The sequence below is a fragment of the Eurosta solidaginis genome, chromosome 3 (genome assembly GCF_040869045.1).
Source record: "Eurosta solidaginis isolate ZX-2024a chromosome 3, ASM4086904v1, whole genome shotgun sequence".
NCBI classification, from domain to species: domain Eukaryota; kingdom Metazoa; phylum Arthropoda; class Insecta; order Diptera; family Tephritidae; genus Eurosta; species Eurosta solidaginis.
In genome coordinates this window covers 156342207-156414295 of record NC_090321.1, presented here as the reverse complement: position 1 = coordinate 156414295, position 72089 = coordinate 156342207, and the positions used below count along the sequence as shown (strand labels likewise).

At 39.7% G+C, this 72089-nt stretch overlaps 1 protein-coding gene, 1 long non-coding RNA gene and 1 pseudogene across 2 annotated transcripts; 2 read left to right on the top strand and 1 right to left on the bottom strand.

Moving 5' to 3' along the window:
* Positions 1–41566: 41566 nt before the first annotated feature.
* Positions 41567–43580, top strand: LOC137246034 (mediator of RNA polymerase II transcription subunit 14-like; annotated as a pseudogene).
* An 8975-nt stretch (positions 43581–52555) lies between these two features.
* LOC137246706 (uncharacterized) lies at positions 52556–53571 on the top strand. Its single transcript, XM_067777717.1, has 2 exons — positions 52556–52758; positions 52820–53571. The coding sequence occupies exons 1-2, from the start codon at positions 52627–52629 to the stop codon at positions 53507–53509; spliced, it is 822 nt and encodes a 273-aa protein (XP_067633818.1). The 5' UTR covers positions 52556–52626; the 3' UTR covers positions 53510–53571.
* On the bottom strand, positions 53529–55082 carry LOC137246707 (uncharacterized). Its single transcript, XR_010951656.1, has 4 exons — positions 54800–55082; positions 54300–54733; positions 54100–54244; positions 53529–54049 (listed from the first exon to the last, which is right to left on the bottom strand). It is a non-coding gene; the product is annotated as an uncharacterized lncRNA (long non-coding RNA).
* Between the last annotated feature and the right edge of the window lie 17007 nt (positions 55083–72089).

Sequence of the window (72089 nt, the reverse complement as noted above, 5' to 3'; positions counted from 1 at the left end):
CCTTTTCAGGAATTTCTCCATACCAAGCCTTTTTATATGTCGATGATCTTATAGTCATTGGATGTAGCGAAGCTCACCATCTTAAAAATTTAGAACAAGTCTTTCAAACATGCAAATTTTAATTTGCGTCTAAATCCCGAAAAATGCAACTTCATGCGTTCAGAAGTAACGTTCCTAGGACACAAATGCTCATCAAAAGGTCTACTTCCCGACGATTCTAAAATAATGGCAATAAAGAAATATCCGAAACCTTGTGATAAAGATGCAGTAAGACAATTCGTGGCATTCGCCAATTACTATCCAAGGTTTATACCAAATTTTGCTTCAATAGCAGCACCTTTAAACAGACTTAGCAGGAAAAGAGTAGAATTTAAATGGGATGAGTCATATGATATAGCATTTGAAAAACTTCGAAAATCTTTAGTTTCTCCTCAAATTCTCCAATACCTAGACTTCAAAAAAGAATTTATAATTACAGTCGACGCTTCAAAAATTGGTTGTGGTGCCATTTTAAGTCAAAATAAAGATGGCATTGACTTACCAATTTGTTTCGCGTCCAAATCATTTAATAATTCAGAACAAAAGAAATCAATAATTGAATTAGAACTTTTAGCGATATTTTTGCAATCAAACAATTCAGACCATACGTTTATGGCACACACTTTACCGTCAAGTCTGATCATCGTCCATTAATTTACTTGTTTATTATGAAATACCCCTCTCCAAAACTTTCACGTATTAGACTTGAACTAGCAGAATACAACTTCACTATTGAATATAAATTAAAAAAATAAATGTAAGGCGTGATAACCTCCGAAGAGATCTAAGGCCGAGCTTCTCTTCCAATTTGCGTCATGCTCCTCTTGATTTTTCCTACAAATTGACCGGACGGGACCTACATGTTTTATGCCGACTCCGAACGGAATCTGCGAGACAGATGAGTTTTCACTGAGAGCTTTTCATGGCAGAAATACACCCGGAGCGCTTTCCAAACACTGCCGAGGGGCGACCCCGCTTAGAAAAATTTTCTTCTAATTAAAAAACCTTATTTCTAAAATTTTGATGTTGCTTTGCCCGGCGTGCGAACGCAGGGCATACGGTGTGGTAGGCGGAGCACGCTACCATCACACCACGGTGGCCGATTGAATATATAAAAGGTAAAACGAACGTAGACGCAGATGCACTCTCTCGCATCACAATAGAAGAAATTAAAAATTCAGGCAAATCAATTTTAGCGGTACAGACTAGATCACAGGCTAAACAAGAACAACTAACGCAACAACAATAGGCAAAGAATAAAAAGTAAAGGAAAACATAAAATTACAAGTTTATGGCAATTTTTCAAACAAATTTTCAAAGAAAATACCCAGAATAAAACCCAAAATAAATTACGATAAAAGTGGAAAAATTACGAATTTTGAGATAAATGCGCATTTAAAACACAAAAAAATTGATTTAATTAAGGTTGCGCGTGCTAACAAAATAATACATTTAGATGAATTACTTTTGAAGCTCCAAAAAGAAGCCGGCGAGCGCAATATTAATATAATTGAATTGCAAAAATATGATAATCTTTTTAAATATTTTTCGATATCAGATCTGAAAACCACTGGGAATAAAATTTTAAAACATTTAGAAATCATCCTAACCGAACTTCCGAGCAGCAAAGCTGTAGTGTAAACAGCCAACAATTTAAGGCCAAATATTTAAATCAGCTACCCTGTAACAAAAATAGTCTAAATGTTCATCAACACATAAAAAAGCATTTTCAATTCTTGCTGACATATCCATTCTCACGATTTAATACAGGTGTGTGTACAACACACAACCAAGCAAATTTGCGAACGTTGCATTTCCCACAGAAGTCACAACTCAACACAGCTGTGTAGGTATATATTTTGTATCAAGTTATATGTAGGTATGTAAGTATGTATGCTTAAATGTAAATATGTATGTAAGAATAAGTTAGAATAATTTTGTATAAATAAGCTGACAACATTTGAATAAAAGAGCAATTAAGCATTGAGCTTTGATCACTCACAACGCAGTCTATTTTGTTTCAAACCTTTTACATGGCGACCCTGCCTATTATTCTTCTGGCTGATTTTTCAGCCTAATTTCATAGCTCGCAAGGACTTTACTGGCTAATAACAGCCTAAGCTTTATAAAAGGAACAAAGAGTGAAGCTATAAAACGAGTTTTTTACTCTAAATTTTATCCTGGAAGAAGAAAAGCAAAAAGGAGCTGATCAAACGAAATCTACTGAAAGCTAATTTGAATAAATTTGGAGCACTCAAAAATGACGCCGTTTAGCAATTTTTATGATAATTTACGGGCTTTATAATAGAAATGATGCAAGAGCAATGGATATGACCAGTAAAAATGTTGATATTACCTTGGAAGGAACAAAAGAACCACATTCGGAATAAACAACAAGACTGGCAGCATAATAAGTATAAATATAATAAATATAATTACCTTAATTTTGAAATAGTTTAAACCTTTTTTTTTTTGCTAGATTTTGAGATATGTTTCAAGAAGGGGACATACAAAGTCAAAGCCAATTTGATCAAATTTTTGAAAGATTAGTTAAAGTAAATCTGAAGTTCCAAGAAGGTGAAAACAAAACACCTGAAATACCCAAGCAAGGCCCTAAGCTAATAACAATCGAGGAATATATACAGAGAAATAATATTCAAAAAATTGAGGAACCTAAAGTTCCAAAACCGATAAAATTGAAAAGAAAAAGAGGAGGAAAGCAATTTGCCATTCGAAAAACAATAGCCAAGATTTTTGAAAAAATTTATTTAAGCACAAATCAGGCAGAAAAAATTTAACTAAAACAAGAAATCAAGGAATTAAGGAAGAATAATTATCAAAATAAAAACCAAACCCAGCAATGTAAACATTAGGGTGTTGAAAAAAAAAATAAAAATAAAATACAATTTTGTAAAACTATTGATTTTAAAATTATGGAAAGATCAAGAAAAATTAAAAGTTATGTAAAAGGCCCACTTGAGGACCTTAAAAATTAAATTAAAATAGTAGATGAGGAAAAACTCTAGTATGGTTGAAAAAATGGTGGAAAGTTATTGATATGCCTGGGGAACCAACAATATGGAATGTAAGAAACCCACCAGCAACAACACCGGAAGAATTATATTGGTACGAAGTCAAATTTATGGGAAGAACAGATTAATATATCGAAAAAAATAAAAAAGAAAAATGTTGTTAATAAAAGAAAAAAAAAATTTTTTTTGTCTTCATATTTTTTTACGATGGAAAATAGAAAAACCAACGGAAAACGTTGTAAACTCAGTCCAAGTAGTAGATCATACTGAGGCACTAGATACTATCAAAATCATGCTTCTAATAATCTTAATCCATCAACAATATGCTTCATTTGTTTCAAACTTTAAAAATTTATATGACCTAATCCGCGATTACAAGTTATTGCATTAGTTTCAAAACTTCTGCACATTAACGACGAACCAGATGTAAATTTGTATACACCATCTTTTGCTTTGCAATTAGCGTATGGAATTCCTTTATTATCGTATACAGTGCACCCACGCTTATCAAATAAAACTTTGTTACCTGCTTCATTTTGTGAACTGATAGTAAGTTGGCTGACAAGTCTGGTATATGCAAAACATTATTTACGTCAATTTCTTTTGTATTTATTGTAAGTGTTGTCTACCCAGCACATTTTACACCCCTTTTTGCGTCATTTGCCGCGACGATGTCTTTAATCGACGACGGTTTAACTTCACTCAAAAGATTTGCATTGGGGTCATGTGACTTGATGCCCCACTGTCAACGAACCATTCATGACTTGAATCTGTGGCTGTTCGGCAAGAGGAGGCTCTTTTTACTGAAAACGTAGATTTTTCCCTTGTCTTTGCAGTGCAATCACTCGCCTTGTGATTTTTACCACCGCACGAATGACATTTTATACCGCGATTTACATTCTTCTTGAGATGTTTTATTTTACTTTTTGATAAAAAGCCACTATCTGTCAGCGGCGAAGGCTTTACTTCTAAATCAAATAATTTCGTTTTAACTTCTTCGGATGACGGATACGATTGTCTTCCTTCGAAACCCATTAATAGTTGCACGAACTGCTCTGGCAAGCCCAGACAGTAAATTCCAGCCAACCAGCGATCGTCAACTTCCCATCCTGCGCTATTTAATTTGTGGTAAACAGAAGTAATGGATTCTATGTACGATTCCATAGATTGAGAGTTTTCGAATTTGATCGAAACAACTGTGTATCTTCATATAATTTTTTAAGTTTCTCCCATATCTCTAGTGCAGTTTTACATGATCTAATATGCACATATATAGATTTCTCCACAGACAGCACTAGTGTAGCTTTTGCCTCCCGAAGTTTAGAGACAGTTTTTTCAATAGCAACCGAGGTTTCAGTGCTTATGGTAATGCAATTGCTGAGCCCCTTTGACTCCAATAAGTTTTCCATTGCAAATGACCAATCGTGGTAATTTCGCCGCCAGACAACTTTTCAAATACAAATTCCCTATGTAGTTTCGCTATCGTGTTTTACCAAGGTTTTTTTCTTCTTGCAACAAATGCCGTACACAATAATTTATGCTTTTACCTTTAAATATAGCAACTAACGCTTTCAAATGAATTCCGATTCAATATCTCGATGATGCTTAATACAAAATTAATGCAAATAAAAGGGCACATAACCTGTTGGGAGATATTGAATAAAACACGTGTGTATTCTTCGGCGATTTGTTGTATTAAGGGAAGAGTAAAAAATTTATTTCAATGACATTACAAGATAGAGATGAGCATGTGACAGTGTTGTGCAAACCCATCTCTAGCAGATATAGACGAGTGACAGTGTTCCGTAAACTAAACTAACTTCAACATTATTTAAGCTGAAAAAATTTAAATATCCAGTTTTTATAGACGCACAGGAATTTTGTAGTGGTGTGTTCATCGCAAAGTGTATTGTCGACACTAACAATCCGATAATAAAAGTTTTAAACGTCACCGATGATACAAAATACATTAGAAATTGTAACATAGTTACGGATGAAGTCACCAACTATAAAGTTTATAAAATCAACGATATTTCAAAAGAAAGAAAAAGGTCAGAGGAATTAAAGTCGATTTTAGAAAAACAAATGCCAAATTATGCCAAACCAAAACTTCTCGATTTATGTCTAAAATATGATGACGTGTTTGCACTAAAGACTGATCGTATGACCCTTAACAACTTTTACGAACAGAAACTACGGTTGACAGATAAAAATCCTGTTTGCATAAAAAATTGCCGCTTACCATATTGCCAGACAGAGGAAATTAATACACAAGTTGATAATTTATTACAAAATGATCTTATAGAATTCCAACTATAATAGCCCGTTGAAACTTGTGCCAAAGAAAAACCCAAATGGACAGAAATCCTACCACATGTGTGTCGACTTTAGAGCCGTAAACAAAAAATTTATAGCAGACAAATTCCCACTTGCACGGATAGACGATATTTTGGATAATCTAGGCAGAGCCAAATATTTTTCTACATTGGATTTGTATTCAGGTTTTCATCAAATTCCGTTAAATAAAGATTCTAGAGACATCACCTCATTCAGCACTGATCGTGGTGCTTTTCGATGGAAAGTTTTACCATTCGGTTCAAACGTAGCTCCGAATTCATTCTCAAGAATGATGTCAATTGCCTTTTCAGGAATTTCTCCATACCAAGCCTTTTTATATGTCGATGATCTTATAGTCATTGGATGTAGCGAAGCTCACCATCTTAAAAATTTAGAACAAGTCTTTCAAACATGCAAATTTTAATTTGCGTCTAAATCCCGAAAAATGCAACTTCATGCGTTCAGAAGTAACGTTCCTAGGACACAAATGCTCATCAAAAGGTCTACTTCCCGACGATTCTAAAATAATGGCAATAAAGAAATATCCGAAACCTTGTGATAAAGATGCAGTAAGACGATTCGTGGCATTCGCCAATTACTATCCAAGGTTTATACCAAATTTTGCTTCAATAGCAGCACCTTTAAACAGACTTAGCAGGAAAAGAGTAGAATTTAAATGGGATGAGTCATATGATATAGCATTTGAAAAACTTCGAAAATCTTTAGTTTCTCCTCAAATTCTCCAATACCTAGACTTCAAAAAAGAATTTATAATTACAGTCGACGCTTCAAAAATTGGTTGTGGTGCCATTTTAAGTCAAAATAAAGATGGCATTGACTTACCAATTTGTTTCGCGTCCAAATCATTTAATAATTCAGAACAAAAGAAATCAATAATTGAATTAGAACTTTTAGCGATATTTTTGCAATCAAACAATTCAGACCATACGTTTGTAGCACACACTTTACCGTCAAGTCTGATCATCGTCCATTAATTTACTTGTTTATTATGAAATACCCCTCTCCAAAACTTTCACGTATTAGACTTGAACTAGCAGAATACAACTTCACTATTGAATATAAATAAAAAAAAATAAATGTAAGGCGTGATAACCTCCGAAGAGATCTAAGGCCGAGCTTCTCTTCCAATTTGCGTCGTGCTCCTCTTGATTTTTCCTACAAATTGACCGGACGGGACCTACATGTTTTATGCCGACTCCGAACGGAATCTGCGAGACAGATGAGTTTTCACTGAGAGCTTTTCATGGCAGAAATACACCCGGAGCGCTTTCCAAACACTGCCGAGGGGCGACCCCGCTTAGAAAAATTTTCTTCTAATTAAAAAACCTTATTTCTAAAATTTTGATGTTGCTTTGCCCGGCGTGCGAACGCAGGGCATACGGTGTGGTAGGCGGAGCACGCTACCATCACACCACGGTGGCCGATTGAATATATAAAAGGTAAAACGAACGTAGACGCAGATGCACTCTCTCGCATCACAATAGAAGAAATTAAAAATTCAGGCAAATCAATTTTAGCGGTACAGACTAGATCACAGGCAAAACAAGAACAACTAACGCAACAACAAATAGGCAAAGAATAAAAAGTAAAGGAAAACATAAAATTACAAGTTTATGGCAATTTTTCAAACAAATTTTCAAAGAAAATACCCAGAATAAAACCCAAAATAAATTACGATAAAAGTGGAAAAATTACGAATTTTGAGATAAATGCGCATTTAAAACACAAAAAAATTTATTTAATTAAGGTTGCGCGTGCTAACAAAATAATACATTTAGATGAATTACTTTTGATGCTCCAAAAAGAAGCTGGCAAGCGCAATATTAATATAATTGAATTGCAAAAATATGATAATCTTTTTAAATATTTTTCGATATCAGATCTGAAAACCACTGGGAATAAAATTTTAAAACATTTAGAAATCATCCTAACCGAACTTCCGAGCAGCAAAGCTGTAGTGTAAACAGCCAACAATTTAAGGCCAAATATTTAAATCAGCTACCCTGTAACAAAAATAGTCTAAATGTTCATCAACACATAAAAAAGCATTTTCAATTCTTGCTGACATATCCATTCTCACGATTTAATACAGGTGTGTGTACAACACACAACCAAGCAAATTTGCATTCAAGCAAATTTGCGAACGTTGCATTTCCCACAGAAGTCACAACTCAACACAGCTGTGTAGGTATATATTTTGTATCAAGTTATATGTAGGTATGTAAGTATGTATGCTTAAATGTAAATATGTATGTAAGAATATGTTAGAATAATTTTGTATAAATAAGCTGACAACATTTGAATAAAAGAGCAATTAAGCATTGAGCTTTGATCACTCACAACGCAGTCTATTTTGTTTCAAACCTTTTACATGGCGACCCTGCCTATTATTCTTCTGGCTGATTTTTCAGCCTAATTTCATAGCTGGCAAGGACTTTACTGGCTAATAACAGCCTAAGCTTTATAAAAGGAACAAAGAGTGAAGCTATAAAACGAGTTTTTTACTCTAAATTTTATCCTGGAAGAAGAAAAGCAAAAAGGAGCTGATCAAACGAAATCTACTGAAAGCTAATTTGAATAAATTTGGAGCACTCAAAAATGACGCCATTTAGCAATTTTTATGATAATTTACGGGCTTTATAATAGAAATGATGCAAGAGCAATGGATATGACCAGTAAAAATGTTGATATTACCTTGGAAGGAACAAAAGAACCACATTCGGAATAAACAACAAGACTGGCAGCATAATAAGTATAAATATAATAAATATAATTACCTTAATTTTGAAATAGTTTAAACCTTTTTTTTTTTGCTAGATTTTGAGATATGTTTCAAGAAGGGGACATACAAAGTCAAAGCCAATTTGATCAAATTTTTGAAAGATTAGTTAAACTAAATCTGAAGTTCCAAGAAGGTGAAAACAAAACACCTGAAATACCCAAGCAAGGCCCTAAGTTAATAACAATCGAGGAATATATACAGAGAAATAATATTCAAAAAATTGAGGAACCTAAAGTTCCAAAACCGATAAAATTGAAAAGAAAAAGAGGAGGAAAGCAATTTGCCATTCGAAAAACAATAGCCAAGATTTTTGAAAAAATTTATTTAAGCACAAATCAGGCAGAAAAAATTAAACTAAAACAAGAAATCAAGGAATTAAGGAAGAATAATTATCAAAATAAAAACCAAACACAGCAATGTAAACATTAGGGTGTTGAAAAAAAAATAAAAATAAAATACAATTTTGTAAAACTATTGATTTTAAAATTATGGAAAGATCAAGAAAAATTAAAAGTTATGTAAAAGGCCCACTTGAGGACCTTAAAAATTAAATTAAAATTGTAGATGAGGAAAAACTCTAGTATGGTTGAAAAAATGGTGGAAAGTTATTGATATGCCTGGGGAACCAACAATATGGAATGTAAGAAACCCACCAGCAACAACACCGGAAGAATTATATAGGTACGAAGTCAAATTTATGGGAAGAACAGATTAATATATCGAAAAAAATAAAAAAGAAAAATGTTGTTAATAAAAGAAAAAAAAATTTTTTTTTGTCTTCATATTTTTTTACGATGGGAAAATAGAAAAACCAACGGAAAACGTTGTAAACTCAGCCCAAGTAGTAGATCATACTGAGGCACTAGATACTATCAAAATCATGCTTCTAATAATCTTAATCCATCAACAATATGCTTCATTTGTTTCAAACTTTAAAAATTTATATGACCTAATCCGCGATTACAAGTTATTGCATTAGTTTCAAAACTTCTGCACATTAACGACGAACCAGATGTAAATTTGTATACACCATCTTTTGCTTTGCAATTAGCGTATGGAATTCCTTTATTATCGTATACAGTGCACCCACGCTTATCAAATAAAACTTTGTTACCTGCTTCATTTTGTGAACTGACAGTAAGTTGGCTGACAAGTCTGGTATATGCAAAACATTATTTACGTCAATTTCTTTTGTATTTATTGTAAGGGTTGTCTTCCCAGCACATTTTACACCCCTTTTTGCGTCTTTTGCCGCGACGATGTCTTTAATCGACGACGGTTTAACTTCACTCAAAAGATTTGCATTGGGGTCATGTGACTTGATGCCCCACTGTCAACGAACCATTCATGACTTGAATCTGTGGCTGTTCGGCAAGAGGAGGCTCTTTTTACTGAAAACGTAGATTTTTCCCTTGTCTTTGCAGTGCAATCACTCGCCTTGTGATTTTTACCACCGCACGCATGACATTTTATACCGCGATTTACATTCTTCTTGAGATGTTTTATTTTACTTTTTGATAAAAAGCCACTGCCTGTCAGCGGCGAAGGCTTTACTTCTAAATCAAATAATTTCGTTTTAACTTCTTCGGATGACGGATACGATTGTCTTCCTTCGAAACCCATTAATAGTTGCACGAACTGCTCTGGCAAGTCCAGACAGTAAATTCCAGCCAACCAGCGATCGTCAACTTCCCATCCTGCGCTATTTAATTTGTGGTAAACAGAAGTAATGGATTCTATGTACGATTCCATAGATTGACAGTTTTCGAATTTGATCGAAACAAATTTGATTAACAGACTGACTGTTCGTAGAAACTCTGTATCTTCATATAATTTTTTAAGTTTCTCCCATATCTCTAGTGCAGTTTTACATGATCTAATATGCGCATATATAGATTTCTCCACAGACAGCACTAGTGTAGTTTTTGCCTCCCGAAGTTTAGAGACAGTTTTTTCAATAGCAACCGAGGTTTCAGTGCTTATGGTAATGCAATTGCTGAGCCCCTTTGACTCCAATAAGTGTTCCATTGCAAATGACCAATCGTGGTAATTATCGCCGCCAGACAACTTTTCAAATACAAATTCCCTATGTAGTTTCGCTATCGTGTTTTACCAAGGTTTTTTTCTTCTTGCAACAAATGCCGTACACAATAATTTATGCTTTTACCTTTAAATATAGCAACTAATGCTTTCAAATGAATTCCGATTCAATATCTCGATGATGCTTAATACAAATGAAGTCACCAACTATAAAGTTTATAAAATCAACGATATTTCAAAAGAAAGAAAAAGGTCAGAGGAATTAAAGTCGATTTTAGAAAAAGAAATGCCAAATTATGCCAAACCAAAACTTCTCGATTTATGTCTAAAATATGATGACGTGTTTGCACTAAAGACTGATCGTATGACCCTTAACAACTTTTACGAACAGAAACTACGGTTGACAGATAAAAATCCTGTTTGCATAAAAAATTACCGCTTACCATATTGCCAGACAGAGGAAATTAATAGACAAGTTGATAATTTATTACAAAATGATCTTATAGAATTCTAACTATAATAGCCCATTGAAACTTGTGCCAAAGAAAAACCCAAATGGACAGAAATCCTACCACATGTGTGTCGACTTTAGAGCCGTAAACAAAAAATTTATAGCAGACAAATTCCCACTTGCACGGATAGACGATATTTTGGATAATCTAGGCAGAGCCAAATATTTTTCTACATTGGATTTGTATTCAGGTTTTCATCAAATTCCGTTAAATAAAGATTCTAGAGACGTCACCTCATTCAGCACTGATCGTGGTGCTTTTCGATGGAAAGTTTTACCATTCGGTTCAAACGTAGCTCCGAATTCATTCTCAAGAATGATGTCAATTGCCTTTTCAGGAATTTCTCCATACCAAGCCTTTTTATATGTCGATGATCTTATAGTCATTGGATGTAGCGAAGCTCACCATCTTAAAAATTTAGAACAAGTATTTCAAACATGCAAATTTTAATTTGCGTCTAAATCCCGAAAAATGCAACTTCATGCGTTCAGAAGTAACGTTCCTAGGACACAAATGCTCATCAAAAGGTCTACTTCCCGACGATTCTAAAATAATGGCAATAAAGAAATATCCGAAACCTTGCGATAAAGATGCAGTAAGACGATTCGTGGCATTCGCCAATTACTATCCAAGGTTTATACCAAATTTTGCTTCAATAGCAGCACATTTAAACAGACTTAGCAGGAAAAGAGTAGAATTTAAATGGGATGAGTCATATCATATAGCATTTGAAAAACTTCGAAAATCTTTAGTTTCTCCTCAAATTCTCCAATACCTAGACTTCAAAAAAGAATTTATAATTACAGTCGACGCTTCAAAAATTGGTTGTGGTGCCATTTTAAGTCAAAATAAAGATGGCATTGACTTACCAATTTGTTTCGCGTCCAAATCATTTAATAATTCAGAACAAAAGAAATCAATAATTGAATTAGAACTTTTAGCGATATTTTTGCAATCAAACAATTCAGACCATAAGTTTATGGCACACACTTTACCGTCAAGTCTGATCATCGTCCATTAATTTACTTGTTTATTATGAAAGACCCCTCTCCAAAACTTTCACGTATTAGACTTGAACTAGCAGAATACAACTTCACTATTGAATATAAATAAAAAAAATAAATTTAAGGTGCGATAACCTCCGAAGAGATCTAAGGCCGAGCTTCTCTTCCAATTTGCGTCGTGCTCCTCTTGATTTTTCCTACAAATTGGCCGGACGGGACCTACATGTTTTATGCCTACTCCGAACGGCATCTGCAAGACAGATGAGTTTTCACTGAGAGCTTTTCATGGCAGAAATACACCCGGAGCGCTTTCCAAACACTGCCGAGGGGCGACCCCGCTTAGAAAAATTTTCTTCTAATTAAAAAACCTTATTTCTAAAATTTTGATGTTGCTTTGCCCGGCGTGCGAACGCAGGGCATACGGTATGGTAGGCGGAGCACGCTACCATCACACCACGGTGGCCGATTGAACTATTGAATATATAAAAGGCAAAACGAACGTAGACGCAGATGCACTCTCTCGCATCACAATAGAATAAATTAAAAATTCAGGCAAATCAATTTTAGCGGTACAGACTAGATCACAGGCAAAACAAGAACAACTAACGCAACAACAAATAGGCAAAGAAGAAAAAGTAAAGGAAAACATAAAATTACAAGTTTATGGCAATTTTTTAAACAAATTTTCAAAGAAAATACCCAGAATAAAACCCAAAATAAATTACGATAAAAGTGGAAAAATTACGAATTTTGAGATAAATGCGCATTTAAAACACAAAAAATTTATTTAATTAAGGTTGCGCGTGCTAACAAAATAATACATTTAGATGAATTACTTTTGAAGCTCCAAAAAGAAGCCGGCAAGCGCAATATTAATATAATTGAATTGCAAAAATATGATAATCTTTTTAAATATTTTTCGTTATCAGATCTGAAAACCACTAGGAATAAAATTTTAAAACATTTAGAAATCATCCTAACCGAACTTCCGAGCAGCAAAGCTGTAGTGTAAACAGCCAACAATTTAAGGCCAAATATTTAAATCAGCTACCCTGTAACAAAAATAGTCTAAATGTTCATCAACACATAAAAAAGCATTTTCAATTCTTGCTGACATAGCCATTCTCACGATTTAATACAGGTGTGTGTACAACACACAACCAAGCAAATTTGCATTCAAGCAAATTTGCGAACGTTGCATTTCCCACAGAAGTCACAACCCAACACAGCTGTGTAGGTATATATTTTGTATCAAGTTATATGTAGGTATGTAAGTATGTATGCTTAAATGTAAATATGTATGTAAGAATATGTTAGAATAATTTTGTATAAATAAGCTGACAACATTTGAATAAAAGAGCAATTAAGCATTGAGATTTGATCACTCACAACGCAGTCTATTTCATTTCAAACCTTTTACATGGCGATCCTGCCTATCATTCTTCTGGCTGATTTTTCAGCCTAATTTCATAGCTGGCAAGGACTTTACTGGCTAATAACAGCCTAAGCTTTATAAAAGGAACAAAGAGTGAAGCTATAAAACGAGTCTTTTACTCTAAATTTTATCCTGGAAGAAGAAAAGCAAGAAGGAGCTGATCAAACGAAATCTACTGAAAGCTAATTTGAATAAATTTGGAGCACTCAAAAATGACGCCATTTAGCAATTTTTATGATAATTTACGGGCTTTATAATCGAAATGATGCAAGAGCAATGGATATGACCAGTAAAAATGTTGATATTACCTTGGAAGGAACAAAAGAACCACATTCGGAATAAACAACAAGACTGGCAGCATAATAAGTATAAATATAATAAATATAATTACCTTAATTTTGAAATAGTTTAAACCTTTTTTTTTTGCTAGATTTTGAGATATGTTTCAAGAAGGGGACATACAAAGTCAAAGCCAATTTGATCACATTTTTGAAAGATTAGTTAAACTAAATCTGAAGTTCCAAGAAGGTGAAAACAAAACACCTGAAATACCCAAGCAAGGCCCTAAGCTAATAACAATCGAGGAATATAGACAGAGAAATAATATTCAAAAAATTGAGGAACCTAAAGTTCCAAAACCGATAAAATTGAAAAGAAAAGAGGAGGAAAGCAATTTGCCATTCGAAAAACAATAGCCAAGATTTTTGAAAAAATTAATTTAACCACAAATCAGGCCGAAAAAATTAAACTAAAACAAGAAATCAAGGAATTAAGGAAGAATAATTATCAAAATAAAAACCAAACCCAGCAATGTAAACATTAGGGTGTTGAAAAAAAAAAATAAAAATAAAATACAATTTTGTAAAACTATTGATTTTAAAATGATGGAAAGATCAAGAAAAATTTAAAGTTATGTAAAAGGCCCACTTGAGGACCTTAAAAATTAAATTAAAATTGTAGATGAGGAAAAACTCTAGTATGGTTGAAAAAATGGTGGAAAGTTATTGATATGCCTGGGGAACCAACAATATGGAATGTAAGAAACCCACCAGCAACAACACCGGAAGAATTATATAGGTACGAAGGCAAATTTATGGGAAGAACAGATTAATATATTGAAAAAAATAAAAAAGAAAAATGTTGTTAATAAAAGAAAAAAAATTTTTTTTTGTCTTAATATTTTTTTACGATGGGAAAATAGAAAAACCAACGGAAAACGTTGTAAACTCAGTCCAAGTAGTAGATCATACTGAGGCACTAGATACTATCAAAATCATGCTTCTAATAATCTGCGTAGTCAGTTGCATCAGTTTGTTTCTGAAACTCTACTCAACCCCTAATAAATTCCTAAAAAGCGATATACCAGCCGCGCAGATGGTTTAGATAAGGTTTAACTAAATTTTAACTACCATCCCCAATGGGCAAATGGGAAGATATCGTTAAACTACTTATAGAAGAAAAAACGATAGGAGAAAAATCTTACAAATATATTAATAAAAATACAAAAGTAAAGGCAGAAACAGTAGTAAAGCATCTTAAAATAATAGTTGAAGTATTTAACAAAATAGGAAAAACACTTCAACAGTTGAATGGTAAACTAGACGGCAATCGAAAGGATCAAGTATATCAAATTTTTTCCAGCGTTAGAGACAAATTTGTGTCCTCGCTGGCAAGATATGATATAGAATTCAAAGTACCAACAAGTTTCAAGAAGGAAATAGAAATAGACTTTAGCACATTCCTTCTGGAGTCAGCCTCCGATTTAGAAGAGGAACCAGAAATAGAAAAAAAGTAGAAGAAGAAAAACAGGAAATTTTAACAGAGACATCAAACTCACAAACTGAAATCAACAAAATGTCACAAACAATAGTCGAATTTTTAAAGACTGCTTCATCAGTTTTGACAGAATTCGATGGTAAAGCTGAAAACTTAAATAGCTTTCTGGATGCTTTAGATATCTTAGAACAAATTAAGGATACCCATGAAGCTATAACGGTTTCAATGATAAAAACAAAGCTGAAAGGAACAGCCAGAAACCTAATAAACACTGAAAGCACAATTGAAGCAATAAGACAAAAATTAAAAACAGCAATTAAAGGTGAATCAGTTGAAGTTTTGACAGCAAAACTCCTGAATATCCAACAGCGCAGTAAAACTGCAAATCAATACACTGCTGAAATTGAAAAGCTCACAAAATCGTTGGAAGGAGCATACATATCCGACGGACTAACACCAGAGTTAGCAACCAAGTATGCTACAGAATCAGCTGTGAAAGCTATGTGTAAAAACTGTTCCAACGATGAGGTAAAAACAAGTAAGGAAGGTTAAGTTCGGGTGTAACCGAACATTACATACTCAGTTGAGAGCTATGGTGACAACATAAGGGAAAATAACCATGTAGGAAAATGAACCGAGGGAAACCCTGGAATATGTTTGTATGACATGTGTATCAAATGAAAGGCATTAAAGAGTATTTTATGAGGGAGTGGGCCATAGTTCTATAGGTGGACGCCATTTAGGGATATAGCCATAAAGGTGGATCAGGGTTGACTCTAGAATGCGTTTGTACGATATGGGTATCAAATGAAAGGTGTTAATGAGTATTTTAAAAGGGAGTAATCCTTAGTTCCATAGGTGGACGCCGTTTCGAGATATCGCCACAAAGGTATACGAGGGGTGACTCTAGAATGTGTTTGTACGATATGGGTATCAAATTATAGGTATTAATGAGGGCTTTAAAAGGGAGTGGTGGTTGTTGTATAGGTGGTCGCCTTTTCGAGATATCGCCATAAAGGTGGACCAGGGGTGACTCTAGAATGCGTTTGTACGATATGGGTATCAAATGAAAGGTGTTAATGAGTATTTTAAAAGGGAGTAATCCTTAGTTCCATAGGTGGACGCCGTTTCGAGATATCGCCATAAAGGTGGACCAGGGGTGACCCTAGAATTTGTTTGTTCAATATGGGCATCAAACGAATGGTGTTAATGAGTATTTTAAAAGGGAGTGGGCCTTAGTTCTATAGGTGGATGCCGTTTCGAAATATCGCCATAAAGGTGGACCAGGGGTGACTCTAGAATGTGTTTGTACGATATGGGTATCAAATTAAAGGTATTAATGAGGGTTTTAAGAGGGAGTGATGGTTGCTGTATAGGTGGTCGCCTTTTCGAGATATCGCCATAAAGTTGGACCAGGGGTGACTCTAGAATGCGTTTGTACGATATGGATATCAAATGAAAGGTGTTAATGAGTATTTTAAAAGGGAGTAATCCTTAGTTCCATAGGTGGACGCCGTTTCGGGATATCGCCATAAAGGTGAACCAGGGGTGACCCGAGAATTTGTTTGTACAATATGGGTATCAAAAGAAAGGTGTTAATGAGTATTTTAAAAGGGAGTAATCCTTAGTTCCATAGGTGGACGACGTTTCGAGATATCGCCATAAAGGTGGACCAGGGGTGACCCTAGAATTTGTTTGTACAATATGGGTATCAAAAGAAAGGTGTTAATGACTATTTTAAAAGGGAGTGGGCCTTAGTTCTATAGGTGTACGCCTTTTCGAGGTATCGCAATAAAGGTGGACCAGGGGTGACTCTAGACTTTGTTTGTACGATATGGGTATCAAATGAAAGGTGTTAATGAGTATTTTTAAAACGGAGTGGGCCTTCGTTCTATAGGTGGATGCCGTTTCGAAATATCGCCATAAAGGTGGACCAGGGTTGACTCTAGAATGTGTTTGTACGATATGGGTATCAAATTAAAGGTATTAATGAGGGTTTTAAAAGGGAGTGATGGTTGTTGTATAGGTGGTCGCCTTTTCGAGATATCGCCATAAAGGTGGACCAGGGGTGACTCTAGAATGCGTTTGTACGATATGGGTATCAAATGAAAGGTGTTAATGAGTATTTTAAAAGGGAGTAATCCTTAGTTCCATAGGTGGACGCCGTTTCGAGATATCGCCATAAAGGTGGACCAGGGGTGACCCTAGAATTTGTTTGTACAATATGGGAATCAAATGAAAGGTGTTAATGAGTATTTTAAAAGGGCGTGGGACTTAGTTCTATAGGTGGACGCCTTTTCGAGATATCGCCATAAAGGTGGACCAGGGGTTAATGGGAGTTTTAAAAGGGAGTGGTGGTAGTTGTATATGTGAAGGCATTTTCCAGATATCGACCAAAATGTGGACCAGGGTGACCCAGAACATCATCTGTTGGATACCGCTAATTTATTTATATATGTAGTACCTGCCAAGATTTTAAGGGTTTTTTATTTCGCCCTGCAGAACTTTTTCATTTTCTTCTACTTAATATGGTAGGTGTCACAACCATTTTATAAAGTTTTTTCTAAAGTTATATTTCGCGTCAATAAAACAATCCAATTACCTTACCATGTTTCATCCCTTTTTTCGTATTTGGTATAGAATTATGGCATTTTTTTCATTTTTCGTAATTTTCGATATCGAAAAAGTGGGCGTGGTCATAGTCGGATTTCGTTCATTTTTCATACCAAGATAAAGTGAGTTCAAGTAAGCATGTGAACTAAGTTCATTAAAGATATGCCGATTTTTGCTCAAGTTATCGTGTTAACGGCCATGCGGAAGGACAGACGGACGATTGCGTATAAAAACTGGGCGTGGCATCAACGGATTTCGCCCATTTTCACAGAAAACAGTTAGCGTCATAAAATCTATGCCCCTACCAAATTTCAAAAGGATTGGTTAATTTTTGTTCGAATTATGGCGTTAAAAGTATCCTAGACAAATTAAATGAAAAAGGGCGGAGCCACGCCCATTTTGAAATTTTCTTTTATTTTTGTATTTTGTTGCACCACATCATTACTGGAGTTGAATGTTGACATAATTTACTTATATACTGTAAAGATATTAAATTTTTTGTTAAAATTTACTTTAAAAAAAATTTTTTTTTAAAAGTAGGCGTGGTCCTTCTCCGATTTTGCTAATTTTTATTAAGCGTACATATAGTAATAGCAGTAACGTTCCTGCCAAAGTTCATCATGATATCTTCAACGACTGCCAAATTACAGCTTGCAAAACTTCTAAATTACCTTCTTTTAAAAGTGGGCGGTGCCACGCCCATTGTCCAAAATTTTACTAATTTTCTATTCTGCGTCATATGTTCAACTCATCTACCAAGTTTCGTCGCTTTATCTGTCTTTTGTAATGAATTATCGCACTTTTTCGTCTTTCATCAAGATACCTCGAAATTTACTCAAGTTATCGTGTTAACGGACGGACGGACGGACGGACATGGCTCAATCAAATTTTTTTTCGATCCTGATTATTTTGATATATGGAAGTCTATATCTATCTCGATTCCTTTATATATGTTGAACCAACCGTTATCCAATCCAACTTAATATACTCTGTGAGCTCTGCTCAACTGAGTATAACAATTATGCAAGCTGGAACGTTCACAACAATGAACGAAGCCATATCAAAATTTTCTAACAGTTGCACAGAAGTAACTGGAAATGCAAATTCACTACTACATATTCGCCAACAAAATTCCAATTTCCGAGGAAACTTCCTTCCGCAGGAGTTACCAAAACAATAATTATAGAGGAAATTATAGACGTTCTTTCAATACGTATAGTAATAATAATAATAACAGTAACAGACAAAATAACCAAAGACCTGGTCGAAATTTCGGATCGCGAGGAAATACCCGCAATAACACCAGAAATGTCCGAAATGTTACACAACAGGAAAACCAACAAACTCCACCTCAATAAATAACAAATTATATATTTTCAATTTACATCTTAATAGCTACATATCTTCCAGAACAACTCTGAACGATTCCGTATCAACCTTCCTAATCGATACGGGAGCGGATATATCAATAATAAAAAATTAAAGAAAAAAAACTTTTAAAAATAAACTTTTATTATTGGTTAATAAAATTAACTAAAAAGTAAACAATAAATTGACTCTAAGAAATATAACACTTTATAAGTTCATTGTAACCTTTAACGATAATTAGGCTTTTTCGTCTGCGACAAAAAAATTCTATATTGTACATAATTATATATTTTTAACATTAAAACTTTACACCTAAATTATTAAATCTTACAGTTTATATCACAGTCCAAATTGTTCTAATAAAAAACGTGTTAAATTTTGATGGTATAATTAAGAACATTTAGGATCTCCTTTTCTTGCTATCGCAATGTAACACGCTTTTATTAGAACAATTAGGACTGTGATGAAAACTATAAGATTTAATAATTTAGGTGTAAAGTTTTAATGTTAAAAATATATAATTATGTACAATATAGCATTTTTTTGTCGCAGACGAAAAAGCCTAATTATCGTTAAAGGTTACAATGAACTTATAAAGTGTTATATTTCTTAGAGTCAATTTATTGTTTACTTTTTAGTTAATTTTATTAACCAATAAAAAAAGCTTATTTTTAAAAAAGTTTTTTTTTACTTTAATTTTATTTTTTACTTTTTAGTTAATTTTATTAACCAATAAAAAAAAGCTTAATTTTAAAAAAGTTTTTTTTTTTAATTTTATTGTTCATTTTGTTCCCACGAGTATAGGACAAAAACGGTCCATCCCCCCAAAGGTCCATTGTAAAGGGATAAGGGCTTCAGTACAACAGGGTTCGCCCTGGTACCCTCATATCATTCAGCCCTCGGCACGTGCTCACCTTGGCATTGGGTCATAAATACTAACAATAAATCAGAAAAAATCCACATTCATAACCAACAAATTTCCGCTGTGGCAGAGATCGGCATCAGGTAACTTTTTTGATACTCTAATATATCCGCAGCAACTTGAGTATGAGTACGTATAAAACAACCAAGCGCAGCTAGCCTGATCTATTAGTTTACATACAAAAATTATTGTGTAAGTATAAGCTATGATGCATATGGATACAAGCTAAAACGGTCTCTCACAAACTATTCTCGTGTTTGGTTTGTTTTCGTATGAAAGCAAAAGTTTGCTTCGAAGGGTGAATTTCAAAGCGCAACTGCTAGCTCAGCTAATCAGTTATCAGCTGATTGAAAGAAATTGTGCTTTTGAAACGATACGTTGAACCAACTGTCAACAACCCATCGATAAAAACGTTGAGTGAATGTAGCGGAAAATTTGTATGCTCACTAATTTGCCGTAAAGTTGCAACTGTGCGTTCCAAGAAGTTATCACTAATCAACTTCGCTAGCAGTGTTGCTTTTGGAATGCGCCCTATGCTTTGTTCAACTCATTCAAATGAATTTGTATATATGTGCATACACTTGTTCACGTGTTATTGCAACAACAAAACGTTAAATACATACATACATACATATGAATATACAGATTTTCGAGAAAACATATCGTATGTGTTTGTCAAAAGCAGACATGCTTAACCAACAAACCGATATCATTTCGTTACGATAATTAACGTTAATAAACGAAACAAAGTCATTTCGTTTCGTTTATTAACGTTAAGAACGTCAAATTAACGAAATTATTTTGTTTCGTTTTCTGCCATATCAAAACGAAATCAAATCGTTTATATTGATTATTAATTTCAAACTATGCTGGCAAAGCTGATTGATGGCGGAGTCATTAAAGGTGAAAGCATTAGCTAAGCTCATTGCAACTTTTCTCATGAATTTTGACAGTACGAACATTTCTCTGAGTATTTCTGACATTACCACCAACGAATTACACAAACAAATTACATGGAGTTTGTGTGTATGTCCGCTCGCTGTTACCACCTTACGGCTTCACCATGGCTATCGCATTGCCAGCACAATTCAAACATAAAGTACCACGTTTTTGTTAACGTTTTTAACGTTAACGAAAGCTTTTCGTTTCGGTTAAAAACGAGATACAATTTATCTTGATAATTTCTTTATCGATAAAATTTCGAAGTTTTTCAACGGAAACGGTGGAAATTTTTTGATAAACGATTAGCTTAACGTTAAGGTGCATCCCTGGTCAAAAGTAGCTTCACTTCGGGTATCAGCATCTTCGGTTGTAAGATCTTTCGCGTTCAACGCTAACGCGGTGTCAGGAGGAAAAAAGGCTCTCAACCAAATTACCGATACGAATCGCTACGTTTGAATAACCGTGACTGAGTATGAGTACACGATTTTTTATATCATGATCCGAATATATTGGGGCATATTTATAATCTAAATAAAATGTGACTAAGTTAGTTGAAGCATTTTTGACAGAGAGCACATATAAAATTGTGTCAAACAGTGTTAACTAACTTAAAATCATATTTTATTGTGACTTTGCCTATGTCGCGTTCAGTTTACAACTACTCATTGCAGATCTCTGCTCTGTGGGTTAAATCTGTTTTAAAATAATAGCCGTGTTTTTTTCACACGTAAACGTCTATACGCTTATAATTTATATGGACTGCTAAGCGCCAAACTTTAAATACACCTCTGAAGTTGCTGCGCATAAAATGTGTACTACCGAGGAGTTCACCATACTTTTTGCTATGCTGTCCGCCTCAACATAGCTGATTTTTAAGGCTGCTTAACTCTGTAATCTTTGCTGTAATTTATTTTGCTTTTGAAAAAATGACCTATTTGAAATAAGCTGGCTGAAAAATATTGGCATAACAGCTTAAGTTAAATCAACAATGGAAAATCTTGGAAAATTTGAGCAGATGTGGCAATTTCGCGCGTTCCTTGAACGAAATATTGACAATCTATTGATCATCGCTAGGAAATTAGCGACATTCCATTAACTAAGCAGCACTTTTGCAATAATACTGTCATTATTTGGCTGCTCAAGCACACCCATATTAATTATGCATTAAATCTAAAATACTCAAATCTAAAAAACTCAAAAATGAGTGTGGTTGTTATGTCCGCAGCATTTATTTAGTTCAAAGTCAAAGCCAATAATAGCCAAAGCCATAATAATTTACACGGGTCATAAATTCTTTTTCTGATTCAAAAGCTGAACTACCAGCACTACCGTCATCAGCTCAGTGTCATCATTGCCAGTAGCGCCAATAACACCAAACTCGTGTCTGACACACAAAAGTCGTTTCACTCAATAGCGCAAGTGAAATGTACTACGCACTCACTACTAAGTAGCGTCACAAATTCGCTTGGAGTCATATCGTCAATTTTCGAATTAATCCCATCTAGAATAGGAAATGAGGATAAGCAAAAATTTCCCAGAAACATAGAGAATAGCAATATCGTAAACAATAAGAAAATAATAATTCACAAAAATAGACTTAAATTATTAGAATAAGTAAATTTTCAACCTACAAACATAAAATACAAAATATAGAATTAATTTATACTAGAATGCTCATGCATTCTCCAAATGCATAAGCATTCTAAAAAAAAAGGGAGATGTAGTGTAAACAGCCAACAATTTAAGGCCAAATATTTAAATCAGCTACCCTGTAACAAAAATAGTCTAAATGTTCATCAACACATAAAAAAGCATTTCCAATTCTTGCTGACATATCCATTCACACGATTTAATACAGGTGTGTGTACAACACACAACCAAACAAATTTGCATGCAAGCAAATTTACGAACGTTGCATTTCCCACAGAAGTCACAACACAACACAGGTGTGTAGGTACATATTTTGTATCAACTTGTATGTAGGTATGTAAGTATGTATGCTTATGGTAAATATGTATGTAAGTATGTATGCCTAAATGTAAATATGTATGTAAGAATATGTTAGAATCATTTTGTATAAATAAGCTGACAGCATTTGAATAAAAGAGCAATTAAGCATTGAGCTTTGATCATTCACAACGCAGTCTATTTTATTTCAAACCTTTAACAGAGCAAGGACAGCGCCAACAGCAATAGAGCGCCAACGGCAATAATAGAGCGTCAACAGCAACAGAATACTAACCACAACAGCCAGCGCAGCGATAGAGCCAACGGCAACAGAGCTTCCTCAGTGAAAGAATGCCAACCACGACTGTCAGCGCAGCGCCAACGGCAACAGAGCATTCTCAGCCACAAAATACCAACCACGACAGCGAGCACAGCGACAGCGCCAGCGGCAATAGAGCGTCCTCATTGGCAAAATGCCAACGCAGCGACGAACACCAGCGTAGGCACACCGCCGACGCATCCTGTGCTAGCCAACATAAGTAATCTAGAAAAAAACCAACGCAAGCAAGCACGCGACCAGGTATGCCAACGGAACTTGGGAGGACCGTTACCAAGCAGGCCACGCCGTCGCCCAGTACAATTAAACGGGAATAAATGAACTAAAGTAAGTTTAAATAAAGTGAATTGTACGACTTGGAAAAAGGCCCCAAAGTATAAATTTATTGTACGGAACCCTGGACACGGCGAGTATACCCCAGCTGTAATTGAAGAAACATCGTGGCAGGGGAAAGCTTCGTTACATGTTACACAATTCATCAGTCGAAACAAACCACCGCTGTGTAGCTAAATGGTTAGCTCAAGCTTGAAACACAATGCCCTGACGCCGCGAAATAAACACGACGAACATCGCCTAGTGAAAAATAGAATCCCCATAATTCCATGAAGGTGAACACAATGAACGCCAAGAGCCAAATTTACGTGACGTAATTTTGCGACGATAGATTTATTTCTATCGTCGCCGCCGGGCGATGACGACAAACATCCCAAGGGTTGCTGCTGTTCAATTTTTTAAGTATAAAAAAAGAAAACATAATATCCAAAAACAAATTTTTTTTTTACATATAATTTTTAATTTATTTTCTTAACATTTTTGTTTTGTTTTGTTAATTTCTTAACATTTTGGGCGTGTTTTGGCAGTCAAGAGAATTAAAAAAGTTTTAATTGTTTTCATCTTTATTTCTAAATAATAATGGCCACTCTGAATAAACAGCGTCAATTTCGCCCGGCATTGTGTTTTAAGTAGACGAAATGTCTGGGCGTAATTTGAAAAATGTCATCGCCCGACGTGGCGTATATCGTCGTCGCTCGGCATTGTGTTTCAAGCATCAGCGTGCCTAAAGCGCGCTGCTGATGAAGGCGTAGCAACCTTCGAAATGGATCTATCTGCGCAGCTATGGCAGGTTGTCTGAAAAAATGTCTACCTTCTATTCCAAAAATAAAAAATAATTTTTCAATTATAGAAAAATTAAAAAAAGCATTAATTATCATAAAAAATATTGTTGTGGCCTTGAATCGAACCTTGAATCCTTTTATCAATGGGCCGATAAAACATAAATATTTGTTGATAAACCAAGAGCACATAGAAATGTTAAAAAGTAATTGACAATATACAAAAATCTAACGTTATCAGAAGCAAACAAGTGAGTCTTGCGGTATATGAGGACACGACGAAGTACTTGTTGTATTCGTGGCCTTTGTTGCCACGTCAATGCTGACGTATATAAAATCGAGACTGTGAAGCATTTCGTCTATTTGGGAAGCAGCATTAAAAGCAAAAATAATGTCGGCCTAGAAATCAAACGGGAGAATAATTCTTGCCAACAAGTGCTTCTTTAGGCAATTGAGAAAAATTCCCTATCGACGAACAAAAATCTCGCACTACAAGTCACTCATCATATCTGTCCAGATGTATGGCTTGGAAACATGGATGGTGTAGAGAGAAGATGACATGACTCTTAGAATATTCGAGAGAAAAGTGCTCCGGAAAATTTATAGTCGTTTCCGTGATATCGACGGCGAGTATCGAAGAAGGTATAATGATGAGATATATGATATTTTCGCAGATATGGCGATAGTGCAGCGAAGCGAATAAAAACAGAAAACTTCTCTAGCTAGGTCATTTTATGCGGACGAATACGCTCCGGCCAAGAAAGAAAGTAACCGCAGTTTGTAAGCAGAGGAAAGAGAAGACCTTAGCTGAGTTCGGAGAGACAGTTGGAGGAAGATTTGAATTCGCTTGGTGCTCCCAGTTGGCGACTGTTTTGGGTAAGCTGACCTCACTGACTTAACGTACTTCATTTTTATATAAAACTTCAAGAAGTGATGTATGTTGAATTTTGGCAGGATTTACTGATCGCGTCCGTACACATCTTTTGCTTACATTTTTCTCCTTCTATTCTCATTCCGTACGAAAAAAATACAAAAACTGTAAGTAAAATGTGAACAAACATGTCTTAAAACACGAGGAATGAATTCAAGTCCTTTCATCCAATCATCACTTGTAAACAATCAGCTTTTCATACTTATGCAATGAAAACCTCAACGAAAAGATATTAGGTAGTAATACTATTTAGTTTTCAAATCGATCCACATAAAACATTGCGATAAAAAATGTAGTAGGAAAATAAGAGCGGAGCAAAATACTCCGATTGGAATAAAGTCTGAACACTACGTCCGCATTGAAGCATGGTGTCAAAAGCGTGACATAGCGCCGAGAAAATTTATTTCACAGCTAGCTAGGATTTGTTTGCTCTCTCATCTGTTTATTTGTTCATGAGTCAGCACGGAGCTGTGATAGCAGACGGATTTAAGCTGAAGCGTGAGAGCTCGCAAATAGGTTTTATCCAATGCGAGACATCATCATTCAGATTAGAGGTGAACTGAGCCGTACTGAGTGTTGCGGCTTTCCCCGCTCATTATACGCTTGATGTTGCGCACCACCTCTCCGCTACAGTCAACCGTTGGGGACGCAGAACAGCGTCGACAACGGCAGCATCACACCACAAAAGAGCGCCAATAGCGGCAGGTCATCAACCACGTCAAAACGCCAATCGCGAGACCAAACGCCAACAGAGCGTTCACAGCGGCAGAATTTCAAGCACGACAGTCAACGCAACGACGAACACGAGCATAGACACGTCAACAATGAATCCCATAACCAAGCGCTAACGTGGCGTGGTGAACCGATGATGGACGGGATCCCGTAGCATTCGTAGAATGGCTGGAAGAATTGGAAGAAGTATGCATGGTAGACGCAGACCTCTTTCCAAAAACTATGCCCGAATTACTATGCAGCACCGCTCTCCAGTGGTACCGCAACAATAACGAACACTGGAACAACGGGGCGGCCTTCAAGCGTGACTTGCTACTATTTTTCTTACCGGCCAGATATCTTGAGCCGCAAGAGGAAGACGTACGACAGCGAAGACAACACATCCCGGGAGAAATACAAGGATTACGTGCTGGCGATACAGAATTTAATGCGGCACGCCGGTTACAGTAACGAGCAACGGCTACAAAGGATATTTCGAAACAGCTATCCGGATTACCAACTGTGTATCCGCCGACGAGATTTCAACAGTTTAGCGGAACTTCTCGCCCTCGCGGAAGACATCCACAAAGGCCACCGACGGACGCCGGAAGTACCACGACGTGAGATGGCGAGACACGTCGTAGGAGAGAAAGCAAAGGCCATACGGTCATGTCAGTCGCCTCACCAGCAGCCACCACAAGATACGATTCCGAACGCGCAGCACCACTCCCCAGGTATGCAGAAGGAGTGGCCAAGAAGGGCACTACGCTGACATGCAGAAATCCGAGAAAGATATTCTGTTGGGAGTGCGGTCAGCCTGATTTACGAACAATAGAATGCTGCCGTCGTCGTGCGGGAAACGAGAAAGGGATTCACCAAGGACAAGGAGGGGCGAACCCACAGAACCCAGCGCCGAAATAGCAGTAACCATCCGTCACGAGCGGGGCCGTCTCTACGCCCTGGTCCAACTTGGCGAACAAAGCAGCAGAAGCTATCTTCGACACCGGGGCCTCGCGAAGTTTCATATCAACCGCTGTACAGAGCGCATGGTAAACTCAGGAGGTGGCAGCCACAGGCCTCCAAATAATCATGGCCAGTGGTATTAGCAGCCAAATCTTCGACGCCATGAGGACGCTTCCCAAGGCAGTCGGTTTTATGTACCGGAGCGACTCGGGATTTTTCCCGACCAAGGACTGTCATTTCAGTGTAACCCCATTTAATTTGTTGCGTCCCTCCCACAAATTGTCATCCTCCCAGCTACTCCTTGCAGCGGGCCATATTCTCTTGCTCCGGGAAGGTATCGAATCCAATCCGGGTCCGTCTCCTAACCCCGGTCTGAGAAATGGTTTTGCTGCGTCTGCCGGAAAAGATTCTTTTTAGGACGGGCATACCCTTGTCAGTGTGTCTCGTTGCATGGTTGCATCGGACAGGGTTGTTCTGGGCTAGATCTCAAAACCCGACGTCCACGTAACTTTTACAATTCTTTTGTGGCTCCTTGCTGTTCACGCCCAAGGGCGTCCCGTAGTCTTCGCCTTAGCGTCCTAGCCTTTAACAACCCAGGCATAGTCACCCGTCACTTACTCCCAGAGTGGCGACGTCTTCCCCGTTGCACTTCAGAATTCTGCAGTTAAACTGTAATGGATTAACTGGGAAGATCACAGAGATAGTCGATTTCATGAAGCGGCACAACATCCGCATTGCTGCGATTCAAGAGACTAAACTCACAGCAAGAACTGCTCTGCAGACCTGTTCTGGGTATAATTTCCACAGAAAAGATCGTGAGAGCCGAATTGGATGCGGCCTCGCGTTTATCATACACCACTCAGTACAATATAATATATTTGATCCCGACATCGGCCGCAGTGTCTTAGAACGTCAAGGCTTATCTGTCCGGTCAGGCGATGCAAACCTAGAAATCATCAACATCTACATCCCTCCTGCCACCTGCTGCCCCAGTGGTTACCGCCCTAATATCAGCGCCTTACTCACTGGCAATAATCGCATTATCTTAGGCGATTTCAATGCCCATCACGATCTATGGCATTCAAACTTGAAGGCAGACAGTATGGGTGAGATGTTGGCGGATCAAATAGAAGAAACGACGTTCTGCACAATAAACGGAGACGCCCCCCACACGTATGGTAGGAAGCTGTCACAGTTCGCCGGATATATCAATCGTGAGCGCAGGACTCGTCAACTGCGTCAACTGGCAGCCGATGGTAACATTGGCATCCTCCGACCCCTGCCTATACTTATATCGCTCGAGCGTACCGCCAACTGCATCGTCACAGAAAAACACACTTTCATAAACTTTAAAAAAGGAAAGTGGGATGAATACAAATCCTTTACAGACAACCGCTTTGCTGCCCTCCCCATCCCGACTGATGCACGCCAAGGAGAGCGTGCTTTCCGCAAGGTCATTGAATCCGCCTTGGCGCGCTTCATTCCCGCCGGTAGAATTCCCGAAATTCGGCCTCACTTTCCGGCGGAGGCCGCAAATTTAGCGAGAAAACGTGACCTTATAAGACAGCTGTATCCAGGCGACCCCCAAATAAGGAATATAAACCAACGCATCAGATTGCTTGTGGATGAACACAAGCGGGCAAAATGGGAGGAGCAACCTAAGCAGTTGTAACCGCTCTGCTGGTGTAGGTAAGCATTGGTCCACCGTGAAGTCCCTATCGAATCCGTCTAAGCACAATGACAAAATTTCCATCGCCTTTAGCGATAAAATGCTGTCGGCTGCGAAAAAATGCGCGAGCGCTTTCTGCCGACAATATATAATGCATTCTACGGTCGACAAAGATAGACAGAGGGCCAACAGACACGCAGATGAGCATAAATTCAGCGCGTCTCCAATTACCATCACCGCCAAAGAGGTTGAGGATGCCATCGGTTATGCTAAACCATCCAAAGCAGTGGGCCCAGACGGCATAGTCATGCCGATGCTTAAAAGCCTAGGGAAAGAGGGTTTCATGGCTTCAGAAAACTCCATAGCACCAGCACCGCGCTAAATGCCATTGTCACCCAGATAAATTGCGGTTTAAATCAAACCCCCCCCCCCCCCCCCCCCCCCCCCCCCCCCAAAGAACACTACACGTTGCGCTAGACCTATCAAAAGATTTTGATACGGTCAATAATGGCACGTTACTGCAAGACCTGGAAGGTTCTACCCTTCCCCCATGTCTTAAAAGGTGGACCGCAAATTATATGGGTGGTCGGCAGGCATCGGTGCAATTTAGAAACGAAACATCAAACCCAAGAAGAATTAAACATGGGGTGTCACAGGGTGGTGTCTTATCCTTACTATCGATTCCTACGCCGATGACTGCACAATAATGGCCACAGGCCCAGGGGTCAATTCACGTTCTATGAAGGGATGAAGTGAAAAAAAATTCATGCTCGCTGAGAAATAAATTTTTTCATTTTATCACATCATTTTTTCATATTAGGCGATTCGTGTTCTTTGCAATACTCGTTGTGAAAATCTAATAACGAGCACTGTGGTGGGTAAAAAATTGATATTTTCTGTCAAAAAAAATTTAATTAATGAAAGTAGTAAATATTTTCAACTTTTCAATAAGAAAAGAAGAAAATGCCCAATATTCGCCTTTTGATTTCTTTGATTTCTCATCTCCCTCTCGCGACTGCATTGCATTCCATCAGGATGTGTTCTGCAGTCTTATCTTCGCGATCACAGAATCCACAGAGGCTACTAGACAATATACCTAGTTTATCCATGTGGCTCTTTAGCCTGCAGTTAGCTGTGAGTATGCCTGTAAAAATTCTAAGACTGCTTTTTGGGAGCTTAATCATGGCCTTATATCGGTTATCCTCCTATCCTAGACTTTCGCGCCAGTGTTGTTCTCTGAGGCACGCTTCTTTTTGCCTGAACTCTTCCATTATTGTGTGTGACACTATCGGTATGACGGACTTGGGTCCTATTGGTTTTTCCGCCGCCGCCAACCTGGCAAGCTTGTTACCATCCACTCCTCTGTGTTCCTAAACGGATGGTGTTATTGGCCTCTAGACTGCTTAACCTCTCTGCGCACTCAAGGACTGTTGATGATTTAATCTCAACTGAAGATATTGACTTGAGCGCAACCTGAATGTCGCTGAGTATAGCGATTCCCTCGTTTGTATATCCCCAGTGTAAATCTATCTGCACACCGGCTCATGGCGAAAACTTCGGTTTGGAAGATGCTGGGACATTTTCCGATTGGTATGGAAATTTTGGTTCGGGCCGTAGATCTCCGCTCCTATGCCCTCCGCTGTCTTCGAGCCATCGGTGTACCATATTATCGTGTGTTCCTGGTGAAGCGCTTCAATTCTGGAAGTGTTCTATGTACACTTGTTCCCCAGCTCTATTTTGAAGCGCTTCTCAAACTTAATTAGTGCCCCTATTACGGTATACAACTCAACATTCAGACAACTTAACTTCTGTTTGGTATTAAGAATTACAACTTATTTCAATTGAAGGTGAGTTGAGTTGCCAACGTCAAAAGTGATGATTTGACAGATAAATGAACAGCTGATCATTTGTGGAGGAAACTTAAGCATTTACAAAATAAAAGCAAAACGGACTTGATACGAAAATCTATTTTATAATGGCGAAAATGTTGGTGATTGGCATGTCGCGACTACGGAAAACATTCGCGTGATCATTCCAATCCCTTGGAACTACCAAGCACCAAGTAAGAAAATGTCTAAGTTACAAATGATGAGCTTCTCATGAAGTTATTTTGCAGATTTGAGAGGAAAACATTTTGCTAAAACAAAAACAAACAAAATTAAGGACCATTTCCGCAAACGCGTTCGAGGGAAGGCTTTACCCCTATTTTAAATTTATGCGCCTCACTCCGACTCCTTGCTGACGGCAGCTATCAAATATGCTGTGGAAATTATTTTGGTGTTGGACTGGTTTTAGATATTATTGAGGAGCATATTTGTGCGAAGTGGATTAAAACCCAAACAGCAACAATTGTATTTTACTCTAAAACAGGATTCCCAGGAGTAGTGATTAGTATCAATGGGACTCACGTTCGCACAATTTCACCTATTTTGGCTGCATCCGAACTGTGGCCAGCCTCGTCCAACTTCGGAATGTCGCTCCATAAAGTCAAAAAGTTATTCAATGAAATCCTTCGTTTAAACGTTGTGTTTTCTATAAATGTGTAAATGTTGATTATTGTTTGATTAAAAAAGGTTAAACTACCGGCTTTCAATTTTTTGTTTTTTTCGGTAGCGTTTTATGAGGCCGTGCACCATCTAACTCTTATCAAGGGTGGTATCAAAAGACATGTTTCGATCTCCGATTTTAGGATTGGAAAGCAGAAGTTAAAAATTTTATTTCTGTCGAAAAATTATTACAAAAACCCACAAATTGCCCCAAGAGTGTCCGAAATATGAGGCCCGATGCACAGTTTTTTTGCATAGAACATTATTCTGCGTTGGCGGCCTTTGGCCGCTATTTGTAAAAATAACCCTGGGTGGGTCCAACGCCTTTCTGCATTAGTGTGTACAAAAAATCTAGCAAAATACAACACCCACATATAAATTTGAACCGAAATGATATGACAGAAATTAATGCCCCTATTACCGTTTACAACTCAACTCTGGTTGGGTTGAAATTTCGCAATTTGGTATTACGGATTACAACTCAACCTGTCCAAAAAAAATGTCGGTTGAGTTGTCTAGTCTAACAACTTCTTGTGGCATTACCGATTACAACCTTGTGTTACAACCTTGTGTTAGTTTAGTTGTCAAAGACGTCAAAATCTTACAACTGGTTACTAGCAGTTTTATCATACAATTTTGCAGTTGTTTTGAAAAAAATTTATGTTTTAGAAGACGGTTCACCACCTAATTTTTAACAAAAATTTTCAATGTTGGTATCAAAAGACATGTTTCGACCTCCGATTTAAGAATCCGAAAACAAAAATTAAAAATTTAATTTCTGTTATATCATTTCGGTTCAAATTTTCATGTGGTTGTTGTATTTTGCCAGATTTTTTGTACACACAAAGGCCGCCAACGCAGAAAGATGTTCTCTGCAAAAAAACTGTGGATCGGACCTCATATTTCGGACCCTCTCGGGCTATTTTGTGTGTTTTTGTAAATATTTTTCGACAAAAATAAAATTTTTAATTTTCGCTTTCGAATCCTAAAAATAGAGATCGAAACGCGTCTTTAAAGTCGGTAGTTAAACCTTTTTTAACCAAACTGTTTAGGCCCAAGGCCTAACTTTTACTTGATTGACGGCGCCCCTCCCTAACGTTTTAATAAGATTTCCAGCCACCCACACTCACGCCGCATTTGTGTGCATGCATGCACATGCATGCGTTTCATACGCATGCACGTGTATGTGCAGGTTGTCAGCACCCATGCACGTATATGTGGGGGCTGTTGTGTGTGTGGCTTTTTCCCCTCCTTAATACCAGAGGACTTTTTCGCGGCTTAGCGGTTGTCCTCAACGGGATAACCGGCCTCTTTCTCGATTGACCGCCAACCAGCACACATCGCCCAAGATCGCCATCGTCACGTTCAACACCAAGGTAATATTGTATCCACTCTATATTTCCTAACACTCTTAATAAAACATTATTATAACGAGGAAATCCTCTTTGCGTTTTGTTTCCTTTATTTCTTTTGAGCGAACCATCCACTCCAAGATCGACCCGTGTGCGCCTACCCATTGCCAGTTTCAGACGCACCCAGGCCGGACATTGGTCCTTACTCCCCGAAAAAGGAACTAAAAGCACCTACAAATTACAGTCCACAACGCAGCACAATTTTGCCTACTAGACAATTTGCCGAAGGATTTTGCCTAATAAAAATTTATTTGCCACCAATTGTTGATAAGGAAAAAGTTGGAGCTTTTATATTAGACAAATACCAGAGCCACAGCACATTTTGCCTACAAAAAATTTGTTTGCCACAACACATATTAGCAGAGCCACCGGAGCCACAGCACAAAGAGAAGTAAGTTTATATTTCTTGCCACTTTTTTTTGAGTGTTGTTTTTTTTTTTTGCAAAATAAAGAAAAAAAACCCCGTGCAGTGCGCGAAAAATTGAAAATAAAAGTGAAAACAGTGAAGTGATTTAGTGAGCACCACTTTATTTTTCTAATTTCAAAGGTTAAATCACTCGGTTTGTTAGCCTTTATTTTCAGTCCTTGTGATTATCTGGTCTATCCCCCCACCAGTGGTAAGGTTTTCCCGACACAACACAAGGAAGAGGGCAACCTAACCTCACTTTCAGCACCATACTAAATAGGTTTTTGTTGTTGTTTTTTTTGTACTTCACAAACACGAAATTAAGTTCACTTTAATTAATTAATCCGGTGCTCACTTCACTTTTTAAACACTTTTTACACTTTTTTGGCGCTTGTTTTGCAATATCGCACGCATTTTTTCACTTTCACCAAAATACACCCATTATTTGTGGAGGTGGCGAGTGGTCCCCTTTTTGTTGTTGCCGCTGAGACAAAAATTTGGAAATTAAACCTCTGTTGTTGTCGCTACCGAGACAAAAGTCTGCAATATAAAAATAAATAATAAAGCTTCGAATTTCAATAGTGTTTATTTACGGCTGGGCAGATATTTTTACTCAAAATCGTTCCATTTCTCTAATCAGCAATTATTTCTTTAATAAATTCAAATAAGACCATGGAAACCTACATCAGACTGGTAGAATTAATCGCAGAGTTTGATACAGATTACAGCCTTATTCCGGAAAGCGACCATAGCAAACACACCCTTGCGATACAGCAGGAAGAGTTGCGGTCCTTGTGGAAGAAAGTAAAGTCTGCGTTTGATTCGCTACTACGATCTGAGGAGGTGTCAGGGGATGACGTTATGGCGGTAAGAAAAAAGCAAAAAGCAGCATACGCAATCTACATGCGATGCCTAGCGTCTATATCTGCTGAGGCAGAAAAATACAAGAAAGCGGACAAGAACGTCAACCCTGAGCAAGAACCTCATGCGCATAACATTCGCCTCCCTGCTTGCGACACGGAAGTTTTTAAAGGGGATTATCTGTCTTGGCCAACTTTTCGCGACCTTTTCACGGCAATTTATATAAACAATTCCAGCTTGAAAGGGGTGGAAAAGTTATTCCATCTCAACAACAAAACGCAGGGCGAAGCAAAAGATATCGTTAAAAAATGCCCTCTCACAAATGAAGGTTTCGAGATGGCCTGGAAAAACTTGTGTGAAAGATACGAAAACAAACGTATCTTAGTTAACACACAACTACAAATTTTATTTAACTTAAAAAAGGTAGAAAGTGAGTGTGGCAGTTCAATAAAAAAGCTGCAAAATGATATAAATAATTGTATTTCGTCCCTCAAATGCCACAAAATTGACACTTCCAATTGGGATGCAATCCTGACCTATCTATGCTCAACCAAGTTACCAGAGAGCACGCTAGCTCTTTGGGAGCAAAGTATAGACCATAAAATGGACATATCCAAGTGGGAGGATATGGATAAATTCCTGTCTAATCGGTTTCAGACACTTGAAACAATGTCTGGTTTTACAGGGCATGCCACTTCGAAAGTGCAAAAACCAAACGCGTCGCGACAATCGTCAGAAACCCCTACGAAAAGACTAGGTGCCTTTCAAACGAAGGTATCCAAGCAAACAATAAAATCAATTTGTAAAATGTGTAAATCCCCTGAACACAGATTACGCAACTGTTCACGCTTCTGCGAGTTAACCCCAGTAGAAAGGATTAAATTTATAAAATCCACAATTGGCTGCCTGAATTGCTTATCCCCAGGACACACCGTGACGAAGTGCACCAGTTCCTACAACTGTTCCAAATGCCACTCTCGTCACCACACGCTCCTGCATGCGGATACATCTCAGCACACGGCTGTACGCAATCCTTTCAAAGATGCGGATAATATCCCAACAACTTCGGCACAGCGACAATCTGCGAACCAGAATGTAAAATCCTGTCAAGCCAATTCCAGCACAGGCGTGCTATTAGGAACTGCTCGCGTACACATCCGCCATAATGGTACCGACTTCTCCGCACGGGCATTAATTGATTCAAGGTCTGAATATTCCTTTATAACTGAAAGACTGAAGCGCAGAATCAATTTGCCAGCGAGAAAAATGCATGCCCAAGTTTCCGGCATCACAAATTCGGTGTCAGCTCAGGTGAAAGAAGCATCCAAAATTGAATTACGTTCACCAGTGGATGCCTGCTTCAGCCTGACTACACCCGTTCTAGTCTTAGCCAAACTCACTGGGAATCTTCCATCCTGCCATATCAACGTCATGACTATGCAGGCATTCCCAGACTTGGTTTTGGCGGACAAGAGGTTCTACATCAACGAAAATGTAGACCTCATACTTGGAGGAGACATATATCCCCAAATTATACTGAGCGGTCTGAAAAAGAATGTACTAAATACACTTTTGGCCCAAGAGACAGTGTTCGGTTGGATACTAACCGGTCGCATCGAAGCACCGAGTCCAACGAAGAGCATCATGTCATTCTACAACGAGGTTGCGTTGGAAAACCAATTAAAAGCTTTCTGGGAGGTAGAAAATGTTCCCAAAAACAAAATGCTTAATGAAGAAGAAAGGTATTGTGAACAATTATTTAAGGACACAACAAAACGTGATGAAAGTGGAAGATATACAGTTTCGCTACCATTCAGGCAGGATTACCCTGAGAAGACTGCATTAGGACCGTCCCTAAAGCGCGCATGTTCACAATTCTTCAGAAATGAGGGGCGATTACTGAAAAACCAAGAGTTAGGGAAAGAGTATGTTCGGGTGTTATCCGAATACGAAACGCTTGGACATACGAAAAAAATTAAAAATAACGTACCATCCGACGATTCGGATAATTATTTCCTGCCCCACCACGCCGTTGTAAAGGCGGAAAGTACCACTACCAAAGTGCGCGTCGTCTTCAACGCATCAAGTCCGACAGCAAATGGCATTAGTCTAAACGACATACTCCACCCAGGACCAGTACTCCAAGCAGACTTGCCTATTTTAATTTTACGTTGGCGACTGTATCGCTTTGTCTTTAATAGTGACATAGAAAAGATGTATAGGCAAATTTGGGTGACCGATAATCACGCCAAATTTCAAAGAATTGTCCATCGAACATCCCCCAACGAACCCATCAGTCTTTACGAACTAAAGACTGTCACATTTGGTGTAAACTGCGCCCCCTACCTCGCGATACGGTCACTTCTACAATTGGCTGATGATGTAGAAAATACCCACCCAATAGCATCGGGTATATTACGCGAAAGTATGTATGTCGACGACGTTTTATCTGGTGGGCATACAATAGCGTCAACTATCAAAGCAAGAAACGAGATTCGCGAAGCATTACACTCCGCTGGCTTTCCATTGCGCAAGTGGACATCAAATTGTGAGGAAATCCTTAAGGACATCCCCAAAACGGATCTGCTCAGCGAGGACTTCCTAGCGTTTGAAGAGGCTAGCTCGGTGAAAGCACTCGGAATACGATGGAACGCGCATTCAGACATGTTTTACTTCACCGCAGGAGTTTTAGAGAATGGCGAGAACATCACCAAATGCGCAATCCTATCCGCTATAGCCAAACTTTGCGACCCTTTAGGCTGGCTTGCACCAATGGTCATAGTAGCAAAAAGACTAATGCAGAACATCTGGTTAGAGGGCACCGGGTGGGATGAACCTGTCTCCCCAACTACCTTAGAACGGTGGGATAATTTCACCCAACACTATAGCGAAATAGATAACATTAGGATACCGCGGTGGGTAAATTTTTCACCGGAAGACGACATAGAAATCCACGGCTTCTGTGACGCCTCCGAGAAAGCATATGCGGCAGCGATATACATGCGCGTGAAAAGAGACGATCAGGTTTTCATACACTTACTTTTAGCAAAAACCAGAGTAGCGCCAGTGAAAACCATCTCGCTACCACGTTTAGAACTCTGCGGCGCCGTGCTGCTTGCAGAAATCATGGAATCAATATTCCGAAACATTCATCTGGGACCAGCAAAAGTTCACCTTTGGACGGATTCAACCATCGTACTCGCATGGATAAGAAAGCCGCCCTGTTCCTGGTCAACCTTCGTCGCACACCGAATCACTAAGATCATCGATATGGTCGGTAGCAAGGACTGGCTTCACGTGGACTCGGAATCTAATCCAGCGGATCTAGGAAGCAGAGGACTACTTGCATCAGAGTTGACCAACAATTCGTTGTGGTGGCAGGGACCTTATTGGCTGCAAGAAGACAATTCCCACTGGCCAGCACAAGAGACCGAATACAAAACGTCCGTTGAGGAGAAGAGGGCACAAACATATGCCACGACAAGGGTAGATCATGTAGATATTCTCGACCGTTTTTCAAATTTACCCAGGTCTTTGAAGGTTCTATCCTATGTTAGGAGATTTTATAAACGAACTCACCCAAAAACTAAAGCAATGTTCCACGAAAGGTCGTGTATAATCTCAGCCGATGAGATTAAGGCAACGACTCAAGCATTAATACGAGTCTGCCTGAAACAATTTTACGGGACAGAATATTTAAAATTGAAAAATAGGGAACCTATCGATCGAAAGAGTGAAATACTGTCACTCAACCCATATATCGACAAAGATGATATTATTAGAACAGGGGGGCGTCTAGGGGCTTCAAAGGACATGTCATATAATGAGCGTCATCCGATCATCTTGCCTTACAATTGTAGGCTGTCTCGCCTTATCGTTATGATGGCTCATCATGACTCACTTCATGGCGAGAACCAGCTCATGCTCCGTCTCATCCGAACCCAATACTGGATACCGAATGTCAAGACCATGATCAGAGCCGTCATCCACAATTGCAAAACCTGCATTATTCATCGAAAGCAGGCACAGTCCCAACTTATGGGTACCCTTCCCTGCGAACGGACTACTTTTACCCGCGCGTTCACCAATACCGGGGTAGACTTTGCGGGGCCTTTCGACATCAAAAGCTACCGCGGTAGAGGATGTCGACTGTCAAAAGGCTACGTATGCCTTTTTGTCTGTTTCTCCGCTAAGGCCATTCACTTAGAGGCCATTAGTGACCTCAGCACCCCATGCTTTCTCGCAGCCTTCTCGTGTTTTATCGCGAGAAGAGGATGTCCGAAGAACATCTACTCCGACAATGGTACAAACTTTGTCGGAGCATCAAGATCTTTACGATCCGCATTTAAAGCCTTTCTGGCCGAAAGCCAAGACAAAACAGTCTCAAAATATAGCCATCAAGCATTGAGCTGGAATTTTATTCCCGCCGCCGCTCCACATATGGGCGGCCTGTGGGAAGCGGGAGTGAAGAGCTTCAAAAGCCACTTCAAAAAGATTGCTTCTCCCCACAAATATACTATGGAGGAGTTTCAAACACTTTTGTGCAGGATTGAGGCGTGCCTCAACTCGCGCCCTCTCAGTCCAGGGTCGAATGACCCAACGGACCTGGAACCACTAACCCCAGGACATTTCCTAACGGGCAGCCATCTTCTGGCACCGCCAGAACCGGATGTGAACGAAAGCCCGGCCTCCATAATAAACAGATGGCAAAAGCTCAAGGCCCTCCATCAAACCTTCTGCCAGCGGTGGAAAACCGAATATCTTTCCGAGCTTCAAAAACGGGTGAAGTGGAAACACACAAAACAAAATCTGAAAGTGGATGATCTAGTTGTCATCAAGGAGGACAACTTATCTCCCAACGAATGGAGGTTGGGTCGAGTCGTCAACATACACCCCGGCGAAGACAACCGGGTTCGTGTAGTCGACCTCATAACCGAGAAGGGTCAAGTCAGACGACCTTTGGTCAAACTGATCCTTCTTCCAACGGCGGAGATGGATTGCGAGAAGTCCAAAAGCTCCTCGTAACCATCCCACCGTTCCTCGCCCTCCGTTTCAAAACGAACTGTTTATCGCGAATCCACAACCCCCCCTTTTCTTCACAGACTTTCGGTTGGGGTATTCCCACCGAACTCATCTCGTCACCGTAAGAGCATAACCTATGTAATCCAGCCTCCACGTGTGAGGCTCCCGGGGATCCCAACCACCCTGGGCACTCAGTGCCAACCCCGGAATCCTCGGGCTCATCACGTGAACGGACACCTAACAATCTGTACTCCTACATATCGGCTCACCGTGTAAGGCTCCCACTGGAGATTCCAATCCCCCTAAGGCACTCGACACTTTCTACTTTTAACTTTAAAATTCACAATGTCCCACAACGGAATCCCCGGGCTCGCCACGGGAGTAAACACAATCCCCTATACTTATGCTCTCGCGGTGACGGAGACGGGGGAAGCCCTAACAGAAAGACGGAAGAGTTCCGTCGACAGAAAGTGATGTCCAAAACCCAGCGCTCGTTCACCGAAACGAGGCCAACCAACCACCCTAATGCAGATCCCCATCTGCCACAAAATTCTATGTTTTTTCAAAAATCTTCCCACTCACTCGTTCTCCCATAACGAGGATACCAGAAAAGCCCTCACGCAGATCCCACATCTGCCACAGAATTCTATTTTTTTTTTTTCATTTTCAAAAAAAAAAAAACCATCCCAAAATTCACTCGCCCACCCCGAGCGAGGGCACCATAACCCTAACGCAGACCCACGGTCTGCCACAGATCGCACATGCCATCGGCCCAAGGCACATACCAAAAATTCGAAAAGAAATTAAATAACGAAAAACATTTATGGAAAAAATTAAATGAGTTTTAGGTCCGCATTTCCTATTTTATCACGGTTAAATCTTATTCGGATGTATTGACTTCAGATTCTTGCTAAATCTTTAAAATATAGTTTAGGTAGAATCTGAGCTGTTTAAACGAAAACCACCAATATTTTGTTAATGAGAAAATATTCAATCAATAACCCTTTTGCTTTAGGAGTCTTTCTAATGAAACCTATAATGGCCTCTTATCCCGTCAATTTAACAGGTGATAAAATACGAAACTTTCGCATGAGCTGTCTACATTTTTAAGAATATGTGATGAACTTTGCATAATCTATTGATTCTTTAAAGGATTATTAAGTTAATAAACTGTTTTAATTATATCCATACCATGATCCGTACGTAACAACAGGTACGTTGTTTTGCTGGAAATTTTGACTAATTTAGACAGGTATGCGTATATCTCTGCTAATATGATTTATATGTATGTTGACAGATTTTTAAAAAGGAAAAGTTTTTCGATGAAGACGCAGTGAAAAAGTCACGCGAGGCAAACATCAGTAAACTAAATAATTTGTGCATATATACATACATATATACATGTACATGCATGCATATATACTATGTATACAAAATGGTATGGCCAGAACATTCGCTAGGTAACGTACCATAAACCGTAAATATGCTGCGATTGCGCTGCAACGTCGTTAAAAGCATCCAAATAAAATAATAAATCCCAATCGAATTTACATTAAAAGAAAGTAATTATAATAACAAAAAGGAATCGAAAACAAATAAATTTAAACGACGGTCAATCCGAATACAGCCACGATTACAAAAACGAGGAACATAATTCGGCGGAAATCTGCACCGCCACGGGCAAGTCCCCTCGCTCGTATGAGTGTTGCGGCGAAAAATGTCAACATTCTTAAATAACTTTTTCCCAGCAGATCCAGCTGCAATGGATCCTATTTTTTATCCGCCATCGAACGGTATTCCTTCCGAAAGTAAACTTGCAACATACATGAAACGGGGAAATGTTCCAGCACCAACCTACGGTCCTAACTCGGGGTTCCCACTACTTAACATGGATTCGCCTTTATCGGTAAAGAAATCTCAGGTTACTCCGCAATCACCCGAATTCATTCCAACGGGCATAAATTCGTCACCTAATTTCTATGCACCCTATCTATCATGCACCAATGCTTAGTAATGGTCTTGGCAATACTGGTGTCAACGTAGGTGGTGGTGGTATCGATCCGTCAGGCACAAAGTCGGGGAATGGTAATCCCTCATCTCTTTTGGGATTACAGAAGGCAACTGCTGCCGCTGTAGCGCAACAAAAGCAACTACAGCATCAACAACAAACACAATCAGCAGCACACGCTTTAGTGAATGGTGTAATAACGACAACCCAGCCACCAATTGGCAACCCAGCATACGTCAACATGACAACACCAATGAAAGTGCGTGGTACAATGCTACGAAACGAATCGCCGAGTAACATAACGGGCGGTGCTGGCGATGGAAAGTCTCCACCACGTATTACACCTCACGTCTCTCCTATCCCAACAACGCTGCCGGCGAATGTACATCAGGAGAATGTAGGTGGCACAATTTACTTTTACCCAACTGCCAACCATACAAATGCCCCCAATACAAATGTTGTGGTTAGTAATGGTGTTGTTGATCCAGTTAGCGCACATCATGCCGCCCCATCGGTGGTAGCACCAATTCCATCTGATCAACCGTCAATGCTATATACCGGGCATCATGTGTATCCAGGGCCAGCTTCCAATCTAATAGCATTACAACCGAAAACCCATTTGGAATCTGCTTTCTTCCTGCCCGATGAGATACGTTCTGAAATTCTTACCCGCAATGAGCTCTCAAATTTAATGCTCGACCCAACAGAAGCGAATTTATCATGATGACAAGGGCGATGGTGGTGGCGGGGATGAAAATGTTGAGCTTGATGACATACTTTTGCAAGGACAGGTACACAAGTATGGTGATAAAAGAAAAATGTCACACTCAACGAGTTTAATACTCGATGCACAGTCAACGCAACAGAAACGCAATCGTCTCGACGCAAACAATCGGCATTATCGACGTAAAAGTAGTTCAAATAATAATAGCTCAAAATCTATAACAACACCGTTAGCGTCAATGACTGATAATAATATAGTAGAAAGTAATTTTGTTAATGAAGAAGATCAAGAAGACTGTTGTCTACAAATTAAATTCAATGAAACGCTATTCCTTTTGGATGGTGTACGTTCAATAGATTTTGTGGTTGCCTATAAAGTAGATCCGTTGCCAAATCAGGAAGCACTGAATAAAAATAAACGTTTAAATCTAACTGAGGTGGTTAGCGTTAAATCATATAACTACAAGAATCTTTTGTTGGGTTATGGTCCAAAAAAAAAAAAAAAAAAAGAAGTTACATGCAGTATTTATTGGTGTGCACAATCGAATGGTTTTCGTTTAATTTATGTGGGTGGCATCTCAGCAGTTAATGCTCATTCAATGATGCGTGATCAATTGACTTCACATTTAAATCGTCAACATAATTTCACACAAGTTGTACAAATATTTCATGTAACGTATAATCCGCTGAGCTCAATTGCAAAGTTGCCCATCATACCGCTATTGGGTATACCGCGTCCACAAGTACCCATCTTGTCGTTCTGTATTCTTCCACAATCACCCTGTTTGATACGTTTGGAATATCAAGCTATTTATGGCCTGGAGATACGCATGCGCAGCGGACGTTTAGTATCAATTAGAGATGGTGCATATTCACGTTTTTATAGTAATCTAATTGATGAATTCACGCCCATACAAGCTTGAAAGGCTTCCTTTTGAAACATGTCGATGAAAATGCCGTCTATCGTGAACGATCTCAAAGTGAAGATGATAATCCACCATCGCCAATGGGTATGGAGGATAATTACAGTGGTCCTGGTAGTGTTTCGGGCGCAGGAATTGGCGGTTCTTCGCCATTTACAAGCGGTGGTAGTATGCGTGGGCCACAATCACCGCGCGATAGCGGCTTACGTTTCCCGGCACCGCATACACCGCCCCTAGCTCAAATCCACATACACCTGCAAGTCCTCATCCATCAGCTGGTGGCGGAGGTGGTGGTAGTGGTGGTCCAGGTAGCAATCAAAGCCATCCAAATTTCAGCTTAACTTCACCACCAGCACATCATATGCCGCATCCTTCACCCGGTGGTCTAATGCCATCATCACCACTCAATCCACAACCAAGTCCACATATGGTACATAGCCCGGGACCCAATACACTTTATATGCAAGGTCACCAGGATTCACCATTTACCGCAATGTCACCAGCCAATACAAATTGACCGAATTCCCCAAGTATGCCGCGTCCATCACCGCGTCCTGGACAAAGTCCAGAGCACAAACCAAGTGGAAGCACGTGTGGCAACGTAAGTACATCATCGGCAATGTCACGTGTGCCCTCCAATCGTTCTTGGGCAGGTGCAACACCGACGCTGCTAACGCACGAAGCACTCGAAACACTTTGTCGTTCAAGTCCTCATCCCAATAAAGATATTACTGGACCTGAAATTAGTCCATTGGAACGTTTTTTGGGCTGTGTATTTATGCGTCGTATGCTACAACGTCATATACAAGGTGATGAATCGATAACGACACTCAACTCTAATGAACCGGGTATGGTGTTGTTCAAGGTGGAGGGTTTACAATTTCAGGTCATGTTAAATCAATTGCATATGGAATCGTTACATTTGAAAGCACAACACTTAGCCACACCGCCTACCCCAGATGGCAAGCAACCATTCCAATTGAGTGCCGATGATTTCTTAGTTTTGGAACAATTCTTTGATTTGCGTGTTGTATCGCCACCTTGTCGTCCAAATGCAATGACAGCTTTTTTTCGTGTGCTGAGTTGCCCTGGTCAGGTGCTTAAAGATTTTGTACAAATTATGCGTGTGGATTTTGAAACCCGAACTAATATTTTTGTTGAGTTATTACTCCAAACCACGCCGTAGTAAAAAAATGAAATGAAAGAACGGAAAATCACTTCATACATTTCCCGTTGTTTCAATTCATAGGAATTTTACATTCTATACACGGGTATGTATGAATGTGCATTTTTTTGTCTTTGGTATGGTAGCAGACGAAAAAAGGAAAATAGTAGTAGTTGGTAGTTTTTACCAAGAAAACACCAGCTACAGTTCAGATGTGTACAAACAATTAATAATGTATTGTAAAACAAATATCGCACATTTTCAAAGAAATGACACCTTTAAACCACGTAAACAAGACAAAATTACATGCGCGTTTGTATATACCTATGTACATAGCTTATGCCTATACGATACTCATTTCTTTCCTGTAGCGTGAGTGTGAAATACTGACAAATATGCACCCAAACGTCAAATCACAACAACAATATTCCAAAGTACCAAAAGTACTGCCACAAAATAACCGATCTCGGCAAGTAATCGTTTACGTAGAACCTTTTATTTTCGTTCAAATTATTCAAAAAAATTTCTCTACTCAAAAATTTATTTCCTGCTTAAGTTCTTCAGAAATTTTTCAGTATCGCCTCCTAATGTTAGTTGGGTGGGCTCGGCAATTCAATACTTTAAAATTATCGCAGCATACGTTTACAGTGCGAATATATTGAAATCTTGGTAGATTTTGGGCCTCGGTGGTAGTAGTAGTAGAAAATGAAAATGGGCCAGAAAAGTTAGTAAACCTACCAATGCGGTAAAGTCCGTGCACTGACTGTCCATAAACTTCTCCAACGTATGTACACATATATGCCGAGTTTTAAATGAACATTATATTAGGGATGCATAAAAAGATGCAAACGGGTACCCAAAAACCCGTTTCCAGAAAAAATCGGTACCGGAGCCAAAGACCCTTCGGGAACCGTGGCGTTTGCTAAAGGCCATCAATAAAACAGGACTACAAGCGTACTTGGGGAAAAGTTGAAGAAATCAGTGAAGGGCAATACAAACAAATAAAAAATTATACAGTTTATAAATCCCTCCCCTCTTCCAAAACGAACATTTCCTTTATTTTTTTTCTTTATATAGCATACGATTTTGCTGTCCAAACATTTTTTTTTGCGGCGGGAAGGAAATTTGTTGGTTTTTAGCACCAACAACACAAATAACAGCGACTCAAAAGAACCCACGCTATACACTTTCTACCCGGTTCGGTACCAGAATGTGCGAACCAAAATCGTAAATGCTAGTTTTCTGCAGCACTAGTGTGCCCGTGGCCAATTAAAACGCTACCGGGTGACACGAAATAAATAAAATAAGGCACTAAAGACCCAGGCACATAACGTGCGGGGAAAGAGGCCATGTTCATAATGCGCGCCACATATGCATTTTTTTTTTTGTTTTTTATGCAGCGACAGATGTTTCCCCTTATGCGCGCGCTAATAAAATTTCCCAAATCCCCAACAATACAATTAGGGACCACTCGCCCCCGCACTTTCGAGAATGACTCGACCCAGTCAAACATATTGCATTTCTTTCAGAAAAATGGGTCGCTTTGCCGCTATGCAACGAAACGCTGCCAAGAACGTCATGCGTTATACGTCGGAAAGCCGCGCTTGTTTTAAGCAACATCCCATAAGCCTGTGCCCAATCTTTCGGGCCAAAAAACCCCAGGAGCGTCTTTACTTAGCGATCCGCGGGAGCTGCTGTGGAAATTGCTTGGCTCTAGACCACCGCTCTAACGCATGCCCAAGCCAAGGCCGTTGTAAAAAATGCGGCGAAAAACATCACACGATGCTTCACATCTCCTCGATTGATGAAGAGGAACAGCTACTCCACGAAGCCCGCTCCAAGCCATGAAGTGTACAAGTTGAGGAGGAGCTGGAATCACCCCGTGAGCGGATTGACGACTCCATATCGTTATATGCTTCAGATGCTGGAACGGAGACTGGGCCTCTTCGTCCAGCTCGAATTCACCGAACCGGAGCGGAGACTCGGTCTCTTCGCCCGAACACAACACCAGCAGCCAAATCGTTTAGACCGCTTTTGCAGCATGAAAGGAAGCGGCTCCAGTACAACACATCTACAGTCCAGCGCCATGTTCGTGACGGCCGAGCGGAGACTCGGTCTCTTCGCCGGCAAACTAAGGACCCTCAACGAAGACAACCACCGCGCGATCGCAGAGCGGAGACAAGGCCTCTTCGCCTGCGACAAAGATATCACACCCATCATCAACCACGAGATCGCAGTCATGGATCCAACTCGCTGCAGCTCACTACCGTGTCCGCCTTCCGGGCAGGGCTCCTAGCCCCGCATTCAGCTGCCACCGCCACCATGATACCGACGGTAGCGATCACCCCCACCGCGGTCGTGAAAATAGAAGCAGGGGGGCGGCTACACCTCGTTCGCGCCTTAATCGACGGATGCTCCCCCACCACAGTGATTGCGGATGAGCTCGCCCAGGAGCTCCAACTTCCTACCAGCAACATTGGCGGGCAAGCAGGATGTCTGCTGCGTATCCGAGGAAGACACGGACAGAACAGAAGGATTGCGACCCATGCTGCGGTCGTAGCCAATTTTCGGCGCACGACACCCACAACCAGCATCGACAGTGCCATCGCAGCCCCGTACGCACATCTTCGTCTGGCGGATCCGCAGTTCTACTCATCCGCCCCGATCCGCCTCGTCCTAGGCACAGATGTATATGCCGAGATAATACTGCCAGGGATTCTGCCCACCACGTTTGGCCCTTTGTTAGCTCAGAGTACCATCTTCGGTTGGGTACTCTCGGGCACAGCGAAGGCCTAACAGCAAAATGTTCGGTAACGACCGAAATACATGAATTTTTACACTTTTTATCCTTTTTATTTTATTGAATTTTTGTTGTATACAGTCGCAAGAGGTGTGCATTGTGAGTTCGTACAAGTGAAAAATCTTTCTATCCCTCCATTTCCATGCCTACGTGTCAAATCATAGCTGACAGGGAGAACGGCTGTCGCGAAGGGCCAGAGAATGGAAGAAAGGATTCTTTTTCTTGTGCTCGCCGTTACTAAATTGAAGTGCCATGAATTGCACATTTGCTTCAAATCAGCTTTTCTTTTAAATTTGTATACAGAAAATCAGACTACATATTAATACTCATTCCTAAAATCAAGTTTATGGATTAAATTTGCGTAACCAACTATGCAGGCATTTAAATTATGTAAACAAAGCAATATACCAGTCGTCTACAAGATGTTTGAAAACCACTGTTAGCTAATGATTTAAGTAATCAACAGCGATTGAACAGGTGATCGAAGCTGTTCACTATTGTGAACGTTCTACCAAAAATTCGCCACTTGTATGGATTCACAATGGAGGTGTGCGTTTAAAATCTTGTATCATTACAATAAGTTATTTTTTTATTGAATTTTCTTCATACAAAATTCACAAGCATAGAATTTCCAATGAATTTGTAATAAACGGCAAGAAATATGAACACGTATATCTTCTTACTTCTTTTCGCAATCCCTAGCTCTAGGCAAACCTGGCTTAGGCCTTGAATCATAACGGGAAAAGTGCCGAATGACAGAGGCATCAGCAAACAAGCTCACCCATTGCGCAGACCATCTTGCGTGCCGCCAAGCCGGCGGACTGACCGGCGTTTATGTTAAGTTAGATATAATTAGTTATAAGTTTTTTATTTTTTTCTTCTCTTCTTCACGGTCGGTGATCCTTGGCGGACTGTGATGTTGCGTACCGCAAGGGGGGCGGCATGTTTAGGCCCAAGGCCTAACTTTTACTTGATTGACGGCGCCCCTCCCTAACGTTTTAATAAGATTTCCAGCCACCCACACTCACGCCGCATTTGTGTGCATGCATGCACATGCATGCGTTTCATACGCATGCACGTGTGTGTGCAGGTTGTCAGCACCCATGCACGTATATGTGGGGGCTGTTGTGTGTGTGGCTTTTATTTTTTTATTTATTTTATTTATTTATTTATTAAACATTTCTTTATGCATATTTTAAATAAATTACAATATTGAACGAGCACATTCTATTACTCTATAGCATAAGAAAAGTACATGGCATTTTTTATATTAATTTTTTAAAATAGTATTAAATGCCAGTTCACATAGTAAAATTCTTTTTCAGTGTGAGGTGTATAGTTTTTAATAATATTATAGAATAAACTCATAATAATTTAGATAATTAGTTAAGATTACGATAGAGAAACAATTGATAATTCGTTAATTAGTTAAGGTTCCGATAGAGAAACAGTTTATATAGTTAAAAAAGTTAGAAATGGCTTACAACAACGTCCTCAGCAAGGCTTCTAGATCGTAGTGGCTAAAACTAATCAGATACATTTTTATTTTATTTTGAAATAGGTTAAGATTTCTTATAACTTGTACAGAAGTAGGGAGAGTGTGGAACATTTTGCACGACGTGTATGTATAAAAACTTCTGAAGTGAGATGTCCTAGCATGCGGGATTCGTATCGATGGAAGCAGATTGCTCCTAAGGTTGTAGAATTCAGAAGGATAACTTTCTAAGTACCCCGATCTAATAAAGAATGTTTTTAGGACTTTAAATAAATATAGATGACGACATGGTAGTATATCTAGTCTCCTAAAGGATATCATAGCGTGAGACCTGTAGTTTGCGACACATATGCGTCTTATAATTCCCTTTTGGAGTGTTACAATGGGTGACAACTTACTAGCCGAGGCGCCACCCCAGCAGGTAATCTCATATTGAAGTTTCGATTGGACTAGACCATAGTAAACAGCTTTTAGAGTGGACATAGTGCAACACTTTTTGAGACGATAGAAGTGACGGGTAGTGTACAGAAAGTAATGTTTTAGTTTCTGCATGTGTGCAGACCAATTTAAATGATTATCGATTATAATACCTAGGTATTTGAAATTTTCAACAACATCAATCCTGAAGCAGTTATCACTGCATTTAACGTTGGTTGCAAATGAACTTTTCGTGCCATTCAAAGTGCACGCCATATGATGCATGTTAAAACGTGCGCATTCTGCTGAATGAAAAAAAAGATCACAAGCCTCAAATTCTTTGGGAGCAATGCTAAAATACATCAACTTCCTTTTATTACTAACTAGTAGCTTGTGTAAAGCAAACCAACTCCTCAGCATATGCACATCGTGGCTAATATCACATATTAGTTCGAAGTAACTCGTTGTACTATACGCAATGGCAAGATCATCTGCAAAGGCAGTCGTTTTGCCCTTCAATGGAATTGAAAAAACTGAATTAATATAAATGAGGAACAGTACCGGGCCAAGGACAGAGCCTTGGGGTACGCCCAGATTAACTTCCTGCAGGCTACTGTAGTAACTACCCACTTTAACTTTTTGTATTCTATTAGAAAGATAAGATGTAAACCATTTGTACATAAAGCCACGAAAACCTGCACTATGTATTTTTTCCAGAAGTATATTCCTGTCTACCATATCAAAAGCTTTTGTTATGTCGACAAAAAAACCAGCACAGTTACTTTTACTATCCAGAGCTTTGTACACCTTTGAGCAGAAATCTAGTAGAGCGTCCTCTGTTGAGAGTCTGGATCGAAATCCGAATTGCATGGGGCTGAAAAAGTTCGATTTATCTAGAAAGTTCACAACTCTATTTTTAACCGCCTTTTCAAATACTTTGGAAATCGATGGGAGTAGAGATATGTGCCTGTAGTTACGTGCGTCTCTCTTATCCCCTTTTTTGAAGATCGGGATTACAATGGCACATTTAAGATCATCAGGAAAAACACCCTGAGTTATACTTTTATTGAATAAATATTTCAGTATATCCACTATATTGAGCGATATTTTTTTTAATAAACTATTTGAAATACCGTCATCGCCGCAAGAGCTAGAGTTGGTCAATGTTTTTATAATTTTAGCGATTTCGAAGCTGGATATGGGGTTAAAAAAGAAACTATTAGTTGCAACTTGGCATAAGGGTAGATTGGCTGCAAACTGACAATCACAAAGGGTTGAACTTGAATTACCAATCGAGGTAAAGTATGTATTAAATTTGTTAGCAACTTCTTCTGGGTCTGGTCAGCTGGCTTTCAGCACGTAGGGTAACTGGCTCATGGCTCCCTACACTGTCTCGGTTTAGGAAACTGTGGATGACCCCCCATTCTTTTCTGGTATTGCCCAAAGCTGAGTTAAACTTGTTTTTAAAAAATGTATCGCGCGTAGTGCGTATTGCTTTATTGGACTGATTGCTAATTTTATTGTAGCGAGAGCGAAGCTTCCTACAATTGGGATGCTTAGCACATTTTTTGCCTAACTTATTTTTGAACTTTATTTTCGTTAATAGATCTCGGGTAATCCAAGGTTTAAGTCGCAGAGCTTGTTTACGCTGACTCACATTAAGAGTGCAGTTATTGACATGCAATTTTAAAGTGTTTAAAAATACACCATAAGCCGCCGATATGTTACTTTCCGCGTATACGTCTGACCAATTTTCGAGAAGAAGCTTGTTATTTAGCATCGTAAAGTTTACCTTACAAATCGATTTACGAGCGCGGTTGATACTTGGTTTGCCTGACGTAATACCAGTTAGCTGTATACCAGTCATCGTGTGATCGGTTACTTGCAAGTCCATATTAAGACTTGTACAATTTCTATTAGGAAGCGAGTTGAAACGACAAAACGCGTGGTCAATGCAAGTGCCTGAACTTGTTCGTGTTGGTTCATTTATGTAGGATTCCAAACCATTTACCGCCATTAAAGCCAAATATTCGTCGGTAATACTGGAACGTTGCAAAATATCCAAATTGATATCACCAAGAATAAAAAAATTAACCGATTTCGCATTTACCACTAAAGAGGAATATTCTTCAAGGAATAACGAGATAGGTACAGACTGAAGTCTGTATACCCCCAAGAAAACAAATAGTTAGCCTTTGATATTGATGGAAAGCTGTAACGTATCTGCACTTTGTAAGCTATTACTAACTGACGAGCAGTCAAAAGTATCGCGTACAAAAGCTGCAACACCTCCTGCACTGTAGCTGTCATTGGTATTTGTATAAAAGTTATAATTGGGGATTTTATAATCTCCTACTTCATACGAAAAAATCCATATTTCAGACAAAAATATAATATCTGGCTTTATACCTAACGCGTCTATATTACCAACGAATACATCGAAATTTTGTCTAAGACTACGTATATTTTTTTCTCCTCCTTAATACCAGAGGACTTTTTCGCGGCTTAGCGGTTGTCCTCAACGGGATAACTGGCCTCTTTCTCGATTGACCGCCAACCAGCACACATCGCCCAAGATCGCCATCGTCACGTTCAACACCAAGGTAATATTGTATCCACTCTATATTTCCTAACACTCTTAATAAAACATTATTATAACGAGGAAATCCTCTTTGCGTTTTGTTTCCTTTATTTCTTTTGAGCGAACCATCCACTCCAAGATCGACCCGTGTGCGCCTACCCATTGCCGGTTTCAGACGCACCCAGGCCGAACACAAACAATAAACAACAATTTTGAACACATTTATAGAAAAAACAACGTTTAAACGAAAGATTACATTGAATTACTTTTTGAGTTTATGGAGAGACATTCCAAAGTTGGACGAGGCTGGCCGCAGTTCGGATGCAGCCAAAATAGATGAAATTATGCGAACGTGAGTCCCATTGATACTAATTACTACTCCTGGGAATCCTGTTTTAGAGTAAAATACAATTGTTGCTGTTTGGGTTTTAATCCACTTCGCACAAATATGCTCCTCAATAACATCTAAGACCAGTCCAACACCAAAATAATTTCCACAGCATATTTGATAGCTGCCGTCAGCAAGGAATCGGAGTGTGGCGCATAATTTTAAAATACGAAGGCGTATGCGGAAATGGTCCTTAATTTTGTTTAGTAATGAGCAAAAGCTTCCTTTCAAATCTGCAAAATAACTTCATGAGTAACTCATCATTTGTCACTTACACAATTTCTTTCTTGGTGCTTGGTAGTTCCAAGGGATTGGAATGATCACGCGAATGTTTTCCTTATTCGCGACATGTAATCACCAACATTTTTGCCATTATAAAGTAGATTTCATATATTTTGCAAATACTTAAATTTCCGCCACAAATTGATCAGCTGTTCATTTATCTGTCAAATCATCACTTTCTGAAGTTGGCAACTCAATTCAACTTCAACTGAAATAAGTTGAAATTCGTAATACCAAACAGGAGTTGAGTTGTCTTAAAGTTGAGATATTTTAATTATAACACAACTAAGTTGAGTTGTAAACGGCAATAGGGGCATACATTTTTAATTTTTGTTTTCGGATTCTTAAATCGGAGATTGAAACGTCTTTTGATACAAACATTGAAAATTTTTGTTAAAAATTAGGTGGTGAGTCGTCTTGTAAAACATTACATTTTTTCAAAACAACTGCAAAATTGTATGAGACAACTGCTAGTTATCAGTTGAAAGATTTTGACGTCTTTGACAACTACACCAACACAACGTTGTAAACGGTAATGCCACAAAAAGTTGTTAGACTAGACAACTCAACCGAAATTTTTTTTGACAGGTTGAGTTGTAATATGTAATACCAAATTGCGAAATTTCAACCCAACCAGAGTTGAGTTGTAAACGGTAATAGGGGCATAGCTTGATCATCTCATCACTGGGAATTTGGATGAGTGGAATCTGCTCTTTCAGCTTCTCCATGTTCCGTGACTGTATCACATTGCCTCTTTCGCATCCCTCTTTAGCTATGTTTACTAAAGTGCTCCTGGTTGACTGCTCAATTATTCAGCCTTATTGTGTCGCGTGAATGTAATTCCCAATGGAAAAATTCCCACATTTGTTCTGTTCTCATTGTGAACTTCGCATGTGAAAAATTTCCCATTTTAGAAAAATTACCCTAACCGTCAACAAATTTTTTTCCACGTGAATATATAGAATTTCTTCGCAAAACTGAAAGTGGGGAACAACACTCGATAAAATGTAATGATTGTTTATTGCTTATTAAACTTAGTTAAGAATTATTTTATATCACATTAGGTCTATAAACAAAACTCAGTTGACTTTCTTGGTAAGCACTATGGCCGAAAATCCTGAAATAGGAAAGGGCTTCCAAAAAAAAAAAGATAAAGTGCTGGCTTTTTGGAATAAATTGAACAATTCCCTCTATAGCATGGGCCCACCATCAAAATCAATCTCCGAATGGAGAAAGGTGACTATCAATGCAATGTGGCTATGGAATGTGCCATAATTTATATAGCCATTGCTTACAGGTTTGGATTGATCAAAAACGATACATACGAAACAAGGCTGTCGAAAATACCAAAAATAGGAAAAAGACCGGTGGAGGACCTTGCAAGCAACATGTTTTTTCTGTATTAGAACAGTCAATTTTGGATATAACTGCGTCAGTAGCAGCTGCGGAAGGTGTCGAAGATGGCAAGCCTTTTGGTTTGAATGCAACGAAATCAACTGGTAAGCAACGTGAAAATAACAGTAGTGATGAATACAACAGCTCTAGTGAGGACTCTGAAGTGGAGCTTAGTTGCATGGACAATATCTTGGACGAAAATAGCACCGAAACTGCCGGTGACACGCAAAGGGAAAGTGCTTTGCCTGCACAAAAAACCAGCCAGCAAACTCGCAAAAAAATTAACCCTTCGGAGCTATTAAACATTGAACTAGATGTTCAAAAAGAAATGAATGACAACGTCAGAAAGGGCTTGGAAATGCAGAGTCATCACTATACTGAAATAGAAGGTCACTTAAAGGAATTAAACCAAGGCCTCGAAAACTTTCAAAATATTCAAAACAGTTTACTAAAGGAAACAAAACGCCACAATTCGGAAATTGAACGGCTCAGAAAAATTGAAGTTGACCGTAAACTCATACTTATAAACAGCCAAATCGAGGTTCAAAATTTGAAAACACTAGCTGCAAAGAAAATCTTAGGCATTAATTAGAATGTTTCGAACGTTTTTGTAAAAAAAATGAATTTTATGTACTTTTTTTTTCAAATTGGTAAAGCAAGATTAACAATAAAGCCGCTTTTGAGCTAATACAAATCAGACATTTCTTTGAAGAGTGTCATTCAATTATAAAAACATTTTGTCATAAATTTACAATTTACATATTTGCTCTAATACGCTTAGCCTCATTGAGGTATAATGAATGCGATTCAGATTCTTAAAACTGCACGTGTTCGGAAATTTCCGGTGGAGAAGCTCTATTTGAAATAAAAGGTGTGTCATCGCACCGATACTTTAAGCATATATTGTGCAACGCGCAACAGACATTAGTAATTTGAGCTGCTTTCTTAGGCGAATAATGTAGCTCCCTGGCTCCTAGTACACACCTCCATCTATTTTTTAAGACGCCATTGGTCCTTTCCACAATGTTACGTCCACGTGCATGAACCTCATTAAATTTGCTTTCTGTGGAGTCCTCTTCCGCTGATCTGTGGGGTGTTAGCAACCAAGGCTCCAGTGGATATCCAGCGTCGCCTATGAACAAAATTTGATTTTGGGACTTACAGATTTCATTAAAATTTTACCTAGCAGCCAAACATTTCTAGTGCCTAGCAAGTAATTCTGCTCCATTGAAACCCTCAATTCACTTGTATTCCAAATTAATGGGTCATGGCAGGCTCCAGCGTGTGTAGCATCGACGTATCTTATTGCCATTTTGTTATCACATACCTGCAGATAAAATTATTAACATGCGTAAAAGCATACACAAATTTTACCAATCTACCAGCAAAACATTCATACTATAGTAACCCTTTATGTTATAATATAAGTGTTTATTATTCCTAGGGCCTATAATTCTAACGTGTGTGCCATATATGCAGCCAATAATGCCTGGGATATTAAATTGTCGATGAAAATCCAAAGCAATTTCACGCATTTCGTCTTTGGTAGGCCATTTTATCCACTGATTTCAAAGGCACTCCTCAAAAACATTCAATACTTTAGACAAGACGTGGCTAAAACTTGACTGCGATAAGCCAACATCCACTTGCCTCCCTACTCCTTTTTGGTATGCTCCTTCACCAAAAAATCTGAGAGCAGCTGAAAGCTTTACGACTGTGTATTGCAAAACGTTTACGTGCCACTGGCAGACCATTGTGCAATACATCCAACAAATATTTGAACGCCGGCTTATTTATTCTATACAATTGGTGAAAGCTATGTATAAATAGTTAAAACGCGGTTATTTATTTGGTTTACGAGTATAATTATTTGCATATTTACCTTGCATTGGGTAATTCAAGGGGTTACACTTGTCGCGTAATATCCTCCTGGACACTCGTTCAGCCAATTGCTGACTGGTATTAGTTTCTTCTTCAATTAAACAAAGGCGCAAGTAAGCACTAATCATTACAATTTTAATATTTAACGCAAAAATAAAAATGTTTGACTACACAACAGCAATTTTTTCTGCAAAAATTTGTAAACAAAACATGAGTGATGTTCACAATAGCATATTCGAAATTCGAATATAAGGATTGATTCACATGAAATTAACGATACGAATTTTTTGTTCATGGGAAATAAAAAATTCATGGGATTGATTTATTCACATGAAGTTTACAACAAGGTTGATTATGTGTAGAGGCGTTTACTTAAGCAGCACCTCTATTGCCGCTATGGCCATGTTCGCATAGCTCCCGTAATGCAGACACATGCCAAGCGTTGAAGCTTCGTGAGTGACTTTTGTACGGTCACCATGGTTGTCCTTGATGCCCACGCAACTGCTTTATACACTATGATAAGTCTCACTATAATATTGTACATCCATCTTAGGATCTTTGGGCTGCATCCCCAGGATCTTCCTGCAATACGTCTGCACACCAATGGCTGTCTTGTTAGGGTTGATACTTAACTTCACCTCAGTACACCATTCTTTCGTTACCCTCAATGCCCTTTGAATTATGTCGCAAAGGATGCTTTCAAATTTGCCTCTTACAATTATAACAATATCATCCGCGTAAGCAGGGGTGACAGGACGTCCTCTTGTGGACATCCCTTCGTTGTCTTGATCTCTACTGTACCGTCCCCACTCGAGGCTTCGACAATCTTCGTATGCAGTAGGGCGTGTATCCACATACGGATTAGACGTTGTATCTTTCTTCTCTCGAGTGCCCGATTCACACTCTCGTGGGCCGTGTTGTCGAATGCCCCCTCAAAGTCCAAAAATGCGCATAGCGCAACCTCTCCGCATTCGAACGCGTCTGTCGGCCTGCCTGTCCTATAACATGCTGATCTCGATGTAGTGGTATTCTATCGAGAGCCTTTGATCTAATCTCGGGTCTACAATCTTCTTCATTGCTTTCAGAGCAAAGGATGTCAAATGGTGTAGTGACCAGCCAACTTAAATTTGCGAGTTACATTTAGCTCTTGACAAAAGGCCCCCACCAACCTTTCCGTCCATATTCGACCTATCTCTGAACAAGTAAACCGGTCCCCTTCCCCGGATGAGTCCTCTTCCCCATTCCTCTCCCGGGGAATGACTGGGGTGAAGGTTGCACAGGGCAGTTATCGGCATACAATAGTCCGTCCTGCCAGGGACAAAGAAAGTCGAAGGCTAGAGTGTCCAAAGTCAGAAAGCCCATAGACCATACCAGTGGATCCCCTAGTAAATAATAAATAACTTTTTAAAGAATTTTACCAATTAGTGCGTCTAATTTATTATGTTTCTTTTTGGGCATTTAGCATCTTTGGCCTCATTCTTATGGCTATTCTCTATCTTTTTATATCCCTCCCTCTCATTCTCCTTCCCCTCTCCCACCGCCTTTCCCCTCCCTTCCTTTTCTTTTCCCTCTTCCTTCCCCTTTTCCGTTCCGTTTTTCATCTCCTTTCCTTCCCCTTCTTTTCGTTTCCTTTTTCCTTCTATCTTTCCTCCCCCTTTTCCTTTTCGTTCTCCTTTCCTTCCCCTTCTCCTTTTCCCTTTCTTCTCCTTTGCATCCCCGTCCCCTCTCCTTCTCTTCCAACTTTTTATCCTTCTCAGCCTCTCTCGTTCGCCCTCCCGATCTATTACTCATCTCCATTTCCTTTTCCCTATACTTTTTAATTTTCGTTTCCGTTCCCTTTTCCTTCTCCTATGCCTTCTTCCGCTTGCCTTCTTATTTCCGTATTTATTCTTATTCGTCGGATACGGACCATTCCCAGGAAGTGGGTTTACCTCAAGTGGTATGTATCACTACTATATATATATTATACTAGCTTTTACCCGTGGCCTCGTCCGCAAGGAGAAAATAAAATATATGGACTATTCACGTAACCTGCTTATCAAGTTATTTGTTTTAAAAAAAAATGTCTAATATATTTCATTTTGTAATACAGTAAAAAAAATAACTAAGTGAGCTGATAACCTGATAGGATCGCCAAATGATCGAAATTATCCAGAAAAAGTCACGAAATGACCCCGACGGTATCGCGGACGGATCCCGGAAGTGTCTCCAAATGGTCCCAGAATAGTCGCGAAATGACAACGACGCGATTCTAGACTGATCCATAGAACCACACAGAACTGAACCCTGAAGGGTACCCAAATGATCCCGAAATAGTCTCGAGAAAGTTCCGAAATGACCCTGACGGGCTCCCGGTTGGACCCCAAGCACCATCCGGGAAATGTCTATAAATTTCCCGAAATGTCCCGAAATTACACCGACGTGATCCCGGACGGATCCCGGAAACCATCCAGAAATGATCCCGAAATGGTCCTAAAATGACCCAGACGGGATCCCAGAAGGGTCCCAAAATTATCCCGAAATAGTCCCGAAAAGGCTCCGAAATGACCCTGACCGGATCCCGAAAATCATCAAAAAATTATGCCAGTAGAGTCCCAAAATGACCCTGAACGGATCCCGAAAACCATCCAGAAATGATGCCAGAAGGGTCCCCAAATATTACCGAATTAGCCCAAAAATGTTCAGAAATGACCCTGAGGGGTCCGGACGGATCCTGAAAACTCTCCAGAAATGATGCCTGAAGAATACCGACGTGATCCCAGATGGATCCTGAAAACTATCCAGAAATGATGCCTGAAGGATACCGAGAATGTCCCGAAATAATCCCTACGTGATCCCAGATGGATCCCGAAAACTATCCAGAAATGATGCCTGAAGGATACCGGGAATGACACGAAATAATCCCGACGGGATCCCAGATGGATCCCGAAAACCATCCAAAAATGATCCCGGAGGAATCCCCAAATAACCCTGACATAATCCCGAAAAAATCCCAAAATAACCCCGACGGGATCCGGGACGGATCCGGAAAACCATCCAGACGGGATAAAAAGTATCATATATCCGTCTTCTGTTTCTAAGCTACCTCTTGCACCAATTTTCAGCCAAATCGGTTCATCCGTTCTTGAATTATAGTGTAACTAACACCACTTTCTTTTATATATATAGATTTTTCACGGGCAAATTCAACGGTGAAAAAATATTCGTTAAATGAAAAAAATTTGACAATAAATATCACTTTTTTTTCAAACTGAATCGCATATCAGATGAAGTGGTGAAAAATGCTTTCACTTCACGACTTCATAGAACGTGAATTGACCCCCAGGCCCACAGATCGATGAGCTTTGTAGCAGAATAAACGGCTACCTTTCTGATCTCTCCAGTTTTTTCGCCTCGCGAAACCTGGCATTAATACCGACTAGATCCTCCGCGACCTTATTCACAACATGGATGTCGATGGCACTACGCTGCCGTCTGTCCCTCACCCCAAAATCTTGGGTGTGACGTTTGATCAGGATCTTTTGGTGAGCATGTAGCCGAAATTGTACCGAAAATCTAGAGCCATAATAAAATCCTCAAATCTCTTGCTGGCAGTACTTGGGGAAAAGATAAAGAAACGCTCATTGCCACTTACAAAGCAATTGGGCAGCCGATTGCATGCTACGCGTCCCCTATATGTTCGCCAAGCCTATAAACTACAACACTGGAAGAAGCTACACGCCTGCCAAAATACTGCTCTCAGAACCCCCACGGGCTGTCTTCTTATGTCCCCAGAACATCATCTACATAATGAGGGGAGAATACTCCCCAGAAACATGGGCATCCCAACAGACATCTGATTGATGAGCCAACACCGCCCAGGGGCTTAGGGAGTCATCTCCGTAAGCATTATGAGGAAATACGGCACCTGAGAACTCAGCCGAATGAAGCAAAAAAACACAAGCAGGTCCTAAGTGAACTCCGCAAACAGGCGTCGGACCTTTATGCCAGGAATTGCCCGGTGAATCCAGTACCCAAAACTTGCGGAAGAGGAACGCACACTCCCCAGGGAAATGCGAGTCACTCTAGCTCAACTTCGATCTGGATACTGTTGTTGAAATAACTTACGATTGTTTCAGCAGAGCTGGATTAGTTTTATTTCAGAAAATAAACACGAGGTAGATTTTATGTACTTAGTTTTATTTGACGATATAGAGAAGAGTGTGTTGTTAATTTTCCGATAGATAGACGATTGTTATCGATAGATAGAGCTGAGTGCTGTGTTCGAGTACTCAACACCCCGTCTCAATTTGGAACATTGACTTTATAATATTTTACAAATGTATTGTGATTCAAAATTGTTATGCTTATCTATAGATATGATCCAAATGCAAATATATGTAATTTTCGAATGTCTTCAAGTTTCAAAATTGTTTAGTTTATATAAGTTATGATATAACAAAGAATTCATTTCTTGTACAATTATTGTACATTTAATATGTATATAAAATAGATTACTTGTGAATGTAAACTGAATTCAAGTCAAAAGAAATTCAATTTGTACATATACATTTAATATTGTATATACTTAAAGTTGTGAGATAGCTTTGATTTGTAAACATACAAGCGTACATTTACTTGTATATATGTGTATAAAAATATTATTAGCATTTCTTTTTTCTATGCAATTTTACAAGCATTTTGTTTGCGTTGATATATTTATTTTATACATAGTGTTTCTATAAAATACATATGTGTATTCGCTCCTAACGGTTTCGTTAATTTATCTGATAGATTTTGTTCAGATGGTACATATGCAACTGAAATATTTTTAATAACAACATTTCTTTTATAAAATGGGCTTTAAAATCGACGTGTTTAGATCGTTTGCTATTCAAAGCTTTCAACCATTCGTATAGCACTTTGATTGTCTATCAACAAATTTGCTACAACACTAACTTCTGGAACCAGGTCTGTCAAAACTCTTTTCAAATATAAAAGTTCACTTGTTGCCAGTGCTCCTGCTACATATTCAGCTTCTGCGGTAGACAATGCAACTGCAGTTTGCTTTTTCGAGTACCAATGAACCAGGCTCCCACAATGAAATTTTACACATCCACTCGTACTTTTTCTATCTGTTTTGTTGCTAGCCCAGACTGCATCAGAATACGGTTCTACAGTACAGTTCTATTATTTGCTTGTTAGTTTTCGTATAGCACAGTCCTCTATTACTGGTGGCCTTTAGGTAACGTAATACTCTCTTACCAGCTTTCCATAAACTTGTTCGTTTATCTAAGTGTCGTCTCAGATAAGATACCGCATAAGAAATATCAGGCCTGCTGTTCGTTGATATAAATAATAAGCATCCAATTAGTTCTCTGAATGGAACATCTATAATTTCCTCTGTATCATCTGAAGAGAAATTACATTCCATTGGAGTAGAAGCTCCTTTGCAATTTTCCATGTTGAATTTCATAATGTAAGGATGCCGGAGGATGCCGTAAATTATAACAATAATAAGTATATCCGTTAAGTTCAACAATCTTGTTCGGCCGGGGTGCGTCTGATCCTTGCGAGAGGTGGGTGCACCGGGTCGATCTCAGTGGGAATGCGGGTGGAAATGAAAATAAGAGAAGACGAGATTTCTTGTTATAATATGTGTTTTATTGAATCTAAGTACAATATTTTGGTGACAATATTACCTGACTGTATTGTAGAAACACGGCAGAGATCGCTGGCGGCAGATGCGTATGGTACGGCTGTTGAAATCCAAGAGGCCGGTTGTATAGCAAGCTACAACCGTTGACCCGCAAAATCCTCCGTTTTGGAGGGGAAAGGCACCCACACATCAACCCCGACATGCATATGCATGAGTGCTGACAAAAAACACACATACACAAGTACATGTACATGCATGCACATGCATGTGGCGGTGATGGTGTGGGTGGTTACAAATTAATTCGAGTATCGATTCGCAGGGTTGCATTGGGGGGATCGCAGACAGATGCGGAAAAAGTTAGGCATCCTGCCTAAACATGCCGGCCCCCCTTGCGATACGCAACATCGTTTTCCGCCAATGACCTCCGCTGAAACGAGAGAAAAATGAATATAAGACTTACACACTAAACTTAATCTAAATGAGGAGTTCGTCTGACGACGTAAAATGGCCGGGAATCCTTTCCGACTTGCTTCGCATGCCACCTGAGCTAAGATGAAAAAATTAGCGGTTATGAACAGTTATAAGTGAATATTTCTTGCCATTGAATTATACATAAATATAGAAATTCAGAATGTAATATGTGTATAGTCGATGGCCAGTAAGGCTGGACGAAGAGGCCGAGGTCTCCGTTCCAAAGTGGCACCATTTTTTGTTATTCTTTGGTTTTTGTCGTTCCAGATGGGGAGGCCGAGGTATCCATTCCAGATTTGCGGTTTTTTTTGTTGGTTGGACGAAGAGGCAGAGGTCTCCGTTCCAGACTCGAGGGTTTTGAGGCTTTTCTGGGCTGGACGAAGAGGCCGAGGTCTCCGTTCCAGCGTATAACGTGTCGTGTCGCTCTCAGGTCGACTGTGGCATTTCATGGATGTGCCAGGGCGAGTGGCCGTAAGGTTGTTTGGGTGATGCGCGTTTTCGCTGCAGCGCATGTATTTCGTCAGTTGTGTATTATATTATTACCCTACAAAACACTTGGTCACAAAACTTACCCACGCCCATGCAAATGTGACTACGAATATAACCTATCACCGTAAAATGACTAGTCAAATGACGTGGAATGACGAGAGCGTTTTTGCAAGGTAGTTAGTGCTGTGATTTCGAGCAGCTTATGCAGTTCAACAAAACCAGCAAGATTGCGGTGTGTGGGAGGTTGGAACGGGCGTGATTCCAAGCCACCCGCGCAAAATTACTTGTTTTCGTGATACGCGTGTTGTTTTATTAACAAACGTACGTTAAAATAGATGAATAAACCGAGTTTAAAACGAAGCGTAGAGGCTGACGAAGGTATGGATTTAATTTTGTGCGACAGCTCATGACGAATAGCGAAAATCGTAATTAAACTCGAAAGTGTACCATCTACCGGTGCTTGCATGCAGATTGGCGATGCGTTCTCCACGACGCGTTCTATCTGCACGTACCATTCTGAGATTGCATGCAACCCTGTCGTGTATTTCTTGGTTAGCTGACAGCTGGTATGGTGAATTTGTGGTGTGCGAGTATATATATATATACATATATGTATTTGCTTGCCCTTGAAAAAAAACCAGGTCACTGGGGCAGTAGCACACTAAGCCGGTAGAAACAGTTGACTTTTTCCAATTTCGGGATTTTGTCGTGTCGGGATTCTTTTATTTCGGGACCCGGATTGATTTTGTACCGAGCCCTTATAATGACTGTTTGTGATGTATGTTGTTGAAAAACAACAATTCCTGCCCCCCAGCCAAAAAAACCAAGCAGTACCGACGGTAAAAACAAATCAAAAATACAAAAAAAATTTTGTTTGTTTGTATTTTTTTTTTTGTTTTTTTTTTTTTTGGAAATGACGGCATAATTATCTTGAATGGGGATTTTGCCTTTATCTTGGTGCTTAAGTATGTTTTGGGACTGCGGCGTCAGCATGGGTCAAAAAAGAACCGATCCCGATTTTGTTTCTCTTGCGGGTTTTCGGTACCAGCGTGCGTCATTTGATGCAGCACTAAAAAAACTGGTAAGTATATGTACATAAGTTGATATAAGTATACCAACTGCAACGACAAAAAAAAAGCGAACATCCATACACATCCGTGTATAAATTCGAATCTTACTCAGAATGTAAACAAACGGGACTAAATCGAATGATTTTTCCCGTTTCCTTTTTTTTCTACTACGGCGCGTGGCTTGTGTATTAATATCTATTTCATTGTGAAGGCGCTTACACGTTGCGGAGGCCAATTTTTTCGTAAAATACATAAGTTTAACAAAGTGTGCGTTATTTAACCCCTTATTCTGGGATTACACCAGAGATTATGGATACGGTAACGAAAAATATGAGAGATGTACACAATGCAGTACGTGAGGTTCTGCCACCAGACGCATTTGTTTGTGGGTCAATCTATAAATGGCGACTCGGACGCAATGAAGAAAATGCATAATTGGACCAAATGCCGTCCTCAAAGCTCAAGAACCATCCAGTGGGCAGGAACACAACCCTCGGCCAACCCTCAAACGGTTAATAAAACATTACCTAAACGTCGAGTATGTAACTATATTTTAGTAAAAAAGACATCTAAACTATGCTTTTATTGTATGTTTTAAACGAAAATTTATGTATATGAAGATGAAGCTCATTCTTGTGCTGGTAAAATAGAGTTGTCAACAATATTTTTTTTTTTTTTTTTTGAGCATGTTCTACAGTATTAATTGATGATTTATCCCCACCGTTCGTAGCAGTATCCTCTATGGATGAGCTTATTAGCCCGCCACTATTTTTACCACTAGAACTATGTATATGCTGCTGCAGTCGATGATGATGATGTGGGTGCACCGGAAACTTGCGGTTGTGGTGTTGGTTTGGTCCCCGTTGATGATGGACCACTACTAGCATAACCAAGAGTAGCAGCTGCGGCCGATGTTGTGGTTCGTTGCGCATATTGTCCTGAGGTTTGCGCTTGAATGTGACCCGTAGCTGAGGTTGTATATAGTGTATCTGACGGAGAAGAAACAAAATATGTTGCCGATGGGTTCGCCCCTTGAATTGGCGGCAACAGTGCTGCCGTAAGCTGCAGATTGTGTTGATGCTGCTGCCATAGGTGCATAACCAGTGGCAGATTTTTGTGATTGGTTTGGATTTTGATTTGTTGGCTGTAGTACTTGTTGCATTGCTTGAAGGTTTTCTTGATGGTAAAGTTGTATCAAATTAGCTTGGAGGTAGTGGTGTTTGTTGTTGTTGAAGATGCATTTGCTGCATTTGTTCAGTTGTATGTTGCGCTTCATGTTGTGAACGACGTAAGCTTGAATAACGCTGTGGTAGCCTACGTTGTTCTTGTGGAGTGATTTGTTTTGGAAGTGTTTGTTGACCGCCGTTGTTGTCTTGTTGTTGAAATCATTTGTTGTGTTAAATATTATTGGGAAGTGGGGCGGATACTATCTCATTTCTTTCATAAACCCCATCACTGTGAAATAGAGGACTGTAAGTTTTTTTTGTTCATCTGCCTGCCTGCTGCCAAAAATTTCGAAATTGTGAATGAAAGGCGAATTTCCGGGTACGCTTTACGATGCTATTGGAAAAGAAAATTAAGAAATAGCCGCAATATAATCCTGGATTAACGTCGAAACGACACTGTTTTATTTTGTGTTATTTACCTTTTCTTATTCTCAACAAACCAGAGGTTTTATATTAGTGCTGTCTGCTCTCATAATGTTCATCCAGATCTTTCCACTGAGATTTGGTCGTGTGCCAGAGCTCGATAACTCAATGGAACGCTCCTAAAGCAACGCATCGCAACCTTTTCGTACTTATTTATGTGGAAAGCAACGCACCAAATTCAATATAAATCTAGTATACAAGTTGTTCCAAATGACATAAATGATCGATTACTTTATCCGCATTCTCTCAGTAACATATTTATAACTGTTGGAACCGATTCTATACCGGTCGTACGTACATGCAAAATGAGGTAATACACGTATGATTAGGTGTCAACATGTACATACTAAGGGCCGATTTCCCCAACTTGGCCCTAAATGTTTATATTCTCCGTATTGTGAAAAGTGAAAAAACTCCGCTGATATAACTATAATAAACGTATTATGGGCTGGGGAATACGTCGGCTACTGTATGTTTGTTGTGAATTTAAGTTTGTTGTTCTTTGGCGACACCAATAGCAACTTGCAGATTGCATACATTCCTAGACGGTATACTATATCTCTCATCATTGTCAGGTTTTGACATATATGAATTTACATATATTTGATGGACCCCATTCTCGTGTGCTTCCAAAATACAACCCGGAGCTCGCTGGAGCTAAGGGCGTTCGACAAGACAGCTATCAAATCTTCCGCGACCCTCCACCATTACATCATGCCCTCAAGTCTCTTCTCGTAGAGAGAACAATCATTGGAGAATAGGAGTTTCGAAGTCAGTTCTTCGGTTAGTTGAAATTCGTTGTGCCTTTCTTATTTTGTTCACAGAAGAGGAACGTTTAAATATTGTTGCGGATTTGTTTGAAGTTAAGAAATAAAATATGAACCATGCACAGTATTGCATTTCATGTGATATTCGCTGAAATGAGTAATGAATTGGTGACACAGCAACATTAACAGAGAAGCATAAGAAGAAGAAGAAGGAGGGATAACACAAATCCACCGGAGTTGCCTGCTTCCATTCAGCAAAGTAATATTCTGGCGGCCAAGTCGGGTTGAATTCATATTTCATCATATGCCGAAATCTCTTCCTTAGAAAATCCTTGCGCAATTCCTGGATGGCTGCATTGAATATACCACGAGCTCTTCCGTAGCTTATGGTATGCTTTTTGACATAAAATCAAGAATATTGTGGAAGAATAGACATATTTTCGCACAAATTTCTTCAAATATGTGCTCTGGCTTAAAAGAACCAATTTTCTCTAACTATTTTGAGTCATTCCCTTTAATTTAACAAGCCCCCTCCTGACTTTCCTTCCATAACCGGTTTCCGCTTTTTCGAACATTGTTCGGAATAGGAGGTAAGGGAGAAGGGAAGAAATTCGCACCGACCTTTTTTCTCGAATTGGGCCGATGGACTATATGCGGAACATTCCCAACATACTTTTCTGTAAATGTTTTAAGTAAGTCAAACTAAAGTTGTTGGTCGCCCTTATCTCCACTTGGAGACTTATGAACGATTTTGACGTTTGTTCATACGAGAGAATTCTTCGTAGTTTTAGTTCAGAAAGTTACACTTAAGCTGTTGGATTTAAGTTGTCGTAGAGAAGTATCTTTGGTAGTATATTAGTAGTGGTAGTGATAATAAATTTGAAAGTGGCAAAAGTTTTTAATGAAAGAATTCATTTTCTACTAAACATTTCGTTAATTGTTGGTTTTGTCAGTCTTTCAGAAATTATTTGAAAAAAGCCGCTCGTTAGAATTTTATACAAAAATACACTATCTCAAAATTTGTTTCGAAAACTTCCTATCTCAGCATAAGTTCAATGCATTTTGGCATAAGAGGAGTTAATGAAAAGCATTCTAAGATACGGCGTTCCTCAACCCAATTCTGAAATAGGACGTTTTTGTGCTACTCCTTCAATGGGAATTTTTTTGAAAAATATTTTGTGATAGGGCGATACTCTACGCAGCAGCCGCAATAAACTGAGAGAAAATAAAGGAAAATGGCTTATTGCCTTAGAACTCTATATTCCGGCCTTAACTTGGACAGAAGAGTCCAACTTTTGTGCGATCCTGCTAAACAAGGAGTATTCACCCGTTTATTCAGATATTTCGGAAAGCTCTTGTCCGTTTAAGTCTTCATGGAAGGGTTCCAGGTGAACCGTTAATTTCCAAATATAACCTTTTCCCCAAATTCTTAAATGGAGACGAAGGTTCCGCACAATCATTTAACATGCTCAATGAGTGCATTTCGTTATGGTATCTCCACTAGTTACCAATGATATATATTTCTTTTGCTCTACGCGAGTCATTTACTAGTCGAGTTTTTTTTTGACATTGAACGATGAATTTTGATTTGGCTTAGGTTTCGTATGTTCATAGGTTTACGAAAGTCCACGATTCCATGGTCTCCGCAAAGTTCTGTAAACCGATGTTAACCCATATTTAGAATATGGCTGTCCCTACGCATTGAGTAAAAAATTCTGTTGGCCTCGTGCTTTTGTCCGAGTGCATTTATGTTCTCTGGCAGACAATGGATCTGCGTTAGGGTTCTGGTGTCCTCGCCTGGGCGAGTGAATGTGGGTTGACTTTTGGAAATTTAAAATATACCAAGGGCCGAAAGCCCTTAGATTCTGTGGCAGATCGGTTCGCCCTTCTGCGGTAGGCCTTTATGATGTCCTCGTTATGGGATAACGAGTGAATGGGATGGTTTCTGGTGTCCTCGCTCGGGGCGAGCGAGTGAACTTGGGGATTTTCTGTTCAGGGGGCCCCGGTTAATATTGTTAAAAAAACATAGAAAAAAATGCTTTTTTTGCGAGCTTTTGGTAAGCTCTACCGCGTCTTCGTGCTTCTCGCTCGCTTTCCCCATTGCCCACCAGTGGCCAGGTGTAGGATTCCCTCCGGTAGACTCGACACGAGACCGGGGGTAGAGAACAAAAAAAAGAGAAGATGTAGGATCGCCCTCCGGTAGACTCGCACCATCACGTGACCGGGTGGTTGATTATAATTCGGGCCTCGGGAGAGACACAAGCTTAGGGATAGCGGGGCATCACGGCGCGTGGTTGAACGCGTCTTTATGTCCCGCGCTCCCTTTCCCCATTGCCATCGCGTAGTACGTTTTTGGATTCCCCTCCGGTAGACTCGCACCATCACGAGACCGGGGGTTGATTATAATATATGGCTCGGGAGAAACGCAGGCTTAGGGATAGAGAGACACGAAGACGCGGGTTCCTTAATATGCTTTCTATGCTTTCACCAACCGTGGGCCTCTGATTTTAGGTAGTCGGGGGAAATAGAATTTTGGTTTTTAGGGTTTTGTAAGGCGGACCTTGGCCCCTTATATTTAATCCTCCTTGTCGTGGGACGGAAGGAGTACCACTTTCGTAATTGGTCTAGTGGTTTGTCCCTTGTTTGTATGAACGTCAACAACACGCACACGGTTATCAGAGCCTGGGTGTGTGCTGACGATTCTCTCCATTCTCCACTCGTTGGGTTGGAGGTTGTCTTCTTTGATAACAACTAGGTCTCCGGGTTTTAGATTAGGTTGTGGATGTTTCCACTTGTATCGTTTCTGGATCTCGGTCAGATATTCGGTTTTCCATCGCTTGCAGAAAGTGTGATGGAGGGCTTTGAGTTTCTGCCACCGATTGATCATCGAGGCAGGGCTCTCACTCGCATCGGCTCTGGCGGAGCCAGTAGATGGCTGCCAGTGAGGAAATGTCCTGGGGTGAGCGGCTCTAGGTCCGTCGGGTCATTGGACGCCGGGCTGAGCGGCCGCGAGTTCAGGCATGCCTCGATGCGGCACAAGAGGGTATGGAATTCCTCGAGGGTGAATTTGTGTGGTGAAGCTATCTTTTTGAAATGGCTTTTGAAGCTTTTCACTCCAGCCTCCCACAGCCCTCCCATGTGGGGAGCGCCCGCAGGGATGAAATGCCAAGTGAGTGACTGGTGGCTGTACTTCGAGACAGCATTGTCTCGGGCTTGTGAAATGAAAGTTTTAAATTCCGATCGTAGGGATCGTGAGGCTCCGACAAAGTTTGTACCGTTGTCGGAGTAGACGTTTTTGGGACATCCGCGTCTAGATATAAAACGGACAAAAGCCGCAAGAAATGATGGGGTGCTGAGGTCAGTAGTGGCCTCCAGATGAATCGCTCGTGTGGAAAAACACACGAAAAGGCAGACATAGCCTTTGGATAGTCGACACCCTCTACCGCGGTAACTTTTGATGTCGAAGGGTCCGGCGAAGTCGACTCCAGTATTCGTGAATGCACGGCTGAAAGTCGTGCGTTCGCGTGGGAGAATACCCATAAGTTGGGTCTGAGCACGCTTTCGGTGTATAGTGCAAACTTTGCAATTATGAATGGTTGCCCTAATCATGGTTTTGATGTTAGGTATCCAGTATTGGGTGCGTATCAGACGTAACATGAGTTGGTTTTCCCCATGCAGACTTTGTTGATGAAACATTAGGACTGTCAGACGGGATAACCGGCAGTTGTATGGGAGGAGGATTGGGTGGCGTTCATTAAAGGCTAAGTCCTTTGACGCCCCGAGTCGCCCTCCTACCCGAATGATGCCATGTTGGTCTAGATAGGGATTAAGTGAGAGTATTGCACTTTTCCCTGCAATTGGCTTTCCGGCCTTTAGATCACTATATTCGGAACTATAGTGTTGTTTCTGATAGATTTTAATTAAGAGTTGGGTTACTGATTTGATCTCATCAGGAGAGATTAAAGGTGACTTGACCTGAAATGATTTTTTTGTTTTGGGGTGAGTTCTTCGGTAGAACCTCATAACGTATGAGAGCACCCGTAAAGCCCTAGGTAGGTCTGAAAAGCGTTGGAGAACATCGGTATTATTTACTGTTGTTGTTGCGCATGTCTTCGCCCTATTTTCCTCTACGGAGGTGAGGTAGTCACTTTCTTGTGCTGGCCATTGGGAAGTGTCTTCTTGCAGCCAAGAAGGTCCCTGCCACCACAACGAATTGTTGACCAATTCAGACGCAGGTAATCCTCTGCTACCTAAATCTGCTGGGTTAGATTCTGAGTTTACATGCAGCCAGTCCTTATTTCCGACCATGTCGATGATCTTGGTGATCCGATGTGCGACGAAAGTGGACCAGGAACACGGCGGTTTCCTTATCCATGCCAGGACGATAGTTGAATCCGTCCAAAAGTGAACTCTCACTGGTCCCAACTTAAGGTTTCTGAAAATGGATTTGGTGATTTCCGCTAACAGCACGGCTCCGCAAAGTTCCAAACGTGGAAGAGAAAGAGTTTTCACTGGGGCTACTCGGGTTTTGGCTAGAAGCAGGTTCGTGCAGACATTATCATCCGTTTTGACGCGCATGTAAATGGCTGCTGCATAAGCCTTCTCGGATGCGTCACAAAATCCATGGATCTCGATGTCGGTTCCTGGTGAAAAGTTGACCCATCTAGGTATCCTGATTTTATCGATTTCATGGCATTGGTCGGTGAAGGTTTTCCATCGTTCCAGCGTACTGGTAGATACTGGTTCGTCCCAAGCGGTGCCTTCCAACCAAATACTCTGCATGAGTATTTTTGCCACAATGACCATTGGTGCCAGCCACCCTAATGGATCGAAAAGTTTGGCGATTGCTGATAGTATCGCTCTCTTGGTAATGTTTCCCGGATTGTCCAGCGTCCCTGCTTTAAAATAAAATAAATCGGAGAGGGCATTCCAACGAATGCCTAACGCTTTAACTGAACTGGTATCTTCGAATGCCAGGAAGTTTTCATTGAGCAGGTCTGCTTTGGGGATGTCCCTTAGAATGTCCTCTGAAGTGGATGTCCATTTGCGAAGTGGAAAGCCCGCTGAGTGTAGGACTTGACGAATTTCATCTCTGGCTTTAATAGTCGATGTGATCGTATGTCCACCCGCTAACACGTCATCTACATACATGTATTCTCGTAGTATGTTAGCCGCTGTAGGGTGTGAATTTGACACGTCGTCTGCCAGTTGTAGGAGCGTTCTTATTGCGAGATATGGAGCGCAATTCACTCCGAAGGTAACCGTCTTTAATTCATAAAGACTAATAGGGTCATTCGGGGACGTGCGATGCACAATACGTTGAAATTTGGTGTGCTTATCGTTCACCCAAATTTGACGATACATCTTTTCGATGTCGCTATTGAAGACAAGACGGTATAGTCTCCATCGTAATATAAGGATGGGTAGATCGGCTTGTAGAACTGGGCCCGGGAGGAGAATATCGTTTAAGCTATTACCGTTGGCCGTAGTGCTCGAGGCGTTAAATACTACGCGTACCTTGGTGGTTGTACTTTCTACTTTTACAACGGCGTGGTGGGGCAGGAAGTAATGATCCGAATCGTCGGATGGGATATTCTCTTTCAATTTTCTCATATGTCCGAGCGTTTCATATTCTGACAACACTCGAACATATTCCTTACCTAAATCTGGGTTTTTTATTAGCCGCCCCTCATTCCGGAAGAATTGAGAGCATGCACGCTTCAGGGATGTTCCTAAGTTAATATTGTTGGGGTAATCCTGCCGGAATGGTAGTGACACGGTGTACCTTCCATTCTCACTTCGCTGCGTTGTTTCTTTAAATAGTTGTTCGCAGTACCTTTCATCTTCATTTAATATTTTATTTTTGGGTACATTTTCTACCTCCCAGAAAGCTTTGAGTTGGTTGTCTAACGCAACCTCGTTGTAGAAAGACATAATGCTCTTCGTTGGATTCGGTGATTCGATACGACCGGTTAGTATCCAACCGAACACTGTCTCTTGGGCTAAGAGTGTGTTTAGCACATTCTTTTTTATACCGCTCATTATAATGTGGGGATATATGTCTCCGCCAATTATGAGGTCTACGTCTTCGTTGACGTAGAACCTCTTGTCTGCCAAAATCAAGTCTGGGAATGCCTGCATAGTCATTGCGTTGATATGGCAGGATGGAAGATTCCCAGTGAGTTTCTCTAGAACTAGTACGGGTGTAGTCAGGCTGAAGCAGTGATCCACTGGTGAACGTAATTCGATGTTGGATGCTTCTTTCACCTGAGCTGACACCGCATTTGTGATGCCTGAAACATGGGCATGCATTTTCCTCGCTGGCAAATTGATTATGCGTTTCAGTCTTTCAGTTATAAAGGAACATTCAGATCCAGAATCAATTAATGCCCGCGCGGAGAAGTCGGTACCATTATGGTGAATGTGTACGCGAGCAGTTCCTAATAGCACGCCTGTGCTGGAATTGGCATGGCAGGATTTGACATTCTGATTCGCAGAGGAAGATGGTTGCCCCGATTCCTGTCTTTTCCTTGCCTGTGCCGAGGTTGATGGGGCATTATCCGCATCTTTGAAGGGATTTCGTACCGCCGGTTGCTGATGTGTGTCCGCATGCAGGAGCGTGTGGTGACGAGAGTGGCATTTGGAGCAGTTGTATGAACTGGTGCACCTCGTCACTGTGTGTCCTGGGGATAAACAATTCAGGCAGCCATTTGTGGATTTGACGAATTTAATCCTTTCTACCGGGTTTAAATCGCAAAAACGTGAACAGTTTCGTAATCTGTGCTCCGTAGCTTTGCACATTTTACACATTGATTTTGTTGTTTGCTTGGTTACTTTGGTTTGAAAAGCACCAAGTCTTTTTGTAGGGTTTTCCGTTGACTGGCGCGACGTGTTTGATTTTTGCACTTTAGTAGTGGCATTCCCTGTAAAACCAGACACGGTTTAAAGTGTCTGGAAACGATTTGACAAGAATTTTTCCATATCCTCCCACTTGGATATGTCCGTCTTGTGGTCAATGCTCTGCTCCCATAGAGCCAACGTATTTTCGGGTAATTTTGTCTAGCATAAATATGTGATGATCGCATCCCAATTTGAAACATCGATCTGATGTGTTTTTAAGGATGCTAAACAATTATTTATGTCGCGCTGTAAGGTTTTGATTGAGCTGCCGCACTCGCTATCTATCTTTTTTAAATTAAACAAAATT

What these genes read in the sequence shown, in the direction of transcription:
- LOC137246706 (XM_067777717.1), top strand. Translation starts at nt 52,627, where the DNA reads ATGGCCGAAAATCCTGAAATAGGAAAGGGCTTCCAAAAAAAAAAAGAT. An exon ending in CAATCTCCGAATGGAGAAAG is followed by an intron (nt 52,759 to 52,819) that starts GTGACTATCAAT and finishes CATTGCTTACAG; the next exon opens with GTTTGGATTGATCAAAAACG.